Raw genomic sequence first — 72,089 nt, forward strand, 5'->3', positions numbered from 1 at the left:
GCAGAGGCCTGGAGGGGCCGGGGAGGTGCGCATGTCGGCCGGCGGGGCGCGAGTCGGTAGCAGCTGGAGCGGCCCTGGGGGAGAGAGGGAGGCACACAGGCCGTTTGCAGAGGCCTGGGGGAGGGGGGGAGAGTGCTGTGCAGCTTCCAGAAGCGCTGCAGCCAGCGTTTTGGCCTGGCAGACCGTGGAGTAGTGGCCCTTCTTCCCGCAGCTCTTACAGAGGGCGGAGCGGGCTGGGCAGCGCGAGCGAGGGTGCTTAGCGTACCCACAAAAGTAGCAGCGGGGCCCCGCGGATTTATCGGGGCGCCCCGCGGCACAAGCCTGAGGGAGGCCGGGAGCGGTGGGTAGCTGGTGGGAAGCGTGCCAGGAGGCGGCCTGGCCAGGGTCATAGGTGCGCGCGCTTTGATCTGCGACCTCCAGGGAGGCGGAGAGAGTCAGTGTCTCCGTTAAACTGAGTTCGTCTCTTTCCAGCATCCGCTGGCGGATCACGGGGGACAGCATCCCAGCCACGTAAGCGTCTCTGACGAGTAGCTCCATGTGCTCTGTAGCGGACACCGCTTCACAGGCGCAACCTCTCCCCAGGGCACAGAGGGCCCGGGCGTATTGGTCTAGAGACTCACCGGGGACCTGCTTTCTGGTGGCCAGCAGATGTCGAGCGAATACCCTGTTGATGGGTTTGAGGAATTGTCCTTTTAGCTTCCGTATAGCTTCATCATAGTCTGTTTCGTCTTCGATTATTGAGTAAGCGGCAATACCCACGCTGGAGTGGAGGACGTGCAGCTTCTGTGCCCCGGTGGGGGGGGTGGTTGTAGATGCCAGGAACCCTTCGAGGCAAGTCAGCCAGAGCTTAAAGAGTTCTGTAGAGTTCAGAGTTTGCGGGCTGATGCGGAGGCATTCGGGCTTGATGCGGAACTCCATCTTCAAAGTTGTAGTTAATTAAATTGATGCACCATCAATTGCACGCGAGGCGAGTGATTTACCAATGTCAGGCTTTAATTAACTAGAACACAGCCTGGCGATCGTCTACAGTGGAAAAGGCCGATCGTCAGGCTTCTGAGCATTTATACCTCGTTGATAGAGGCGTGGTTAACTCAGCCTCTCGGCCAATCGGTCGAGAGGCACATGACCGACCAGGGCCAATGGTAAGCCGACGTTCTGGCCCAATGGCAGACGAGTATGCAGATCATATCATCACACCCTGCATAGCATCTTCACCCTGTTTGGTTTCCCCAGCTACGTACACAGCGACCGGGGTTCGTCCTTCATGAGTGACGAGCTACGTCAGTACCTGCTCGACAAGGGCATTGCCTCGAGCAGGACTACCAGCTACAACCCCAGGGGGAACGGGCAGGTGGAGAGGGAGAACGCGATGGTCTGGAAGATCGTCCTACTGACCCTCCAGTCTAGAAAGCTCCAAGTCTCCCAGTGGCAGGAAGTCCTCCCAGACGCGCTCCACGCTATTAGGTCCCTTTTGTGCGCGGCGACCAACCAGACCCCTCACGAGAGGCTCTTCATTTTTTTCCAGGGGCACTACCACGGGGGTCTCACTTCCGGCATGGCTGAGGACGCCGGGCCCCGTACGTCTGAGGAAACACGTCAGGGCGCACAAAACCGACCCCCTTGATGAAAAGGTGCGCCTGCTCCACTCCAACCCCCAGTACGCATTCGTCGAGTTCCCTGACGGCCGTTAGGAAACGGTTTCCCTCCGGGATCTGGCACCCGCCGGATCCAGCGCCCCCTCTACCCCTACAGAAGGACCTCTCACCCTACACCCCATGCTGCTGCCCCCTTGCGCTCCCGAGCCCACGAGCTCGCTCCACCAGTTCCGCGCCCCCGTGCTGGCCAGCCCCCAGCGCCCCCAGTCCCCGGTCGAACCAGGAGAGTGTGAACCTCGGATACAACCCTCCCTGGAGTCCGCCACCGTACCCCAGCACACAACACCCATCCACCCACCGCAAGATGCTGCAACCCCGGTGCTCCACAGATCTCAGCGGACAATTCGACCACCGGACAGATTGACGTTGTAGGCCACCACCCCGGCCGGACTTGATTTTTTTTGCAGGGGGTGAATGTGGTGAATGTAATATAGGTGTATATATGATAATTCACACTGTCTTTGTAAAGCGATGTGGCGCTATCCTACCACAGGGGGAGTAGCTCTGGGAGTACTCAGGAACTTGTACTGGGCTCCAACCTTGGCTCCGCCCACGAATCCTCCCCCTAGTGCCGCTGTATAAATACCCTTGTCCAGAGTCAGCCTGAGTTCACTACGAGTTCATCAACGGGTAACAGGCTGGCTCTGAAGTAAGTCGATTAAAGCCTAGATTCATATCGGAAACACGGGTCTGGTGAATTGATGGTTCCATCACCCGGCACGCACCCTTCCCAACCCCTCCTCCCCGGCACGCACTCTCCACAACCCCCCCTCCTCCCCAACCCCCCCTCCTCCCCACCCCCTCCTCACCAACCCCCCCCTCCCCGACACGCACCCCCCTCCCCGACATGCACCCTCCTCCCTCCCCGACACGCACCCTCCCCAACTCCCCCTCTCCTCCCGGCACACATACTCACCATCACTCGCCCTCCCCAGCCCCTCCCTCCCAGCGCCTTACCACCCCCCCCCCCCCCCCCGACCGTTCCCTTTCCCAGCCCCCCTGTTATAAGCTGCCTGCTTACCACTGGCTGGGAAATAATGGCAATCCCACAATCCTTTGGGAGTATGAGCTTCCCCAATGAGCGGGGCAGAGAAATCATTAGCAGATTCCCTGCATAAATAAAGCTGGCCACTTTGGAACCAGCTAGAAGAGAGTGAGCAGCAAGGAAAGCTGCTGCTGCAAATAAATGTTATTTCTTTCAAATTGGATTGTGCTGGATTCTTTATGGCCCTCACAAATCCCTCCCAGCCCATCCTTTCCCCCGGCACTCACACACCAATGGCTCCTGCGACCCCCCTCCCCCCCCACCCCACCTGCAGCCGCGCCGTCACTTCTCCTGCGGCCGCCCCACGCCGACCCCTACCTCCGTGCTGGCCAGCGTCAACCAGCACGACTGGTTGACGTTAAATAGGTGGTTTGATTTATGCCAGTGTGACCCCTGGTCACGTCGGCAGGGCTTCGGCCCATCCGGCCCAGAGAATTGGGGCGGCCCCAGGGCCCGCTGTGTCGCTCCGATCCTCAACATTCTCCGAGGCGCACAGCGCAATTCACGCCAACTGGATTTTTGGGGGGCCGGAGAATATCGCGGGGCGGCCGGACAGGATTTAGGCTGCCCCCCTGTGATTCTCCGACCCGCCGGGGGTTCGGAGAATCCCGCCTGTGGATTCTCCAGTGAGTGAGGACAGTGGAGTTGGGATTCTCCAGTGAGTACTGTGGAATTGGGAATTCTCCAGTGAGTGAGTACAGTGGAGTTGGGATTCACTGGAGAATCCCAACTCCACTGTACTGACTCACTAGGGAATGCAGTGGAGTTGTGGATTCTCCAGTGAGTGAGGACAGTGGAGTTGGGATTCTCCAGTGAGTGAGTACAGTGGAGTTGGGATTCACTGGAGAATCCCAACTTCACTGTACCCACTCAGTAGGGAATGTTGTGGATTCTCCAGTGAGTGAGGACAGTGGAGTTGGAGGTTGCGGATAGTCGGCCACCGCTCTAAGGGGTTTGTCATTGTGGCCGAGGGTACCCATGCGCATGCGCAGTGAGATCCAACTGTAACAATTGTCGGAGGCGGAAGTTTGTGTTTGGAGCAGAGTCTGCGGGGGGAGAAGGAGCTGGGAGTTTTTCAACATTGCTGAGCAGGGAGAGAGTACAACTGAAACATTGACTACTTCCGAGCAGATATATAGAACAAATACTTGGGGTAGTTATTGTTGTTTGCTAGCTTCGTCCTCATTCGGATTACTTACTGTCAGGTTCAATGTGTTGTCCTTCCTCTCAGCGAGTTTCAGGGCGTTGTGTGTTAACAGGTAAAGTACTGGGCAGTTCTAACCATAGACTTTTTAATGTGCATCGATCTCTAGAATCCCCGTTTATCTGACGGAGAGATTGTGTGTAACTTGTTTAATGTGCATATCAGGATCACAATCCCCAAAGAACATCCCTCATGGATTCAAACCACCCAATCAAGTAACTGCTATTTCAGTGCTAATTATTTGGTTGGATATGTAGGTTATTGCTTTCCAGGTTATCTGTTAATCATTGAAATATATTGATGGTATTGGTATTAATATTGATTATTAGATTAATTTTAACAAAGGCATTTAGAGATGTTTTTGTGTTGGATTTTTAAAAACTTTTGTGGGAATGAATCATTAAGGTTAGATGAAGAATAGAATTGATTATTGCATTGCTGTAACTGGCTGATTGAGAATCCCATCCTCGGTGTCACAGTTGGTGGCCCTTTTTACAGCTAGCAGCTAGAATCCAGTGATTCCCAGCCTTTTATGTGTTATGGCACACCTCTATAATATATAACATGTTTGAGGAACACCTCCTATTTCCCTCATTGGGAACTTCGTTTTTAATCCTGTCCTCTCCCTGTCTTCTTTTCCTCTCTCCATGTCTTTCTCACTTCTCCCATGGTTTTTGCACCTTTTTTGAGTTTTTGCTTTTTGTGCAAGCACAATGGGATCTTTCTCTTCAACTGTCCTGCTTGTCCTGTCCTGCTGGCCAAGCGCATGAGCATGACCAGCATAAAATATCTAAACCATGCAGGTGTTGGGAATAATGATCAATAATGCTACAGCAATTGAAAAGGATGGCACACTTGATGATTCAAAGACAGGAATATACTTGGTTAGAATTAAGGAATGGTAAAAGAATTATTACGCTGCTGTATTACACAATAGACTACCAAATAGTAGGAGTGAGTTAGAGGAACATGTTTGCAGACAAATGCAAAAATGTTTAGACCAGGGATAATGAGAACTTGCATCAGAATAAAGGGTAAAGAACAGGAGGAATTCCTGAAATGTTCATAAGGGACTGTTTCTGACCAGTATGTTCCCGGCTATTGAGGAAGGAACCAGTCCTGGACCTAGCTCTCGAGAATGAAATAGAACTCGTTGCAGTGGGGAATCATTTTGAGAAGGGGTAATGACAATCCCAATGAATTTAAAGTGGTTATGGAAGTGGACAAGGAAAAATTATGTGAAAATCAGAATGAAGGATTGACAGATTTAAATCTGTTGGTTTTTTTTTGTCGACTATGTACGTACTGTGTACTTTCCCTTGGCCACAGAAAAATACTTTCACTGTACTTCGGTACATGTGACAATAAATGTCAATCAATCAAATGTGCAGGTTGTTCAGAAACAGATTAGACACATTCTACAATGCGGAAAGGAATGGTGTCCAAAGTGAGAACTCGCTGAATTATTAATGATACAGAGATTGAAATTAAACAGAAAAAGCAGGCTTATGATAAATGCCAGTCCATTGCTATCTGTCAGCATAGTCAGCAGGAACAGAAATCATAGGTGACTGGGACAGCATGTGGTTAGTGTGAACCACCTAGTTCACCTCGTGATCTGGTGCTGGGGTGAATTTGGCTGAAGAAATGTGTTTCAAGATTGTTTTTTTGATACCTCTTTTAGTGTTTTTCCAGCCATTCCTAACTATCTGCCAAAATCTGGTGCTGCATCTAAGTGTGTGCTGAGATGTTGATTGTTGCTTAGCTTCTGATGGTTAGAGCATCACAAACACACCTGATCCTGTCGTCACATGATGTCATGTGTGCACTTCCAGAAAATGTCACTGAAACTCATATTTTTCTTTCCTAGATTGTGTGTGTGTGTGTGTGTGTGTGTGTGTGTGTGTGTGTGTGTATCTGTAAAATTCAGTCTATAGTTCTTTTTTAAGGATTCCATGTTTCAAAGAAAACCAAATTTTCAGTAGAAGGAAGCAGTTGCAAGGGGTCAGCACATTACTCAGGTGCTATTTTCAGGAGGATAGACTGAGGCTGGTTAAAAACCGTGTCAGTTAATGTTGGTATGAATTGTCTGGGATTTTGGCTATAAGATTTAAAGCAATAAGTAAACCAATGTGCTTCTTATCACAAAGTAAATACTTTTAAAACCTTTTTTTATTTGGTTTATACTTGTTTATTTGCTATGAATAACACACGGTAATTTGGAATTGTTTATTGTCACGTGTACCGAGGTACAGTGAAAAGTATTTTTCTGCATACAGCTCAGACAGATCATTCTGTACATGAAAAGAAAATATATAACAGGGCAACACAAGGTGCACAATCTAAATACATAGACACTGGCATCTGGGTAGCATACAGGAGTGTGGTATTAATCAGGTCAGTCCATAAGAGGGTCGTTAAGAGTCTGGTAGCAGTGGGGAAGAAGCTGTTTTGAACCTGCTTGCGCGTGTTCGCAGACTTTTGTATCTCCTGCCCAATGGAAGAAGTTGGAAGAGTGCGTAAGCCGGGTGGAAGGGATCTTTGATTATGCTGCCCGCTTTTCCAAGGCAGCTGTCTATGTACAAGTCCCCTACTCTCAGTACCCCTTTGTCCTGTGTCTTTTCTTTAAAGGAGGTGTTCATAGTCGCAGGGGGAACTTATGTTCTTGCAGATGGGGGCCATGGTGGACATTATGGTCAAACCGAAGTGGTGTCTCAGTTAGTTCCATGTTCTCAGTGTGGCCACTACCACTGCGCTTCTAGAGTATCTGACTGGGGGGAATGGGATGGGGCCATGGCCAGTGCTTGGAGGAATGTTCCTGTGCAGGAATTCGCCATTTTACCATCCAAGCCCATCCCCGTACTCTTTCTGCAATAGCTGCCCAGTGGTAGAACGTGAGATTCGGGATGGCCAGGCCTCCCATGTACCTCCTTCTTTGTAGTACATTCTTTCTGATCCTCGGTTCTCTCTCTCTCTCTCTCTCTCTCCCTCTCCCTCTCTCTCTTCCTCTCTCCCCCCCCCCCCCCCCCCCCCCGGAGATGATCTGAACAGAAAGAGGAACTTAGGCAGTATGTTCATTTTGATTGTCTGCACCGCGCCCCCCCCCCCCCCCCCCCCCCAAATAAAAAAAATGGAATGCAGGAGCAAGTTCCATCTCCGCAGGTCTCTCTACCTCCTCCACTAGACTCGCCAGGTTCCACTGGTGGATCAGTGTCCAGTCGTGGGCTATTTGGATTCCCAGGTATTGCATGTTCGCTTGGGCCAGCTCTGATTTCCTCCCCGGGGGAAGATTTTGCACTTGTTCAGGTTAAGTTTGTGACCTGAGAAGGCTCCGAACTCCCTTAGTATTCCTTCCATGCTGGCTAGGGGATTCGAGACATCGAGGAGCAGGTCGTTTACATCGAGTGAGACTCTGCTCCCCGTCTCTCCATCACGAGGTAACTGTAGCGCTTAAATTCTTGTCATTTAACCAAATGTTTGCTCTTAGTAATTGCAACTGTTCGAAAGGATAGGAAAACATAAAAATAATTAATAATATATACCATTTTGGTAACGCGCCCGAATTATATAAGGGAGATTTGTAAGAAGAAATAATGTGACGAGGCCGGTACATTTTATCTTGCGTATACTCTGATAGATAAATATCTGCGCAATTAGTAAAAGGGAACAGATTAATTGAATGCAATGAAAATAATCAAAGCAGATGGTCTTCAAACGTATGAGAAAGTAATATTTGATTTAGTTAACACGAATGGTTGCCAATTTGGTGGGCAGCTTGGGAATAGTGACTAGAACAATTGACTTCACCGTATGGCTAGAAAGGGAGAAAGGATGGACACAAATTAAAATGTTGAACTTAATTTAAATGAGGCTAACTTTGTGATGAGAAGGGAGGAATTGGCTGGAATAGTTGAGAGCTTCTATGACAAAATAAGTACACACACCATTGAAGGGCAGAAGCAGACTCCTAAGGTGATAAACATGTAGACCACTGGTATAGTTAGAATCAGTATTGAACAAATGAAGACAGTAAGTGTGAATAATACTGGCAAAGGTTCTTATAAAGTACATCAAGATAAAGAGGTTAAAAGAGAAAATAGGTCCATTAGAAACAGATTTAATTATGGCAGTAGCAGAGACATAAATTATCGAAGTTACAACACTGATGGAAGCTAATTCCATTTCTCTGCTCTTTCTTCATATCCTCTTCAAATATTTATTCAATTTCATTAAAATGATGTTATAACCTCTGCTTCAGTAGCTACCTATAGTGAAGCTATAATGAACTGAGGGTGGGAAAACGTCTTACTTACCATGCTGTCAGATAGCAAGTTCCAGGATTTGAACCAGCTTAAAAGAAGGAGAATGATGTATGTCCACGTCAGCATAGGTGTTTGGTTTGGAGATGATAATGTTCCTGTGCACTTACTGTCTTTGTAATTTTGCTTGGGCCAGTTTGAATGGCGACTTCCCCAGCTCTGACCCCCCCCCCCCCCCCCCCCCCCCCCCCCCTCCCCCCAACACACACCCCCCACCACGCGAGGTTCACGGGGAAGATTTCGCTCTTGTTTAGGTTAAGTTTGTAACCTGAGGTTCACAGGTTTTGGGGGGTGATGCAAAAGAGCCTTGGTGATTTGCTGCAGGGCATTCCGTAGATAGTATACCTATCATGGAGGGATCAGATGGGATGCCAGTCAAGCAGGCTGCTTTGTCCGATTATAGAGTCAAACTTTGAGCGTTGTTGGAGCTATACTCAATGAGGCAAGTGTAGAGTATAGCAATGTATTTGTACCCAGTAGAGAAGTCTGAGGAAACGGCGGTGAACCATACACATTCAGAGTACACAGCCTCTGATCGTGCAATGATCGTACATTCCCGTACCAGCCTCCCCAAACAGGCGCCGGAATGTGGCAACTAGGGGCTTTTCACAATAACTTCATTTGAAGCCTACTTGTGACAATAACGATTTTCATTTCATTTCATACACCACAATGAAGGTGGGAGAAAAATGCACATTTGGCAATTTTGCCAAAGCCACAGAATAGTTAACAGAATAATTGAAAACAATTTGTGCGCCACATGATCCAACAGAGAAAATGAGATGAATGACAAGTTAATTTATTTTTGGTGGTGTTAATGGAGGAAGGAGTAGAAAGTTGACCATGGTGCCAGGAGTATCCTTTCGAGTAATGCGTTAAGGTCTTTTAATTCCAGCTAAACAGGCATACAGAACCTGTGCTTATCTTAAAAGGTGGCACCCCTGTCAATTTAGCACACCCACAGTACTGCATTGAGGTGTCCTGGATTGGAGCTTGAACCCATATCCGCCGACTCACAGGCGAGGGTGTTGCTAACTGGGTCCCATTATTTATTTGAAAACCGTAATTACCTGCAACAGCGGATATTTTAGTTATGCTATTATTAGCCGCTTGAGCAAAGTGTACGCTTAGTCCCACCAAGGTCTTTGGATACAGATTGACAAGCAGTTGCGTGCTTACATTTCCTGTACCCTCGGTTTCTGATCTTCAAAATGGTGTTCTATCTTCCCGTCATGCCCAATCCCCCCCTGGGCAAGGACAGTCAGTATGATGGTTTGTTTTCCTTCCTTGAGTTGTTATCTTCAAAATGTTAGCCCACTTCAGCCCTCTTCACTGGGGCATCCCCACTGTTTGCTTTATAATGCTCCTTGTTCATGGTCCACTCCTTTTTATCCCAGTGCAAGTAGCATATCTTCTAAAATGCTTTCGCCTTTATCTAAGCTGTTGAAATTGTTTTGTAAACAGGACTTGTACTGTATCTTTTTGCTCTCTTTTGATACCTTAAGACGGGACAAAGGCGGAGGATGAATTGGCATGACTGATGGAATGGATTTACATTCTCCTGAATCTGGATTATTTATCAGTCCTCGTCATACGGACAGCTTTGATCGTTCTTATGGCTCCACCCAATTTCACAGCTCCGTCCTCTATGGAGGTAGAACTTATCAGTCAGCGTCGCAGGCCCTGGAAGCTTACATTGACAACTTTGAAAGGAAGCTGGTGTCCTCCAGGGGAGGCACAAACAAACTGCATTTGGGGAGCAGTTCCAAACCATTTTCCAGTTCTCCACACCGACAGAAAGAGGGTAAGAACATTAGACTTTCCTTCACTTAACCACATTGCCGAGAAGTTATGAACCCTCTGTGTTACCTTGAAGAGACCTCATCTCTTGGCGACACTGAATCTTGCAGGGGTGTCGTTCTGTTGCGGAGGACATGTCTGGTCACCATCCAGCATTTCAATTGCCTTTTGAGAGCGAGAAGCAACCTTTTTTACTACAAGTAAATACGGAAAATGCTGGAAACACTCGGGTCTGTTGCATCTGTAGAAAGAGGGAAACAGAGTGAGAAATAGTTTCACTGTGGCGTGAGGATGTTTTCCCCTTAATGAGAGAGACTAGAAATGGGGGGCACGGTTTAAAAATAAGAGGTCTCCTTTTTAAGACCGAGATGAGGAGAATTTCTTTCTCTCAAGATGGTCTTTTCTTTCTCTCAAGGTGAAGTTCTCTGCCCAGAGAGCAGTGGAAGCAGGGTAATATTTTTAAAGCCTAGTTTGAACATTCTTGATTGACAAGGAAGTCAAAGAGAATAAGGGCTAGACAGGAAAGTGGGGTTGAGGCCACAGTCTGATTAGCCATGATCTTCTAAAATGGTGGAGCAGACTCAATGGGCCAAATGGTCTACTGTGCCTAATTCGTATGTAACCCATGACCTAAAAGATAAGCCCTGTTTCTTTCTCCACAGATGCTACCAGACATTCCCAGTGTTTCCAGCATTTTCTATTTTTGTTTCAGATTTCCAGCACCTGCAGCATTTTTTTGGTTTGGGCTATTCTACCATGTGGTCAGTACAGGTAAATCCCTTCCTGTGCACCATCCAACATGGGTTGCGAGGCAATGATGGGAAGTGAGAGCCTGACTAATCGCTTCCCCAATTCAGTTCAAGGAAATGGAAATCATTTTTTGCCAATCAAGGCCTCTGGTTCTGTTTGGCTGACTTGGCGATTGCTGTTCTGTTTTTTTTACTTTTTTATTGCTAATATCAGAAAGAAATAGCATTTTATAGTGTGCCTTCCACAACCTCAGGACATCCCAATGCATCTTACAACTCATGTACTCTTGGTACATTCTCTGGAGGGAAGTGTAAAGCCAGTTGGAAATGTATTCCTAGCTTGTTTGTGGTATATTTGTGTATTTTTATCTTATAAATTCGCAATTGTAAAATCTTGTCAGTGCATTTTGGGTGAAGTTGGCACGCCTCTTATTTTTATTTAAAAAAAAGTAAAAATCCATCCGATGTGAAGGTAATTGTTACTATTGTCAAATGGAGTCAGGTTTTCTTCCAAGTATTAGATGAATTATTTTGGGCATCCTTTTCTTTTTAATGTCACCCTCTGGTTGTGCAATCCAAAATTTAACCATTCTTTTCCTTTTTGTTTATATTTTCCTAAATCTCCAATCCATCACCACCTAATGTGTGACCTTTTAAAAAAAATTGTCTCCTTTCCTCACCTGAAGGTTTAGACTTGTGCCCGGGCACAATTCCAGTGCTCTGACCAAGTCTTCCTTCATCTGTAAGCTAAGGCAGTGCCTTCTGGCAGTTATACAGATGCCTGGGTCACAAGTCAGCCTGATTCTGTTCATCTGATGTGTACAAATGCTTGGGGCCATTGGATATTGAGAAACAACAGGAACCCTGACTGATATTTGTCAGTCCCAACTCCCTGCTGCCAATTTTTTTTTTTTAAATTATTTTATTCCAAACACTTGTAACAGTAAAATATAAAATACACAGGCCATAAAATCTCAGTCCACAGTTTGTGCAATATTTCCCCTTTTATCCCCTCCCACTCCTCCACCCCAGCCTCCCCACGACAAACAATTCGTCAAATAACATCATGAACAACCCCAAACCCTGCTCTGGCTCCCTCAACTCAAACTTAATCTTCTCCAGCCAGAGAAAGTCGTACCCAGCCAAGCCGCAACTCCCGGGCGGCATATCTGACCTCCAATGTAACAGGATCCTTTCACCGGGCAATTAGGGAGGTGAAGGCCACAACACCGACCCCCTACCCCTCCAGAAGCTCCTGCACTTCTGATTCCCCACAAATTGCCACCATAGGGTTTTGCTTGACCTCCGCCCCCACTTTCTTGGATAGCGTCCCAAACACTGCCTCCCAGTATCTCTCCAGGTTCCTGCAAACCCAGAACACGTACACATAACTCGCTGGCCCCCGCCTGCACTTCTCGCACCCATCGGCCACCCCCTGGAAGAACCCACTTATCCTCGTCCGAGACATATATACCCGATGCACCACATTGAACTGAATTAACCTTATCCTCATGCAGGAGGAGGTTGAGATCACCTGCTGCATTGCCTCGCACCACAGCCCCCAACCTCTTTCTCTCTTTCTCTCCCCCCCCCCCAAACTCCTCCTCCCGTTTATTCTTGATCCTCACACATCCTCGCTCCCACCCTGCTTCCCCAACCACCCATATATATCTCCAATCCTGCCGTCCCCCAACTTGGTAGCTTGGCAAACGTCCTCCACGCCTTCCGTACAAAGTCCCGCTCCTGCATATACCTAAACTCACTGCCCCTCGGTACCTCAAACCTCTCCCACAGCTCGTCCAGTCCCGCAAACTTCCCTTCAGAGAACAAGTCCCTAACCCTCTCCAGCCCTGCCTCCCCCCATTTCCCATATATCCCATCCAACTCACCCGCTTGAACCTATGGTTCCCACACAATGGGGTCAGCACCAACATCCTCTCCAACTTAAAATGCTTCCTCAACTGGTTGCTCACCCTACCCCCACCATCGCCTCACCTTCTTCACATTTGCCACCCAATAATAATGCAGCAGGTTCGGGAGCGCCAAACCCCTTTCTGTTTCTGCCTCTGCAACAGAGCCCTCTTTATCCGTGGCACCTTCCCCTTCCATATGTACTCTGAGATCAATGTCTCACCCTCCGGAAGAAAGCCTTATGGAGAAAGATTGGGAGAGCCTGAAAGACAAACGGGAACCTTAGCATCACAGTCATCTTTACCACCTGCACTCTCCCTGTCAACATCAAATGAAAAATGAAAATCGCTTATTGTCACAAAACCCGTTTGATCCTCAGAAACCACCTCTTCATCCTCCTGCCAACACCTTAGCCAATATTTTATGTCCATATTCAAAAGCGAGATGGGTCTGTATGCAGCAGATCCTTCCCCTTCTTCGTAATCAGTGTAATCAATGCTGTGTCAGTGTCTCTGGAAACTCCCCCTTCTCCACCACCTCACTAAACATCACCAATAAGTCAGGTGCCAGCTCTGTCACTAACACCTTATAAAGCTCCACTGGAAAGCTTCCACCCCCAACAAAATTCCTCTGATACTGTCTATCATCCCCTCCCCCCCCCCCCCCCCCCCCCCCCCCCCCCCCGAGTATCTCCTATCCACCTCAACGGTCTGTGCTCCTCCATCTCCTCTCCTTGTGAGCTTGAACAAGATGATCTCCCCTTCAACCACCACCTTCAATGCCTCCCAGAACAGGGCAGCATGGTGGCACAGTGAGTTAGCACTGCGGCCTCACGGCGCCGAGGTCCCAAGTTCGATCCTGGCTGTGGGTCACTGTCCGTGTGGCGTTTTCACATTCTCCTCGTGTTTGCATGGATCTCGCCCGAACAACCCAAAAGTTGTGCAAGCTAGGTGGATTGACCATGCTAAATTGCCCCTTAATTGGAAAGAAATGAATTGGGTACTCTAAATTTATAAAAATGCCTCCCAGAATGTAGCCGCCGACACCTGCCCGTTCTGATTAAGCTCCACATAATTCCCAATCGGCAGTCTCAACTTTTTCACAAAATGCCTTCTCCGCCAAGAGACCTGAGTCTAACCTCCACCCCAGCCTCTGCACCTGCCCCAAGCCAAGCCTCATGTCTGACCTCCAGCCAATGAGGCGCATGATCCAAAATCACAATTCCTGCATACTCTGCCCCCACAAACCCCATCGCACAACTCACTACAAAAGAAATCAATTGTAGAATACACCTTATTGCATGGGCGAGAAGAAGGAGTACTCCGTCCTCTTGTTCAACAAAATGACCACTCCCCTCGACTTCAAATCAAACCTGAGTGAAATACTTGCCTCACCCATCCCTTCCTCAACCTCACCTGATTCTTCACCCGGAGCTGCGTCTCCTGTAGAAAAATCACCTCTGCTCACAAACCCCTCGGGTGTGCAAATACCCGGGACCTCTTGACCGACCCATTTAGACGTTCCAGATCACAACTCTTACTTGCGTCCCCATTCCCCTTCATTGTCAGCCATCATTTAACACTAGTTCTGTCTCGCTTAATCCCGCCCTGAACTGGGCCCATCCAAGTGGGGCCCCCTTTCCGCTCAGCCTCCAAGCCTGCCACGTCGCAATCACCCTCCCCGATACCAAATTTGCCTATTCCACTGCGTGTGCCACCATCCGCTAACTCGATACAGACTGGCGATCCTACCTACACCATTCTGTTTTGTATGACTTAGCACCAAACTGAACATTATATTTGTCTACTGAGGGGAAAAAATACAATTGTTGTTAAGTTTCTAATTTGTCTTGTAGTTTTCAGAGATCAACATTCCTTCAGGGATTTGTGTTTGCCTAGCCGGTCTTTGAGGAGAAGGATAGCCAGTGATCCGGATCTTGCGAGCCTTACCACTGATGACCTCCTGGGTATGCCGCCAGATGGTTCTTTACCATTGACACGAGCCTCAGTACTGCAGACACAGACTCAACAGCATTTGGGAAGCCAATTCAACCATAGCTGTTCATACACGTTTACAAAATTTGCTCCAAAGATCTCTCCGGAATATTCTGAGGATTGGCATCACAAGAGAGATGACAGCTTTGCACTGCTTTGTGGGAAAGTTGGATATAGTCCATCAAACCGAACAGCTGGCCTCAAACAATCTCGATTTTCATCTGGGAACGGTGCCACGGGAGAGAGATAGGTACATGACTCACTCCGTTTTTCCATCCCTTCCTGTGAATGATTGCAGGTTTGGAAAGCAAAAGCATGACTCCATTCCTCAGCATAATTATCCCAGATGGTTAACCAGCCAAAAAGCAGAGCTTGATGTCTCTGGGATAACTAGCATTCCTGATCTGAAATACCCTGGCTGGCTTCAAGACTGTGACCTGGGTTCTGATTCGTGTGATCAGGAAGCATTGAATGAAAGGGAATATCTGTTATCAACTCGATACAAGACTGAGCTCCCAGGCTCCCGACTATACTCCAGCTCTGCTAGATATGTACCAAAACATAAGCACTTTGGCAATTATTTAGAGAGGGACCCAGCATTTCATAAACATACAGAGCTTGGCTTTAGTGGCACTTTAAGAAGAACACCTCCGCATACCACTCGGTTTGCCCACTGTAATACTAAAGAAGTGGAAGACTCTCATCGCAATAAACCATTCAGAGGTATGGTAAGCTTTGGCGTGGAAACCAAGGTCAATATAGAAACTCACCGCTGAATTAATTTATGTAAACTGAGATTGGTTTGCAAAAGTAGTAAAACAATATCTCCAGCCTTACCGCATCAGTGTGTCTTGATGGAATACAAAATTCCACTCACTTTAGCATTTTGACCGTAACAATTTGGTGTTTTGAAACCTGGCATAGAAACAGAATATTTACAGCATAAAGAGATCCAGCCTAATCCCTCTTTCCATGTCTTTGTCCATTACGCGGGAGGTTATAAGGTTTAATGGGCATATCCAAATTGTTCTCTAATGTGAAGAGAGTTTCTGTCTCTATCACTCTTTCAGAAATTGAGTTCCAGACTCCTCACTACCCTCCCAGATGAAAGTAATTTCTCCTCAATTCCTCTCAAATCCATAAATCTATGTCCCCTGGTTATTGGCACCTCCTAAAAGAAATGTGTCCTTCATCTCCACTTGACCTGAGACGTCTCAATTAAATCTTCCCTCAGTCTCCTCTGTTCTAAAGTAATTCCAGCTTATCCAATGATTCCTAATAGCTAAAATTCTACAGTCCTCTCAGCATTGCAAATCTGCTTTGTACCCTATCTTGTGTACAAAGACCAACACAGCTCAGGAACAGGCCCTTCGGCCCTCTAAGCCTGTACCGGTCATAATACCACCCTTGGCCAAAACCCTCAGCACTTCCTAGTGGCCTATCCCTCTATACCCATCCGAGCCATGTATTAATCGCAATGCCTTTTGAACGCCATTATGTATCTGCTTCCACAACTTCCCCTGGCAAAGCGTTCCTGGCATTTATCACCTTCTGCGTAAAAAAACCTGCCTCGCACATCTCCAAACTTTGCCCTACAGACATAGAACATAGAACAGTACAGCACAGAACAGGCCCTTCAGCCCTCGATGTTGTGCCGAGCAATGATCACCCTACTCAAACCCACATATCCACCCCATACCCGTAACCCAACAACCCCCCCCTTAACCTTACTTATTTTAGGACACTACGGGCAATTTAGCATGGCCAATCCACCTAACCCGCACATCTTTGGACTGTGGGAGGAAACCGGAGCACCCGGAGGAAACCCACGCACACACTGGGAGGACGTGCAGACTCCACACAGACAGTGACCCAGCCGGGAATCGAACCTGCGACCCTGGAGCTGTGAAGCATTTATGCTAACCACCATGCTACCGTGCTGCCGCAAAACCTATGCCCCCTGGTGACTGACCCCTCCACCCTGGGGAAAAAGTGCCTGCCCATCCCCTCTATCCATGCCCCTCATAATCTTGTAGACCTCTATGGGGTCATCCCTCAACCTCCATCTTTCTAATGAAAATAGTCCGAGTCTATACAGCCTCTCCACATAGCTAACACCCTGCAGACCGGGCAACTTCATAGTAAACCTCCTTTGCACTCGCTCCAAAGCCTCCACATCCATCTGGTAGTGTGGCAACCAGAATTGTGCGCAATATTCCAAGTGGAGCCTTACCAAGGTTCTATACAACTGCAGCATGACTTGCCAGTTTTTATACTCTGTGCCCATCCAATGAAGGCAAGCATTTTGTATGCCTTCTTGACTACATTGTCCACTTGTGTTGCAACCTTCAAGTGTGGATCTGCAAGCCCAGATCTCTCTGACTTTTTATATTCCTAAGAGTTTTGCCATTTACGGTATATTTCCCCTCTATGTTAGACCTACCAAAAATGCATTACCTCACATTTCTCCGGATTAAACTCCATTTGCCATTTCTCTGCCCAAGTCTCCAACCTATATATGTCCTGCTGCATCTTCTGACAATCCTCAACATTATCTGCCACTCCACCAACCTTGGTGTCATCTGCGAACTTACTAATCAGACCGGCTACATTTTCCTCCAAATCGTTTATGTACACTACAAACAACAGAGGCCCCAGCACAGATCCCTGTGAAACACCACTAGTCACAATCTTCCATTCAGATCTAACCCTTCTACTGCTACCCTTTGCCTTCTGTGACCGATCCAGTTCGGTATCCATCTTACCACCTCACCTCTGATCCCGTGTGACTTCACCTTTTGTACCAGGCTGCCATGAGGCACCTTGTCAAAGGCTTTACAGAAGTCCATGTAAACAACATCCACCGCCCTCCCCATATCAATCATCTTTGTCACTTCCTCAAAAAGTACCCTAAAACTTACGGAATTGTGGTCACTACTCCCAAAATGTTCCCGTACTGAAACCTCATCCTTCTGTCCAGGCTCATTCCCCATTACCAGATACAGTACTGCCCCTTCCCTAGTTGGACTATCTACATGTTGCATCAAGAAGGCTCCCTGCATACACCTTACAAACTCTGCCCCATCCAGACCCCTTGCACTAAGAGTGTCCCAGCAGCATGGTAGCATTGTGGATAGCACAATGGCTTCACAGCTCCAGGGTCCCAGGTTCGATTCCGGCTTGGGTCACTGTCTGTGCGGAGTCTGCACATCCTCCCCGTGTGTGCGTGGGTTTCCTCCGGGTGCTCCGGTTTCCTCCCACAGTCCAAAGATGTGCAGGTTAGGTGGATTGGCCATGATAAATTGCCCTTAGTGCACAAAATTGCCCTTAGTGTTGGGTGGGGTTACTGGGTTATTGGGATAGGGGGAGGTGTTGACCTTGGGTAGTGCGCTCTTTCCAAGAGCCGGTGCAGACTCGATGGGCCGAATGGCCTCCTTCTGCACTGTAAATTCTATGAAAAAAAAATATAGGGAAAATTAAAATCCCCTATCACAACAACGCTGTTCCTTTTGCACCTATCCAAAATCTCTCTACCTATCTGCTCCTCTATCTCTCGCTGGCAGTTGGGGGTCCTGTAATAGATGCCCAACATTGTGATTGCTCCCTTCCTGTTCCTGAGCTCTACCCAGATGGCCTCATATTGGATGAGCCCTCCAAGGTGTCCTCTCATAGTCCGGCTATAATATTCTCCTTAACTTGCTCCCCCATCCCTTTTACATCTATCTATTTCCTTCTGAAATATATTCTGTGAGTTGGGCTTCACAGCCTTTTGTGGTCGCGAATTCCATAGGTTCACCACTCTCTGAGTAAAGAAATTTCCCCTCTCAGTCCATTTTGCGTGCCCCGTATCCGAGACTCTTCTTCCTTGTGCTAGACTACCCAGCCAGAGGAAACCTTATCCCTGTGGCCAGTCTGTCCAACCCTGTCAGAATTTTATATATTTCAATGAGATCCCCTCTCATTCTTCTAAATTCTATTGAATCCAGGTCCAGCCTATCTAATCTTCCTTGGTATGACAATCCTGCCAACCCAGGGATTGTTGTGAACCTTTGCTGCACTCCCTGTATGGCGAGTATATCCTTTCTTGGATAAGGAGAGTAAAATTGCACACAATGCTCCAAGCCCTGTACAGCAGCAGTAAGACAACCTTACTCCTGTATTCTGCTCTTTTTGCAATGAAGGCCAACATACCAGTTGCCTCCTTAACTTCTTGTTGTCTCTGCATACTTGCTTTCAGTGGCTGGTGTACTAGGATATCCAGGTCCCTTTGTGTGTCAACGTTTTCCTAACTGTCACCATTTAAATAACTGCCATTCTGTTTCTCCATCCAAAGTAGATAACCTCACGTTTATCCATGTTACACTTCCATCTGTATTTGCCCACTCACTCAACTTGCTCAAACCACCTTGAAACCTCTTAACATCCTCCTCGCCACTCACGTTCCCACCAGGTTTTATGTAGTCAGCAAACGTGGAAATATTACTTTTGGTTCCCGCAAAAACAAGTCATCGATGTGCATTGTGAATGGCTGGGGCCTAAGCACTGATCACGGCGGGACTTCACTAGTCACTGCCTCCACTTTGAAAAAGACCCATTCATTCCTACTCCAGGAACCAGAATGATAAAGAAAATAGTACTGTCCCATAAATGTGGTCGCAAAATATTTTTTCTTAATGGTTGTTAAGACTGACTGATGGGAGTTTGGACTTAGTTTGGGTTCTTTTTATTTATTTGTAGCCTTGTATGTAATGGTCCTGTAGATTGAAGACATTCTCTGAATGGGTTAAATGCAAAGGGGAAACCAAAGCTAATGGAAATAAAAAATATTGAAAGACACTCAGCTTCTATAAAGAGAAACGGTTAAGACAGTTCTCTCTATTCTTTGTTTTTGGGATGGGGTGGGGGGGGGGGGAGAGTGAAATTGATCAGATATCTCTGGTTTAAAGATATTCAATGACTCTGCCTCCACCACTCTTTAGGGAAGAGAGTACCAAATATTCACCACAATCTTGAGAGAAAAGGTTCTAATTTCCACCTTTTAAATGGAAGACTCCTTGGCCGGGATTCTCCCCTACCCGTCGGGGCGGGGGGTCCCGGCATAGCGGAGTGGCGCCAACCACTCCGGCGGCGGGCCTCCCCAAAGGTGTGGTTGGCGCCACACCGACTGGCGCCAAAACCGGCGCCAACGGCCTTTGATGCCCGCCGCCTGGCGTCCGGGCTGGCCGAAAGGCCTTCGCCGGTTCGCGCATGCGCCAGTGTATCACCACCGGCGCATGCGCGGTAGGGGGGTTCTCCTCCGCCATGGTGGAGGCCGTGGCGGTGGCCTCCAGAACCCCGGGGCCCGCTCGCGCCGCCAATCCCGCTGCCACCAGTGGTGTTTGAAACCACGGCGGCGGGATTGGCTTCTCAGCGGCGGGACTTTGGCCCATCGCGGCCGGGGAATCGCCGCGGGGGGGCACGCCGATCAGCGCTGCGCGATCCCGCCCCCGCCAATTCCCGGGTGGCAGATAATTCTGGCCACGGCAGGGGCGGGAGTTTCGCCGGCCCCGGGTGATTCTCCGACCCTGCGGGGGGGGGGGGGGGGGTCGGAGAATTTTGCCCCTTATCTTTAAACTGTGTCCCCTGGTTCTATCCTCCCCCACACAATGAAAGATCCTTTCAGCATCCACTCTATTAAGTCCCCTCTTTCAATAAGATCACCTCTCAATTCCTCTCTTTCTCTCTCTCTCTCTCTCTCTCTCTCTCTCTCTCTCTCTCTCTCTCTCTCTCTCTCTCTCTCTCTCTCTCCCACCCCCATCCCAGGTATTAGTCAAGTGAACATCGCTGAATTGCATTGATGTACTTCAATCCTTTCTTAAATAGGGAGACCAAAACTCTACACAGTACCCTATGTGTGGTCTCACCAAGGCCCTCTACAAGTCTAACAAAACATAATTACTTTCGTATTCATTCTCCTTGCAATAAATGACAACATTCCATTTGCCATCCTAATCACTTGCTTTACCTGCGTACTTCACCTTTTGTGATTTATCATAGATAATCATAGAATTTACAGTACAGAAGGAGGCCATCATGTACCAGGAACCCCTTTGCAGACTCCTTATGTACTCTTCACAACTTAGTTTCCTCTCTATATTTGTTTCATAAGATAGGTCAGCATGGTGGTTAGCATAAATGCTTCACTGACCCGGCTGGGTCAGTGTCTGTGCGGAGTCTGCACGTCCTCCCCGTGTGTGCGTGGGTTTCCTCCGCGTGCTCCGGTTTCCTCCCACAGTCCAAAGATGTGCGGGTTAGGTGGATTGGCCATGCTAAATTGCCCGTAGTGTCCTAAAAAGTAAGGTTAAAGGGGGGGGTTGTTGGGTTACGGGTATAGGGTAGATACGTGGGTTTGAGTAGGGTGATCATTGCTCGGCACAACATCGAGGGCCGAAGGGCCTGTTCTGTGCTGTACTGTTCTATGTTCTATAGGTTTTGGGGAGAAGGTAGTTGAAGGGTACTTGTTGCTTCGGTACTTACAGGTACGGGATTATGTTAGGAAGCAGATGTCGTCCTTTCCCGACCTGGTGGCCCTGGTTCTGCAGGACAAGGTGGTGTCGAAAACAGGAGTTGCCGCAGGTAGGGTGTTGGAGATTTATAAGGAATTGGTGGACTGGGAGAGTGCCCCAGTTGGAAAGGTTAAGCGGAAGTGGGAGAAAGAGCTGGGGGAGGAGTGGAGGTGATGGAGGCTGCATTATGGAAGGAGGCTCTGAGGAGAGTGAACGCATCATTTTTGTGTGCGAGGCTTAGCCTCATTCAATTTAAAGTAGTCCATAGTGGGTATGACGGTGGTCAGAATGAGAAGGTTCTTTGAAGGGGTACAGGATAGGGGTGGGCATTGCACCGGAGGGGCGGGGGGGGGGGGGGAGGCGTGCGTGCGGCCTCAAACCATGTCCATGTGTTCTGGGCTTGTCCGAAACTGGAGTGATTATGGAGGAAGTATGCTGACATATGTCTGAGGTGCCGATGGTGAAGGTTGTCCTGAGTCCAAATGTGGAGATTTTTGGAGTGTCAGGAGTCCCAGAAGTCCAGGGGGCGAGATAGGCCGACCTTTGGGCCTTTGCCTCCCTGATAGCCTCCGGGACATACCTTGTTGGAATGGAGGGACTCGAGGCCGCCGAAACGGGGGGTGTGGGTGTGCGACCTCACGGAATTCCTAAAGCTGGAAAAGATGAAGTTCGCCCTGAGAGGGTCTGTTGGGAGGTTCGTCCAGAGGTGGAAGCCATTTATTGACTTCTTCAAAGATAGTTAAGATATCAGCAGTCGGGGAGAGGGGGGTGGGGTGGTTTATAGGGGGTAAAAATGGGGAGGCAGGGAGGGTGGAGTAGTGGGGTGTTATTTATTGGCTATGTGATTTCCTGTTTGTTCCCTTTTTCTTGGGCTTGGATTGTGTTTTATGTATATATTTATAAATGCCTTAATAAAAAGTGTTTTAAAAAAGCACATTTAAGGGCATACTTGATAAGTGTGCAGGGGAGAAACAAATGGAAGCTTAATTTGATACGTGTGGATGAAAAGGAGAAAGGAATGGGGAAAGTTCACTTGCAGCCTAAACACCAGCACAGAGCAGTTGAGTCAAATGGCCTGTCTCTTGTGTTGTAGATTCTATACAATTTTATGTAATGTTGCAAAATGAATCTCAAAATCAAGGTCCTCTCTCTCTTTCCTCCCAACCACATTTGTCATTCAGTTTATTTTCTGTGCAAGTATCAATATGGAGTAGGGAAGTGGATTAAGGTAATGCCTTAGTTCACCGCCATAAATTGGTCCCCTTATTAAGAGGGCATTACCCTTCTTACCTATGATGTGGCCAAAATAAATCAAACTCCACCATGTTCAAGGTGTTCATGGTCCATTTTTGCCAGGCCATGATCCTACTGAATGGTGGAGCAGGCTCAAAGGCAATATGGCCTACTCTTCCTACTTATTTTGTTATTGCTACAATGTGGTTGTTCTGGATAGTACTCGAATGCAACTTCTGAAATACAGAGTCGCCTCATAGAATCTCCTCCTCTCCTCCCCTGTTTAGATGACCACATTGATTTACTAATCCACAAGGCAGAACACGCTCTTGAGATACTTTCACAGCACATGACTAGTCCAGAACAGAACCTTGGCAGTCCTGGTACTGAAGAGGTGCTGGAAGCTGATCGATCCTGGGACAATCCGCCTGTTACATTGTAAGTTAAACACAGTTTCTCGTTTCCCTATTGATGAATTTAAGTGATGTGTCAGCTAAAACGTTGAGAACATTTGCGAAGAGTAATGAAGACATTGGCTGGATTTTTCTGAGTTTGTTTTTCAGAGTATCCGCTCGGGCGGGAAAAGTGGAGTGTGCTGCAGGCATTTCCGGCCATATTTGTGGACATTCTGAGGGGGAAGGAGTAGGGAAAGAGGCGGCCCCCACAACATCATTCTGGTGGGGGCAGGTGGGCTCTAGGGCACCCCAATTTTTTTAAAGGAATGATAAAAATAGAACAAAGTGAACCCCCGCTCCTCCAAGGAAACGTAACCACAGGCACCTTCCCCACTGAACCCTCCCGGAGGGGCAGTGCCAGGGCACTTTTGGACTGGGGGCTGCACACACACGGGCACCTGTGGTAGGTTCTGTTTAGCAGGTGCACATGATGGCAGACCTGTTAGATTCACATCGATGAGAATGGACAGCCTAACCTGCATTGGTAATTAAGAGGGATTCCTATTGAACACTGGCAGGGGGGGGGTGGGGACAATTGTGTGGGGAAATCTATTTTGGGACTCCTGCTCGATTTCCCAACCTCTCTGCCATTCTCGCCTGCCTAAAATGGGGTGGAAAGGCCTCCCCATTGTCTGCTGATACCAACAATGGATTTTAAAGGAAATAATTTGGAGGAGATTTTGGGGCACCCATGGCGCCAAACATTCTACCCCCCCCACTGATTCCCCTCGCCCCACTCTCGCACTCCATCATGCCGGAAGCAACGATAACACTGTTAAGAAGAAAAATAGGTGCACTCGCCCTTCACTATCCTCCGGCCTCCCATCAAAGAACCCCATGAAAAAGCTAACCAGCCCCTAAAAGAAATTCTCCCCTGGCCATCACCCAAAACAAAAGAAACAGCACAATATAACAGAAGAGGGGCAGGGAGAACATTCCCTCCAAAGTTCAATGTTCTCCCTCTCCTGCCAGTTCATTGTCTCTCAAGAACTTAATTGCCTCCTCCGGTGACCAAAGTAATATTCACGGCCGTTGTGGGTCATCCAAAGGCGGGCCGGGTATAGCATCCCAAACTTCACCCCCTTCTTAAAGAGGGCAGCCTTGACCCGGTTGAATCCGGCTCCCCTCTTTCCCAGTTCCACGCCCAGGTCCTGATATACCCGAAGCTCGTTACCTTCCCAGGTACATCTCCTCATCTGCCTGGCCCGCCACAAGATCTTCTCTTTTGTCCAGAAGCCAGTGTGGCTCACCACTGTCGCCCTCCGCACCTCGTTCGCCTGCGGTTTCCTCATAAGTGCCCAATACATCCAAGGTAAGTCGAAGCTCCCCTCCCCCAATAGCTACTCCACCATCTTGTTTTATTTAAATACATTTAGAGTACCCAATTATTTCATTTATTTCCAATTAAAGGGGCAATTTAGTGTGGCCAGTTCATCTACCCTGCACATCCTTGGGTTGTGGGGGTGAAACCCACACAGACACTGGGAGAATGTGCAAACTCCATACAGATGGTGACCCAGGGCCGGGATTCGAACCTGGGTACTCGGCGCTGCAGTCCCAGTGCTAACCACTGCGCCACGTGCTGCCCTTTCACCACCACCTTGGCCACATAAGAGCCTGCGTCCGCTCCCTCGATGCCCTCCGGCATCCCCACTATCCTCAGATTCTGCCTCCGGGAACGGTTCTCCAAATCCTCCACTTTCTCCTTGAGTCGCTTCTTTATCTCCCTCAGCATCCCAACTTCGGCCGCCAACGAGGTAAGCTGCTCCTCGTGCTCCCCCACTGCCTACTCCACTTTCTAGATCGTCTGGCTCTGGGTCTCCAGCCTCAGCTCCACACGGTCGATCCCCGCTTTCAGCAGGTCTGACACCTTTGCCAGGTCCTCCTGAGTCTCCCTCTCCTCTGTTGGCTGACACCTTTCTTTAAGAAAGTCAACCAACTGCTCCGTCGACCATTGGGCTGGTAGGCCAACACTTTGCCCTCCGCCATCTTCCCCTGTTTTGCATGAAGAGTTTCTAGCTCCTGCAGCTCCTTTCTTCCGGACCCACTTCAGATCCGTGGATCCATCCACACTGGGGAAAAGAATGAAAAACCCGCCTTGAGCAGGAGCTGCCAAATGTGCGACCGCTCTCACCAAGGCCGCCACCGGAAGTCCCCTTAAATGTGTTTATGCTTCCCTCAACTAGTCCATGAAATAGCAAGTTCCACATTCTAACCACACAGCTGGCATATAACATTTTCTCTTGAATTTTCTGCTAGATTTATTAATGACTGTCTTCTATTTCTTGTCTTCTCCACAAATGGAAACACCTTTTTGTGTGTCTGTCCTGTCAAAACCCTTTCATAATTTTAAAGATCTCTATCAGATCACCGCTCAGTTTTTCTTTCAAGAGTGAAAGAGCTCCAGGATGCTCTGCTTTTCCAGATAAATACATTCTCCAAGTTCTGCTGTCATCTTTATGAATCTTTTTAGCACCTTCTCCAGCGTCTCTATGTCCTTTCTGTAATGTGGTTCACAGTACTCCCAAGTACAATCTAACCAAGGTTCTGTATAAGATTAACATAACTTGGCTTTTGAATTGTCCCCCTCTAGAAATGTATCCCAATGCTTAGTTTGCTTTTTGTATATAGTCTTATAAACCTGCATCACTTTTTTTTACTGATCTGTGAATCTAGATCCCTCAATTCATAAGACCATAAGACATAGGAGTGGAAGTAAGGCCATTCGGCCCATCGAGTCCACTCCACCATTCAATCATGGTTGATTTCAACTCCATTTACCCGCTCTCTCCCCATACCCCTTAATTCCTATGGGAATGGGAATTCCCATAATTCACTCCCTTATCCAAGCAGAAAATGTGGCCTCCTTGGTGTGCCTACCAAAGTGTAATGCCTCAGAGTTGCAATTCATATATCAAGTGGACAGGAGTTGGTACATCACCCTTTAAGGAGTAACCACCCTTGATTAGTTACCTTCATTAGGCACAGTGTTTCCATGCTGAAGTTATAATTGCAGTAATATTATCACAGTGGTAGTGGGTGGACTACTATATTAATGATCATTGCAGTACATGGGATGAGGACTCTAACGAGTCACTGAACATTGTGCTGAGTTCTTCACAATGTGTTCAGTACAAATGCGTATTTAAATGTTATAGACTTTCTTAGAAGCATGAAAATGTGGGCAGTACTTGGTGTTATGAGGAAGCTTTTGAAAATGTGTTGTGCAGTGCAGCAGAGCCATCTGCTGATGAGAAAAGGTTTTGTTGATCAATTGTTTTAATCTTTCAGAAGCTATAAGCTTTCAATGGTAGCGAAAACTGTAATAGTCATGATGTGTAATGTTATATATTGGCCTCCTTCTGTGTTGGAAGTAATATTCAAGTATCGTGATGATCTTCAATGTTTTATAAAATTCACAAACTTTTAAAGCCTCATATGACATGCATCATCGAACGCAGCATGTGATGGGCAACCTGGGCTAGCGGGTGGGCCACATGAAAGCCCTCCTTTATCTCAATGGGCCACAACATTGAAATCAGGCGTGTTCACTAAACATTACCCCAAGAATTAGATTGAATGCATTTAATGCGCACAGAATATTTCAGAATGAGTTACAGGAAATGCTTAATCATTAATATATTAATAGAACTATCAGCTTTAAATGGTAAAAACAGAAGAAATACTGGCGCTTTGATTGTACGCAGAGCTCTTGCAGTCAGTCAGTATTGCATGTAATCAGCAGACACCTCACTTCGCCCTTGCTTTACGTGCGACTCACTTTGGGCATGCCAACAGAAAAACAACTACATGGACGGAAGCCAGTGGAAGGCGGCAACCCTGCGCATGGACAACACTCAGCACAATGTCACATGGGCCGCACTCCGAACCCCAATGGGCTGCATGAGGCCCTCCGGCCGCAGGTTGCCCACCTCTGATAATAGTCTGACCCCTATTTTTCTGATTTAGTTGATCCCAGCTGCAGCACAGGAAGGGATGTTCCAGGGTGGGCAAAAAAAATCAAGAGCTTTTGTTCCTGATCACTTTCCAGTAATTTCTGTTGAAAGGGTTAGAATCGTAAAAAGAAAGGAAAATGCAAAGTGGACTTGTTAGCATGTGAAAAGTGAAAGGGGCAGTTTACAATATTGTTTGAAACCATACCTCAGGTAAAACAAGGATAGGTGCTTTATAGTCTTTTTTGACAGCCTTCTGCCCCATAAATAGATGGTGTACACTGTGGCATGCAATTCAGTCAAGCATTGACTGGTGTGGCTCAGCAGCCCCACTTTGACATGGCAGTCTCTGCTGCATTTCCTGTAGACGAAGACGGCAGGCTGAGAAGACGAATGATTCACTGGCCTCTTTCCTCTGGGTCCTTTCTCAGTTAGCTGAGCTTTGGCGCAGATAAATGCAGTCAGCCTCCAGAGGCCACGATTGTTGGCAGCTACCTCCCAGTTGCATGTGACTGTGTCCACCAACTTCACATCAGGTTTGTAGATGTCCTTGTAGCCAAGGTAAGGACATTCAACAAATCATAAACTAGTGACCAGTTGATTGTATAGAAGGTCTTTCAGTCCAACTGAAGAACACCCAAGCTGTCAACGTCTTGGCAATGAGTGCATGCTAGTATGCTCCAGGACCTCTTAAGTTGGTGACCTTGTCCTGCCAAGCAATGCCAAGGATACATCTGAGACTGCGAAGGTGGAAACTGTTCAGTCTTTTCTCCTGCCTCGCATATGTTGTCCAGGTCTCTACTGAGGAGGATTGCACTGATGATGCAGGCTTGAAAAACTCGCAGCTTGGTGTTCTCAGTCAGGATGACATTGTTCCGCGCTCTCTTACTCAGCTTGTTTTCAGCATCAAGTGACAGATTGCTGGTAATTGTGGAGCTCGGGTATGTGAAGCTATCAGCAACCTTCAGAGTCACATTGTCGATGCTGATTGGCTGCAAGATAATGTCCTGGACCGTGACATTCATCTTCCTGATGTGGTTGTTCAAACCAAATCCTTTTACAGGCATGAGAGCGTCTGTCCATTTGCCACCGAATGTCTTCCTTGATATGCAATACTAGCCTGGCATTGTCAGTGTAGAGAACCCCACTGGGGACTTGGCGCACTTTTGTTTGCATCTCAGGTGGGCAAGGCTGAACAGCTGTCTATCAGTTCTCAAATGCAAGTAGACCCGTTCAGTTAGATGAACTCAAGGCATGTGATAACAGCAAAGTGAAGAATTTGCCTAAGGGGGTGTTGACCCATAGAAAATAGGAGGAGTAGGCCATTCAGCCCTTCAAGCCTGTTTCACCATTATTATGATCATGGCTGATAATCCAACTCTGTAATCTGTTCCTACTTTCCCCCAAATCCTTTGATTCCTTTAGCCTGACGTGCTACCTCTAACTCCTTCGTGAAAACATACAATGTTTTGACCTTAACTGCCTTCTGTGGTAGAGAATTCCACAGACCCACCACTCCGTGGGTAAAGAAATTTCTCCTCATTTCAGTCCTGAATGGTTTACTCCATACCCTCAGACTGACCCCTGATTCTGGACTCCCCCACAATTGGGAACATCCTTCCTACATCTACCCTGTCAAACCCTGTTAGAATTTGATAGGTTTCAATGAGATCCCTTCCTCATTCTTCTGAACTCCAGCGAATATAATCCTAACCGACTCAATCGCTCCTCATACATCGATATGACCCCACTCTGCAGATCTCAAAGGGGTCTGATGTTGCCTGTTATAGCTGACCTTATCTATCATGTTGTCATAGAAAGGGGAGGTCACACTGAGAAACGTTCTCCAGCAGCATAGATAGGCCACCTCTAATCATGTGGCCAAATGCCTTGGTGAAAATGCTGACGGTATATTGGTCTCCTTTATTCATGGTGTTTCTCTTGCAGCTGTCAGTTGTAGATCATACAGTTCTGAAACCACACTGGGAGTCAGGGTAGAAAGGTTCAACCAAGATCTGCAGGCTGACATTGACAACACAGGGAAATACATTTCTCATGTTGCTCAGCAGGGAAATGTCTCCATGGTTTTGCTGCCCCTGTGAATGCCCTTGTATTTGGACAGGATCACAATCTTTGCATCGTGCATATCTAGCTTTATGGGACTGATCAAAGCATGAGGAGATGGGAGAACAGGTGATGGCCATGCTTCAGCTATCCAAAATAACTATATAACATTGAGATTAGTAAATATAATTGTCTGAAAACAGATCTTTTGTAAAGCAAGAACGAGAGAGAAACAGGTGGTTAAAAAACAAAAAGCATCATAGGCTCTAAAAATATATATTTTTCAAAAACCCAATAGAAAAGCAGTCTGAATATATTCAAATGGAGCAAACTGGCTGGAAATGGAGAAATAAGTACATTCTGAAGTTGAGATACAGATCAGTCATGATCTACTTCACTGGCAGAACAGGGGCTGAATTGTCTTCTCCTATCCAAATGACATTGAAGGCAGAAATCAAAGAATTGAGTTGCAGCAAGCTGAAGAGATGCTGGGCTGAATTATGCTGTTTGCGGATTCCCCATGAGGGGAACGCCGGCTGCCCTGCTGCCATTTATCAACCAATTGACTGTTAATAGGCTGGTGGTGGGATTTCTGGTGCTGACCAGTCACTGAGAGTTTCTGGCCAATCAGAGACCAGCAGCTCTCCAGCCCTTTAGGCCAGAAGGAGGCATGTGGCAATGGATCGGAAATGGTAAGTGTTTGGAGTCTGGCCAGGTGTCAAGCTGGCAGGCCCTGGCTAGGAGGGCTGAGAGGGAGGTCATGGCAGGGAGCCCTCTGTTGGTCAGATGCAGCTCATTAAGGAGGACCTGCCATGCGCGCCGTCAGCCCACTCAAGGAAACGTGCCAGGTGATGTGTTTGGTAGGCTGGGTCTATGTGAACTGCGTTTGATGCAGTGTAGCGAGAGACAGACTTCTAACACTTGATGAGATGCAACACAATTTTATTTAACATCTAACTATTTTACATGTTCAACTGTGGGTTGACACTATGCTGACTTGACTGGAGACCTGAGGCTAGCCTGACCGGACTAACTGACTACCACATGGTGTTTGCACTGGCTAATGCTCACGAGCTCTGACTGTCTCAGAGGCTGGATCCCGAGGGAGCGGGAAACTGGTGCCCTCTGGCTTTATAGTGGTCGTCTCCTATCTGGTGATTGGCTGCTGTGTTCTGTGTGCTCATTGGTCATCCTGTGTGTCAATCACTGCCTGTCTGCACTCCATTATATACATGGATGTATATTGTGACACCAGATGGCTGCTTGGTCTGGGCCTCCCGCCCCCAGTTAAATGCCAGCTGCAGCAGGGTAAGACAATTATGTGCCCCCCCCACCTTCAAACCCATTGGCAGGGTAGCATTAAATCTTGCCCACCATTCCTAATGTTTTTTACTCTCTTGCTCAGTTTTATGAAGCAAGTCGGATGTCAAAGGTGGAAAGTTTAAAGTGGCAATAGGAGTGTGCCTTGAAATAGTGAACCACATGGAAGTCAGGAATTATGCATTAGGACAGAATGCAAATGTCCAATATCTCACAAAAGCAAAATACCGTGAATACTGACGATCTCTGGGGGGGGGGGGGGCAGTGTAAAAAACAAGTCTTTACAGCATCAATAGAGAGAGAAAATGAGTTAATATTTCGAGTCTGGTCTGTGACCTTTCATCAGAACTGGGAAAAGTTAGAAATGTAATAGATGTTAATTGATGAGCTCAGTGTTGAGCCTAGAAGACTGTAAAATGCCCAAAATTAGGTAGGTTCCTTGTGCTTGAATTGAGCTTCGTTGGAACACTGCAGCAGGCCAAGGATAAAGCCCATAGTGGGAGCAAGGTGGCAACTTAAAATGAAAGGCACAGGAAGCTCAGGATCAGGTCAGCAGACTGAACCAAGGTGTTCTACAAAGCAGACACTTGGTTTGCATTTATTTACCCCATTGTAGAGTAGACGGCATGGTGAGCAACGAGTATGGTGTACTAAATTAAAGGGTAGGTTGCTGTTTCACATGAAGGGATGTTTGGGGCCTTGTGTTGAGGGGAAATAATACAGCTATTCGGCAATGGTGTCCTTCACTAACTCATGCAGACAAAGACTCTTGGAGTTGCAAATGAAGCCTTTATTGCGAGCTGTAACACAGGCTAATGGAATTCCACATTGGCACGCCAGAGAGCCCTGATTCAAGGATTGCACAGACAGATCTACTTCCGATTCGGCTACAAGAAATTAACATATACCAATCATTTGTTACTAGTTATCTATGTCCATTCATGCCAGTCGACTAGGTTTACATCACACATAGTATACGAGAGCAATTAACCAATTACAACAAGTGTATGCTTAACGTAATTATATCCAACCAGTGCAAAGGCATGTATATGTTGTCTTACAATTATTTATATCGGTGGTCTGTTATCTGGCTTGTGCCTACCAATCACCCTCCCTGTCAGGAATCCCTGCTGTTTAATGGATCCTCTCGGGTTATGGATGCTACACTAGACAAACAGCTCTGTCATTCTCGCCTCCCTTCCGATATCTCCAGACACCCTGGCGTCAGAGTAAATGGTAGACTATCCCACATTGTTATTACAGGCCTTGAGAGCTAACACCTGTGGAGTTCCTCCCTGAGAACTAGCCCCAGCTAATTGTGTCCTTGGGGTGTCTTCTTACCATTGGCAGCTTGCCGCACAGTCCAAACTGAATCTCTCCAGTAAATAATGGATATGATCAAAATTAATTTTTGTTTTAAACTAATTGAAATGTAATGTCTAATGTCTACAATTACCCCTCTCACTCGGAATGTGAGAAAGGAGGTGATAAAAAGGCAGATGGGGCAGCACGGTAGCATGGTGGTTAGCATAAATGCTTCACCGCTCCAGGGTCCCAGGTTCGGTTCCCGGCTGGGTCACTGTCTGTGCGGAGTCTGCCCGTCCTCCCCGTGTGTGCGTGGGTTTCCTCCGGGTGCTCCGGTTTCCTCCCACAGTCCAAAGATGTGCGGGTTAGGTGGATTGACCATGCTAAATTGCCCGTAGTGCCCTTAAAAGTAAGGTTAAGGGGGGGGGGGGTTGTTGGGTTACGGGTATAGGGTGGATACGTGGGTTTGAGTAGTGTGGTAATTGCTCGGCACAACATCGAGGGCCGAAGGGCCTGTTCTGTGCTGTACTGTTCTATGTTCTATGTTGCATCTCCTGCTCTTGCATGGCAGGGTGTGGTAGAAAAGAGAGGGTGTGTTGGAGATGGACCAAGGTGTTGCAGGTGAAATGATCCTTTCAGAGTGCTGAGAGGAGAGGGCAGGGGGAAGATGTGTTTTGTGGTACCACTGGAGGTGGAGGAAATGGAGGAGGATGATCCATTATATATGGAAGCTGCAGGGATGGGAGGTGAGAACGAGGGCAATCTTATCTTGGTTTCAAAGGAGGGGTTGGAGTGAGAACAGAGATCTTAGAAATGGTGTGGACATGGTTAAGGGCCCTGACAGCCATCGTGGGGGGGAAATCCTCATTTGAAGAAAAGGATGACGTCTATGGGAAGTTGTAGTATGGGAGTCAGTGGGCTTATAGTCAATATTGGTAGACAGCGCTATCCCCAGATATAAAGATAGTGAATCTTAGACTGATTGCAGGAAAGAAGGAAGCCATTCAACCCAATGTATCTGCTGGCCCTTTGCAAAGGCAGTTCACCTAATGCCATTGCTCTGCCTTTCCCTCATTCCCCAGCAAAAATGTTCATTTCCAGATAATGATCCCTTTTCTCCTTAACTTGGGAAATGGAAGAGTCATAGGTGGACCATGTGATGGTGAGAGAAAGGAGGAAATTAGAAGCAAAGTCAACAAACCTTTCCAGTTCAAGGTTGAACAAGGAAACCAGACAGCTCTGTTCAGTCTGCATCGGGAGCTTCCAATCGCCTCTCGTCCTAATACTCCACTCTGCCCCCACTTTGACCTTTCTGACTTGTTGAGTGATCCACTGAAGTTCAACGCTGGCTCATCTTTCAGCCGGGTACTTTACAGCTTTCTGGACTCAACATTGAGTTCAATAATTGTGGATCATAACTCTATCCCCAGTTTGTTTAATTTTACTTTTGTCTCTTTGTATTTTTCTCTCCTTTCTCTCTCATTTCTTTGACTTTGCTTTCAAACAGTGGCTAGTCACATCTTTTTACCTCTTATCTTTACCACTCTCTATCCATGAAATCTTTTGTCATTGAATCTCCCCTGCCATCCACCCCATCACAGACTTTCCCTTTTGTTCTGATTCCCTTTCCCCTCCCTTTTACTTACTCACTCTATACATTTCTAACTGTTCCCGCACCTGATGGATGGTCATTCACAGACGCAGACCTGAAACGTTAACACTTGTTTCTCGTGCCACAGATGGTACCAGACCTGTTGGGTATTTCCAGCATTTTCTGTTCGTGTTTGACAACGTGGTTACCCCTGAATGCAGCCACTTGCCGGAAAGTGTGAATGCGGTGAGGCTGGGCTGAATTTCTGCCAGAAATTTGCTGCACAGGGTCTCGTATCTTAAGAGAGCTGCTCTCGCTCATGGACCCTAAGTCAGCAAGATTCAGTGCCTTGGAAGGGGAATATCTCAGATCTGGTCTTTCGTGATGGATTGAGTGTTGAATTCCTCTGTAACTCTCTTTTTCCTGTTGTCTATCTAGCAAATCACCGGTGCCTGTGGGCAACAACGGAGAAGATTGTTTTGAAGCTTCAAACCCTGCTCTGATTGATAACTCGCATCAGGACTTTTTAAATACAGGCCATCAGGTTAGTGTAGAGGGAAGGTCAGACTGGTTACTGTTTCTCATTCAACTGAGTGGAACAATCTTATTTTGTTTTTGTTTGTATATATATTTGTTTATGCTGTGCTCATTGATATGGGAGATGTCGACTCTGGGGAGTTGAATCCTTTCTTGCTTTGGCATGATATCAAGAACTCCCAGCTCCAGAATATCGTGGTTAAATAGAGGATAAAACCTCCTCTGCTCCAATAGTGCCCTGAGCCACAACATCAGAAGAGTATCACCATACCAGTTTGTCATTTTTCTATTTCCTCCGACTGCTGGATCTCTGAGTGAAATTGGCAACTAATGTTAAATTAAGACCTGAATTGTGCCGTGGGCTCATCTCCCCACCCACCCCCCAACTGACAGCTAAACAAACAAACACTGTTTCAGTTTATTCCAAATATGACTTTTAAAACAAATAGAGGTGGGAAAACATCCACCCCAGCACTGGCTGGCGAATATGAACCCTCGGTGAGGAGTCAATCATTCAGCACTGATGGTTGTGAATCCCATGGATTATCTACCCCAGACAGTTATATATGTTCCATTGTTCAGTATCAGCAACACAGGTTGATAGATTTTTGATCACAGAATCAAGTGGAGCAAAGATTTTTTTTTAAAATTTCCACTTAAGGGCCAATTTAGCGTGGCCAATCCACCTACCCTGCACATCTTTGGGTTGTGGGGATGAGACCCACGCAGACACTGAGAGAAAGTGCAAACTCCTCACGAAGAGCGACCCTGGGCCGGGAGCGAACCTGGGTCCTTGGCGCTGTATGGCAGCAGTGCTAACCATTGCGCCACTCTAGGGGAATGAAGTTGAGATCGACGATCAGCCATGGTTATATCGAATGCTGAGCAAGCTTGAGGGGCCATCTGGTTTATTCCTGCTCTTATTCAAATTCTTAAAAGATTGGAAAACAATGCAAACTTTTATATCATAAAGCGAATAGGTAGCGGGGTTGAAGGTGCTTATTTTCGAAGTGACAGTGCCCGAGGAGAGGAAATCGTTCGTTACATCAGTATGCATGAGCCGGGTGTTCAGATGTTTAGTAAGAATAGGGTTGCAGGAACAAGAGATGGGTCTCGTTGTCCAAACAAACATGGAGAACATGGGAAAGATTGAGAAGGTGAGAAACTAGAGAAAAGATTGAAAGATGTGGTAAATAAATAACTAATGTCATCTTCTGGCCACAGCAGGTGCATTTTTGCTGAATGAGCAAAGGAAAGTCATGGAGAAACAGTGTTTAATTTTAGTCTGAGCCTGTTATTGGGGGAGTCGAGTTTAAGATAGGTGGTTGCACTATCGATTTGGTTCAGGGTGATCTCTGAGGATGTCAACAATGTGTAAGTCTGTTTTGCCCCAGGTATGCTCATACTTATACTCTTTGGACATCAGGAAGCAAAACAAAAAGGTACCTTGTGAAAAACAATAACAGAAATGTGAAACATTGAAGTTGAAAATGGCGAGTTAGTAGATCAACAGCCGCAGAGGTATTGTGGTGAATGGAAGATCAAAGGCTAGAATAGTTGGTAGTTTGAAAATGTGATTGGAAAGTGGCTTGGGAGAAGAGTTAATCCTGGCGTAGATGTAAAAGAGGGAATTTTGCTTTTCAGGGTTAGCTTGACAATTGATGTAGAGGTTACAACGTGACTTGAAATGAAATTGGATTAAATTTCAAAAAGAAAAAGGTGGAATGGTGGCACAGTGGTTAGCACTGCTGGCTCACGGCACCAGGAACCCGGGTTCAATTCCAACCTTGGGTGACTGTGTGCAGTTAGTACTTTCTCCCCGTGCTTGCGTGGGTTTATTCCGGGTGCTGCTGCTTCCTCCTACAGTTCAATGATGTGCGGGTTAGGTGGACTGGCCATGATCAGTGCGCTGGTTTATGGAGATGGGGGGGGGGGGGGAATGAGTCTGGGTAGAATTCTCTTTGGAGGGGTCAGTGGACTGGATTGGATTGGATTTGTTTATTGTCACGTATACCGAGGAAAAGTGAAAAGTATTTTTCTGCAAGCAGCTTAGCAGATCATTAAGTACATGGGAAGAAAAGGGAATTTAAAAAAATACATAATAGGGCAACACAACATATACAATGTAACTACATAAGCACTGGCATCGGATGAAGCATACAGGGTGTAGTGTTAATGAGGTCAGTGCATAAGAGGGTCATTTAGGAGTCCGGTGACAGTGGGGAAGAAGATATTTTTGAGTCTGTTTGTGCATGTTCTCAGACTTCTGAATCTCCTGCCCGATGGAGGAAGTTGGAAGAGTGAGTAAGCCGGGTGGGAGGGATCTTTGATTATGCTGCCCGCTTTCCCCAGGCAGTGGGAGGTGTAGATGGAGTCAATGGATGGGAGGCAGGTTCATGTGATGGACTGGGTGGTGTTCACGACTCTCTGAGGTTTCTTGTGGTCCTGGGCTGAGCAGTGGCCATACCGGGCTGTGATGCAGCCAGATAGGATGCTTTCTATGGTGCATCTGTAAAAGTTGGTAAGGGTTAATGTGAACATACCAAATGTCCTTAGTTTCCTGAGGAAGTATAGGCGCTGTTGTGCTTTCTTGGTGGTAGCGTCGACGTGGGTGGACCAAGACAGATTTTTGGAGATGTGCACCCCTAGGAATTTGAAACTGCTAACCATCTCCACCTCGGCCCCGTTGATGCTGACAGGGGTGTGTACAGTACTATGCTTCGTGAAGTCAATAACCAGCTCTTTAGTTTTGCTGGCATTGAGGGAGAGATTGTTGTTGCTACACCGTTCCACTAGGTTCTCTATCTCCCTCCCTGTATTCTGACTCGTCGTTATTCAAGATCCGGCCCGCTATGGTCGTATCGTCAGCAAACTTGTAGATGGAGTTGGAACCAAGTTTTACCATGCAGTCATGTGTGTACAGGGAGTAGAGTATGGGGCTAAGTACGCGGCCTTGCGGGGCCCCGGTGTTGAGGACTATTGTGGAGGAGGTTTTGTTGTTCATTCTTACTGATTGTGGTCTGTTGGTCAGAAAATCAGGATCCAGTTGCAGAGTGGGGAGCCAAGTCCTAGGTTTTGGAGCTTTGATATGAGCTTGGCTGGGGTTATGGCGTTGAAGGTGGAGCTGTAGTGTATAAATAGGAGTCTGATGTAGGAGTCCTTGTTTTCGAGATGCTCTAGGGATGAGTGTAGGGCCAGGGAAATGGCACCTGATGTGGACCGGTTGCAACGGTATGCAAATTGCAGTGGATCAAGGCGTTCTGGGAGTATGGAGGTGATGTGCTTCATGATCAACCTATCGAAGCACTTCATTACGACTGAAGTCAGGGCCACCGGACAGTAGTCATTGAAGCACGTTGCCTGATTGTTCTTTGGCACTGGTATGATGGTGGACTTCTTGAAGCAGGTGGGGACCTCGGAGTAGAATAGGGATAGGTTAAAGATGTTCGTGAATACCTCTGCCAGCTGGTCTGTGCAGGCTCTGAGTGCATGACCAGGGATTCCGTCCGGGCCCATCGCCTTCCGTGGGTTCACTTTCAGGAAGGCCGATCTGACTTTGGAAGCTGTGATGGTGGGTATGGGTGTATCATGGGCTGCTGGGGCACTCGACAGCAGATTGTTGGTTACCTGCTCGAACTGAGCATAGAATGCATTGAGTTCATCGGGGAGGGGTGAGCTGCTGCCAGAGATACTTTGTAGCCCGTTATGTTGTTTAGTCCTTGCAACAACCGCTGAGAGTCTGTCTGTGACTCTAGCTTGGTTTGATATTCTCTCTTGGCATCTCGGATGGCTTTGCGGAGGTCGTACCTGGATTTCTTGTAGAGGACAGGATCGTCTGCCTTGAACGCCTCAGATCTGTCCTTCAGTAGGGAGTCAATCTCGCGGTTGAGCCATGGTTTCCGGTTGGGGAACGTACGTACTGCTTTCTTTGCCACGCAGTCGTCCACACATTTGCTGATGAAGTCTGTGACGGTGGCGGCATACTCATTTAAGTTGGTCACTGAGTTCTTAAATATGGACCAGTCCACTGTCTATAAGCAGTCATGTAAGAGCTCTTCTGTCTCCTCGGACCAGCACTGCACAACCTTCTTAGCTTTATTCTCCCGCTTGAGTTTCTGCTTGCATGCCGGGAGAAGGAGCACCGTCTTGTGGTCTGATTTCCCAAAGTGCGGTCGGGGGACGGAACGGTAGGCGCCCTTGATTTATGAGTAGAGTGGTCAAGAGTGTCGTCACCCCTGGTGGGACAGGAGATGTGCTGATGGAATTTTGGCAGTACATTCTTGAGCTTGGCCATGTTGAAGTCCCCGGCCACGATGAACAAGGCCTCCGGGTGTTCTGTTTCGTAGTTGTTTATAACTGTGTATAGTTCGTCCAGCGCCTTCCTCACTTCTGCCTGGGGGTGGGATGTAGACCGCTGTGATAATGGCTGAAGTGAACTCACGTGGAAGATAATATGGGCGGCACTTCACGGTCAGGTATTCCAGGTCTGGGGAGCAGTAGGTCGCCAGAGTCGCCACATCCAAGCACCAGGAGGAGTTGATGAGGAGGCACACCCCTCCACCCTTTGCTTTGCCTCGAAGACTCGATGGGCCAAATGCCCATCTCCTGCACTGTAGGGATTCAAACATATTAAAAAATATGGCGAGGGGGCAGTGGCCTAACCAAAGTACTACTTTGAATTTGTTCTGGGTGAAGTGGAGCAGACTGGCAACCTAATGTAGCATGTTTGAAAAGTAATGACTGCGACATTGATTCAGTGTAACAAAATAAAATAAAAAGATGTGTTAATGATGCGACAGGTTATTGGGGGGAAAAACTAATCCTAGGGAGACAAAAAGAATCCTGTCCTGAATAAAGAGAAGTATGGTTTGGTTAAACAGAACCATAGATCAGTACGGGGAAAAATGTAAATATGAAATTTCAGGAAAGGACACCGGCAGAAGGTTAAAAGCTGAAGATTTTGACAAGATTGAAGATGGGGTGAAATGTGAACTTTAAAAAATGGTGCTTAATTGGAAGGTAAAAATGAGAGCAAAAATAAATGTAAATAATATGTAGTGAATCTGTGAGAAAGGTAAGGATTACATGATCTAATAAATCAAACAAACAAAGTCTTTTTATTAGGCATGTCGGTAGTAAAGGTAGAGGTAGGACAGGTAAGAGATGAGTAATACAAACGTTTGAATTGGTGAAGCAGAAAACAGAAGAGATAAAGAGAGAGAAATATGTTGGCTCAGCTTCTGCGGAGTGGCCAATTGGGAGCGTTGAAGCACTGCTGTACTGAGTCTAGTTAGTGGAGATTATTATCGAAAGTGAAATTATACTAAGAAGTTAACCAATCTTAAGGTAGCTAAATAGCTAAGAGATGTTGCTTTACACCTGAAGATCCGGAAAGATGCTAAGGTATAGTGGACACTGCGATTATAACTCTCCATAAGTCTTGATTTTTTAAAAAAGTTAAAGGAATTCCACAAAGGCAGCTGGAGTAAATCCTAAAATTTTAGTTTAAATTTCAGTTACTCGTTCTCAGTTATGGGTTATACTCTTGAGTTTGAGACAGATGAAATGACTGCGCTTTTGCAGTTATCAGGACAGATAGGTTCCATTAACCAACCTTTCCATTAAAGAATTCTTCAAAATAAATGAGAGGATAATTCAATGAAATGCAATAGATGTGAACATAAACATTTTCAAATTCTTTTGGTAACTGCAAGTACCACAAAAGGCACTCTATCAAAAAGAGTGGTAAATGGAAAGGCTGGTTTTGCTCAGTGGGCTGGACAGCTGGTTTGTGATGCTGAACAAGGCCAGCAGTGTGGGTTCAATTCTGAATTCTGAGAATTCTGAATTCTACCTCTGTGTACCCGAACAGGCGCCGGAATGTGGCAACTAGGGGTTTTTCACAGTAACTTCATTGCAGTGTTAATGTAAGCCTACTTGTGACAAAAAGATTATTATTATTAATAAGCATGATGTCACCATGATACATGACTACATTACAGAAAGCAAAATGACAACAGAAAGGAGTTTCTCAAAAATGACATTCCTCAGGAAACACCTTTCGATAAATAATCTGGATGGAGAAAGGAAAGAACTTGTCTTTATATAACTTGTAAACCCCCTCAGCACTTTTCAAAATGCTTCACAACCAAATGCCAGCATTCCTTCCACTAAGTCAAAGTTGTAGAGTCAAGTCCCAACCACAACGATCCAGACTGACACTCCAGTGCAGTACAGCAGCAGAGCTACGTTGTTAGATGGACGTAAATCTCCCATGACACTATTTTGAAGATGAGCAGAGGAGTTGCCCCTGGTTACCTGGCCAATTTTTATTCCTAAATCATTATCATAGAAACAGATTGTCTTAGCCATATCATGTTTCCTATTAAACAATTATGTAGGCAAACATGTAGTCAATGTGCACACAGGCAGGTTGCACAAATGACAAATGATTTAAATAATCATTTCATCTGCTTTGCTAATAGTGCTTGAGGGGTGGATGGGGGATGTTGTCAAGGATAACAGGACTGCATATTCCATTTTAAATTATGCCATGTTGTCGATATTCAGAGATTGTCTGCTTTTTGGGAGCAACATTAAACTGAGGGGCAATTTACATGTTCAGATAAATGTAAATGACCTTCTGGCAGTATTTGGAAAAGTGCTGAGCAGCTCCCTTATTCTGGTCAATATTTAATCCTCAACTAATATTATAAAATAATATGAACTAGTCATTTATCACATTGCTGCTTTGTGGAACTTTGCTGCCTGCAAACTTGCTGTGGGATTGCATATGTAACAATAGTACTTTCCCATATTGGGATGTTCCAAAATAGATTACTGGTAATATGGAGGGCAAGAAGGAAAATTAGTATAAGCAGATTACACAACTGGGGGACCGGCGATGGACGTATGATCAGGGAACAAATTGGGTTGAAAACGGATGTAATTGTAACTCTCCTGGCAAAAGTAGATATTATCCAACTGCCTCAAAAGGCAAATTGATATATAACCTTTCAAAAATAAGATTTGAGTATGGAAGCCTTTAAATCACAAGATGAAATGTTGTAAATGTCAAGTGACAACTGGCAATGCACTGCAGATCAGGCATCATTTGACGGAGATGGACAGGTTAATGTTTATTTAGGTGGGACCTTGACTTTCTCTTACCGATGCAGCCATGGAATGACGGAGCAGATAAAGCTTTCTTTACTTTGAGGTTTTCAACTCAGTGCTTTGTTCCTTTTTTGATTTTAGAGAAATCTTTCTGGTTTATCAGGAATTTCTGGAGGAAAGCACCATGGACCTGTTGAAGCACTGAAACAGATGCTGTTCAGCTTACAAACGGTGCAGCAAAGTCTTGATGACGAATGCACAGAGGAACAGGAGATCAGAAAGGTAAAAGGAAAAGAATCTTTGAATTTCTGGTTGAAGGGCAGCATGGTAGCACAGTGGTTAGCATTGTGGCTTCACAGCGCCAGGGTCCCAGGTTCGATTCCCGCTGGGTCACTGTGCGGGATTTGCACGTTCTACCTGTGTCTGCGTGGATTTCCTCTGGGTGCTCCGGTTTCCTCCCATTAGTCCAGAAAGACGGGGGCACACGGGACTCCAAGGGTGAGACGGGTGTTCTTGGAGCGGGGCAGGGATGGGGGGGGGGGGGGGGGAACTGGCGTTGCCCAACCTCTCTGGGTATTATTGGGCTGCCAACGCAGCGATGGTGCGTAAGTGGGTAATGGACGGGGAGGGGGTGGCATGGAAGAGGATGGAGATGGCATACTGTGTGGGTACGAGCCTGGAAGTGCTTGCAATAGCGCCGCTGCCGCTCCCTCCGACGAGGTATACCACGAGCCCGGTGGTGGCAGCTACCCTCAGGATTTGGGGGCAATGGAGGCGGCACAGGGGGGAGGTGGGGGCCTCGATGGGGTCCCCGATACGGGGGAACCACCGGTTTGTTCCGGGGAGAATTGATGGCGGGTTCCTGAGTTGGCACAGGGCAGGTGTCAGGAGGCTGGGGGACCTGTTCATAGATAGGAAGTTTGCAAGCCTGGGTGAGCTGGAAGGGAAGTTCAGGCTCCCCCCTGGGGAACACCTTTAGGTACATGCAAGTAAGCGTTTGTCAGGTGGCAGGTGGCGGGGTTCCCCTTGCTGCCGCCGCATGGGGTCCAGGACAGGGTGCTCTCGGGGGTATGGGTTGGAGAGGGGAGGATCTCGGAAGTGTACCAGGTGATGCAGGAGGTAGACGAGGCCTCGGTGGAGGAGCTGAAAGAAAAATGGGAGGAGGAGCTGGGTGAGGAGATTGAGGAGGGGACATGGGCGGATGCCCTAGTAAGGGTGAACTCCTCCTCTTCGTGTGCGAGGCTTAGCCTCATACAGTTTAAGGTACTGCATAGGGCTCATATGACCGTGACAAGGATGAGCTGGTTTTTTGGGACCGAGGACAGGTGTATTAGGTGCTCAGGGAGCCCAGCAAACCATGTCCACATGTTCTGGGCATGCCCAGCGCTGGGGGAATTTTGGAAGGGTGTAGCAAGGATGGTATTGAGGGTGGTAGGATCCAGGGTCAATCCAGGCTGGGGGGCTCGCAATATTTGGGGTTGCAGTGGAGCCTGGAGTGCAGGAGGCGAAAGAGGCCGGTGTTCTGGCCTTTGCGTCCCTAGTAGCCCGGCGGAGGATTCTTCTTCAGTGGAAGGATGCGAGGCCCCCAAGCGTGGAGGCCTGGGTCAACGATATGGCGGGGTTTATTAAATTGGAGAGGGTGAAATTTGCCCTAAGGGGGTCAGTGCAGGGGTTTTTCAGGAGATGGCAACCATTCCTCGATCTCCTGGCAGAGCAATCCAATCAAATGAATTAAAATGAAATTTTCAATTCATTAAAAACCCTTTTCTTACGGCAGAATATTAGAATGACTCTTCCACCCTCCTTAACTTCAGTCTAATAGACCAAACTTCGGAAAATGCAAACAAAGTAGGCAAGATAAATTTCAGTAAGTGGCTGAAGAATTCTGAGCTTTAAGAGATAGTTAGCCACATCATTTTGTCTTTCCTCTGTGAAAATACGACATAGCAAGTTTAGAGACCTATTTCCCAGCAGTTTTTGTGTTTGCCGTGATAAAATAACAAAGGTTACTGGTATTTGCTGCAGCTACATCACTCTTCACTCGCCATTATAAAATGATCGATCATTCACAGTGTCACGTTAAAAGCTTTTTTTTGCTGCTCGATACTCTCAACTGTGCAGGTGATTTTGATCATCTCCGTATTTATCTTTCTGACCACTAGGCATAATAATAATAATTGCTTTTTGTCACATATAGGCTTCAATGAAGTTACTGTGAAAAGCCCCTAGTCGCCACATTCCGGCGCCTGTTCGGGGCGGCCGGTATGGGAATTGAACCTGCGCTGCTGGCCTTGTTCTGCATTACAAGCTAGCAGTTTAGCCCACTGTGCTAAACCAGCCCATGCAATACTCCACCAGAAATTTGCACACGCATAAACTGTCATGCTCGATTGCAATAACGCCTCACAGCAAAGTAAACTCTTAGTGTTTACGGTTGAGGTTAGTACCTGTAAACTGACCGTTTGACTAAAGTATTAAAAATTATCCTTGGAATTTGTTACGGCCAGTCCCAGGTGAGGTTCTGCAAAATAGTTGATCTGGGTGAGACCCTTCAATTTGTTACTGTCCAGCTGGGGTACCTCCAAATTGTACAAACCCAGTGTGGAGGGATGATTGGCTCCGTGTTTTTATTGACCCCACCCTCTGCTGGTAGCAACAAAGGTTTAAGCTAACAAGGTTCCCTTTCCCTTAGATGCCTTTTCCCTTCCTAATAATCATGTTTAAAAAGAAGCCAATTTAACCAGGCTTTTTTGAGTTATGAGTTTTTTATTAACTACTAAAAAGGTAGGCAGAAATGGTAAAACACATGCATCTACATTCATACAGATTTGAAGTAAGAATTGAGTCCAATAATAAGTAAATATAAATAAAAAGTTACGAGTGTTGCGAGAAGTAGAGGATGACGTGTTGCGGCTGATGCAGGTTTATTCCAGTCGTTGATACTTTGGGTTCAAGTGTTATCTAGTTCGGGTGAGAGATTTCAGTTCATTTTCCAGATGCGATCCTTCTGCTGGCTGATTGGCTTTCACTGATAATAATAACCTTTATTACATAGATACAAAGAAGGTAGGAGCAGAAGGAGGCTTTTTGGCCCTTCGAGCCTACTCTGCCATTTATCATGATCATGGCTGATCATCCAATTCAATAGCCTAATCCTGCTCTTTCCCCATAGCCTTTGATCCCATTCGCCCCAAATGCTATATTTAGCTGCCTCTTGAATATATTCAATGTTTGTTGTCACAAGTAGGCTTACATTAACACTGCAATTAACTTATTGTGGAAAATCCCCGAATGGCCACATTCCGTCACCTGTTCGAGTACACAGGGAGAATTCAGAATGTCCAATTTACCTAATAGCACTTCTTTCGGGACTTGTGGGAGGGAACCAGAGCACTCTGAGGACGCCCACGCTTCCAGACAGTGACCCAAGTCGGGAATTCAACCTGGGACCCTGGCGCTAACCACTGTGCTACCGTGCAGCTTGAAAGAAAGTTTTAGATGTTCCTGCAAAAGCTGACTATTTTGCAGAGACCCTGCCTCGGTTACTATATCATCACCAGTGTGACAAATTTCCGGCTGCTTTTCTTACAGCACGCGCACACAGACCAACCCTCTTGGCTAGCCTTTAATCCTTGTTTTTCTGTATACGAACTGGATTCCACTAATCATTAGAGGCTATTATACCCAGGGTCTTTGGTGAAATTGCATTTATGTTCCTTTGTCTTTCCCAGAGATGGTAATCAGTCTTTGGATTCTTTTAGAATTAACTTGTCTGGAACCACAGGGAAGGTATCCATTGTTCCTTCGAGAAACTCCCTTTCGCTATTCCTGTCGGTGGCTAGCAGTACATTCTCATCCATCTTCAGGGTCGGTCTCCTTTTTGAAAATAGGTCTTTTTAAAAGTCCAATATTTCCGTGTATAATTCCAGGATTTTTTTTCCCATCGTCATAACACATTGATGGGGACAGGGAAAATATGTTTTAAAGACCAAGCAACAAGGAATATTTTCTGATTTTTGGACACCGTTATGCTTGTTTTTGAAAAGAACATCGATGATCTCATTAAGCAGATAATGAAATATTGAACCTAGACGTGTGTAGGAACTGAGTCATCATTAGTCATTGAGCCTGGGGTGCTTCTGTTTCAACTCTGTTCATTCCGTTTGCTACCTAGCTCATTACTGTCTTTTGAGCTTAATGGCTGTCTCATTACACAGTGTCCTACCCTCATGTATTACTTCCCTCAACCTCAAATCTCTGCAAGTAATAACTCTCTGATTTAATTTCCTCGTAAAAGTTGTAAACCCAAGCTGGATGTCATATAGACATTGCTTGCTGATTTATCATCTATGCATTCAGCATTGGTCTGATGTGTACTTCACTTAATTAAAAAATAAATCAACACTCTCTCCTTCTTATAAGCCAGTAGTAGTTGTTGGCATTCCTCCTAATATCTGTGACATTGGAGCACCAGCGAACATCACTTAAACCCTCATTTTATAGTGTGTCCAATGAAGTAATGTGTTGGTCCTGAAAGCTACAACGGTCTAAATGTAGATTAATCATCAATTCAATTTTTGCTAGTATAAGAACTTGTTTGAAGTGCAAAGTTTAATATTCAAATACATAATTGCAATGCAGCGAAACCTAACGCTATAATTTTGTAAAGTATATGTTTACGGTTATTTCGTAAGCTGAATCCTTTGGCCCACAAAGACCATTAAGATAACTGACCCTATGTCTGTGACAAAAGAAGCCTTGTCAGTGTCGGAAATGTCACAGCTCGGAGGAGCTTCTAACGGACTACCTGAGGACTGCACAGCCCAACTTCAAAGGGAATTACTCAAAGGCAATTTGCATTTGATGGACCAGACTTGCCGGCAGAGTACGCAAGTTTACTAAGACAGTGGGTTCTCAAACGTTCCTTTTAACCGATAATGGCAGGGGGGTTAGCAGTCCTGAAGACCCAGACGAATTCCAGACGGTGGATAAACATTCTTTGTTGTTGAAGACCTTGTGGCCTGGTAAGGTCACATGACCTAAGACTCTGAATTTTTGAAAAGTTAATGTTGCCATCCTGAGCTGCAACCAGGCCACACAGGAGGAGCACTGGTCAGAACAACTGGTCCCGCCTGTCCTGACTCTGCTGGACGTTCTGAATCATCGCCTATAAAAACTGATTCATCTCTGCATGTCTTTTTCATCTTATGAAGTCAACACCACGGGAAAGGACTTTTATCACACTGGTGTTCAACTTGCCAACTTCTGTGAAGGAAATCCTTTGACAAGGTGCCACATAGGAGACTGTTAAATAAGTTAAAAGCCCATGGTGTTAAGGGTAAGGTCCTGGCATAGATAGAGGATTGGCTGACTGGCAGAAGGCAGAGACTGAGGATAAAGGGGTCTTTTTCAGGATGGCAGCCGGTGACTAGTGGTGTGCCTCAAGGGTCTGTGCTGGGACCACAACTTTTCACAATATACATTAATGATCTACAAGAAGGAACTGAAGGCACTGTTGCTAAGTTTGCAGATGACACAAAGATCTGTAGAGGGACAGGTAGTATTGAGGAAGCAGGGAGCTGCAGGAGGATTTGGACAAACTAGGAGAGTGGGCAATGAAGTGGCAAATGAAATACAATGTGGAAAAGTGAGGTTATGCACTTTGGAAGGAGGAAATTAGGCATAGACTATTTTCTAAATGGATAAATGCTTAGGAAATCAGAAGCACAAAGGGACTTGGGAGTCCTTGTTCACGATTTTCTGAAGGTTAATGTGTAGGTTCAGTCGGCAGTTAAGAAGGCAAATACAATGTTAGCATTCATGTCAAGAGGGCTAGAATACAAGACCAGGGATGTACTTCTGAGGCTGTATAAGGCTCTTGTCAGACCCTATTTGGAGTATTGTGAGCAATTTTGGGCCCCCTATCGCAGGAAGGATGTGCTGGCCTTGGAAAATGTCCAGAGGAGGTTCACCAGAATGATCCCTAGAATGAACAGCTTGTCATATGAGGAATGGTTGAGGACTCTGGGTCTGTACTCGTTGGAGTTTAAAAGGATAAGGGGGCATCTTATTGAAACTTACAGGATACGGCAAGGTCTGGATAGAGTGGACGTGGAGAGGATGTTTCCACTTGTGGGAAAAACTAGAAGCAGAGGACACCATCTCATACTAAAGGGACGATCCTTTAAACCAGAGATGAGGAGGAATTTCTTCAACCAGAGGGTGGTAAATCTGGAACTCTTTGCCGCTGAAGGCTGTGGAGGCCAAATCACTGAGTGTCTTTAAGACAGAGATAGATAGGTTCTTGATTAATAAGGGGATCAGGGGTTATGGGGAGAAGGCAGGAGAATGGGAATGAGAAAATATCAACCATGATTGAATGGCGGAGCAAACTCGATGGGCCGAGTGGCCTAATTCTGCTCCGATGTCTTATGGTCTTATGAATCCTCATGAGACTTGACTCTGGACCTCCCCAAATGAATATTTTATTTTCTACTGTGCAACTTTCTTTATATTCTCTTTACTGCATTCCCCTTCACACACATATAGTAAACTAGTTATTTTGAATTCCTCCTACCTTGAGTTTATTGTGGGTTTATTAGTAGAAATTGGATCACACAAAAACCATGGGGTTGGAAATTAACACCACTGCTTATTAAAAGGAATACAAGTGAAAACACCTTTCCTGTTTACGGATGGGTGATGAGGGAAATAAATTAGTGCTGCTGAACGGACCCCCCTCCTGCCCATAACACCGTGCACAAGTTGGAAAAGAGCACTTCACAGAAGGACCAAGAAATAGGTGGAAATCAGGGGTGCTGAACAGGGCATCCTGTCAGGTCTCGGTGGTATGCACCATCTCTGCTCCAGCTGCTCTGGCAAGTTACAGCTACATGAGAAAGACAAGTAAATTGCCTAAGGTAGTTGAGATTTAGCATGGAAACTGGCAGACAAGTACCACCTCCATCAGGATGGTCAAGGAGGCACTTCCACCCCTAACTGGGAATTAGAGGTTCTCCTTCTGCAGGAGGAAAAGGCAAAGAGTTAGGACCAAGGGAGTACATACCTTAACAGAAACTAGGCAGTCAACAATGTTATCAATTGGCACTTACTTAGCAATGACCTGCTCTCAGACACTGTTTGGGTTCCACCAGGATCACTCAGCTCCTGCCCTTATTACCTTGGTTCACATGTGAACAAAAGAGCCGAGCTCCAGAGCTGAGGTGAGAGTGACTACCCTTGACATCAAGCCAGCATTTGACCGAGTGTGGCATCAAGGGGCCTGAGCAAATCTCCAGTCAATGGGAATTGGGAGGAAAAGCTCTCTGCTGATTGGAGTCATATCTGGCACAAAGGAAGATGGTTGTAGTGCTTGGAGGTCAATCATCTCAGTCCAGGACATTGCTGCCAGAGCTCCCCAGGTTAGTGGTCCTGGGGCCAACCTCAGCTGCTTCATCAATGAACACCTTCCATCAAGAAATGGGGATATATTCCTGATTTTTACACAATATTCAGCACCATTTGCGATTCCTCAGATACTGAAGCAAGCTATTGGCATATGCAGAAAGACTTGGTCAAACATGGTACATTCAGAACTGTGGAGGAGAATCATGCAGAGTCAAAATGTTAACTTTATTTTCTCTCTCCTTTGATGCTGCCAGACCTGCTGCGTTTTTCCAGCATTTTCTGTTTCTGTTCGAAATTTATCCCATTTAGCATGGCTGTAGTGCCACATAACATGATTGAGGGTATTCCTAATGTGAAGACAGGACTTGGATTTCACAAGGACTATGTGCTTGTCACCCCTACCAATACTGTCTTGGACAGATGCAAGTGCAACAGGTGGATTGAGAAAGAAGAGGTCACATAATTTTTTTCCCGCTTGTTGGTTCCCTCGCCACCTTCTGCAAACCCAGTCTCGCAGCTGTGTCGCTTAGGTCTGTCAGTGGTGGAGCCGCTCTTGGAGATGGACATTTGAAGTACCTACACAAGTACATTTTGCCACACTCCGTGCATCTCCCAGTTGATATTCAACGTAGAGGAGGAGTACTGATTTATTAGCTGAGGGAGGACTGTAAATGGTAATCAGCATGAGATTTCCTTGTCCATGTGTGATCTGATACCATGAGACGTCATGCGGTCCAGAGTTGATGTTGAGGACTCCCCATTGGCTGTATACAACTGTGAGACAGCTCTCCCAATTTTGGCACAAGCCCCCAGATTTTAATATGGAGGACTTTCTGTGCAGAGTCGACAGGGCTGGGTTTGCCATTGTCATTTTCGGGTTTTAAGTCAATACTGGTTGGTTCGTCCAGTTTCATTCATTTTAGACTTCATGGCAGTTTGATACAACTGAGTGAAATGATCTAGCAAACCAGAGGGTATTAAATGAGTCAGTCACATTGCTGTGGATCTGGGATTCACATGTGGGCCAGACCAGGTAAGGATGGCAGATTTCCTTCTCTAAAGGACGTTAAGGAACCAGGGGCTGGTTTAGCTCACTGGGCTAAATCGTTGGCTTTTAAAGCAGGCCAGCAGCACGGTTCAATTCCCGTACCAGCCTCCCCAGACAGGCGCCGGAATGTGGCGACTAGGGGCTTTTCACAGTAACTTCATTGAAGCCTACTCGTGACAATAAGCGATTTTCATTTCATTTCAGATGGATTTTTGCTCAAATCCAAATCGTTTGCGATCACCACTAGAGCACCTTTTAATTCCAGGTTTTATGAACTGAATTTAAATTTAGATTCAAACCCCTGTCCCCAAAGCATTAACTGGGTCTCTGGATTGCTAGTCCAGTGACGTTGCCGCTCTCCCCTCCATATCTGTGCTGGAGACTGCTAGGGAGGTGAAAGAGTGAAGACTGTGAGCTGAGAACTGCCCCACAATACTCAGCTTGCCCAACCTCCAGAATTCATTGAACTGTTTCCTGCATGGGATCCATGTCCTCAGGACCACATGCTGGCGATGCAACTGCTCTTCTGGGTGAAAAGATCAATGGCCAGGAAACCACCACGCTGGAGAAAGTACGAGCAAAGAATTGCAGAATTTCTAAGTCCTGCGAGCAGTTAATGCAATGAGTCTTGGTATTAGCATCATGAGGAGATGAGACGGTGGAAGGACAGATTGGATGATATATTTGGGGCTCAGAGGATTAATGTCTGTAGTGTCAATGGTATATATAGAGAGAGAAGGAAGGTATTTGGTCAGAGGAACTGGAGACAATGGTGAGAGAAGGCACTCTTGTCAGAGTTTTCAGCATCTTACACAGGAGTGTAATCAAGATACTATGATATTGGGCATAAGTGCAAATCTTAAATGGATGTGGGCTTTAAAAGCAACTCTACTTTTTAGTGGCACTTGGTGTACTGAAGTTAGTGCCTGAAGATATTTTTTAAGATATTGCTATACAAAGAATTATTATATTTACAATGTTATCCTTTTGTTAAACAATACCTATTTTTCTGAACAGATATCTGAAAACATAATGTCTCAGACACACGGCTTGGATTTTGAGGAGGCATCTGGCAGCAAATCATTACAACGGTAATTTGGTATATAAATGGGCCCTGACCTACAGATTTTAATGTTACAGCAAAGCCATTGTCAGGGGGCAGCGAGGTAAATTATTATGTCGGTTGGCTAACCCATTGAGTGATCAATTGTGAGCTGGTGGCTGGCATTGTGTGCAGTTTAGTTGCTGCACAATCCTAATCGGCCATCACTCCCATGCTTGCTGACCGATATTGGCTGCTGACCCAGCAGTACCTCAATTTTAAAATTGTCACCCTTGTTTTCAGATCTCTCCATGGCCTCTCTCCATCCCTGTAACTGCCTTCAGATGCTTCATGATCTCAATGCTCTTTAATTTTGCATTTAGCACCCTTAATTTTAATCATGCCATTATTACGGTCGTGCCTTCAGCTGCCTGACCCCCGAGCTCCTGGAATTCCCTCCCTCAGCCTCATAGCCACATTAACCTTATTTTTGTAAGACCGTCCTTGAATTCGAAGGTGAGGCCTTGATGCTTTTCTTTTACTGCAGCTCTTCATAAACGCCCCTCCCATTCCTCCTTAGCCTCACCTCCAACACTAAATGTGAGGAGCTCAGGGATTTCTTTGTCACCAAGATCAAAACCATCCAATCGGCTGTCTTTGCTGAATCCCACCTTTTTACTAGCCTCACTGGGCCAGCCCAATCTCCTCTGAAGATCCAAGAATGTGCATCATTCCCTAATTTATTTCCTATCCTCACCACCCCCTCCACAGACGCGCGCATACACACACACCAAATATAGACACACGCACACACACACCAGACAGACACACACGTTCATACACACCAGACAGACAAATACATACACACACACACCAGACACACACACACACACGCACACACCAAACAGACACACACATACCAAACAGACACACACATACCAAACAGACACACACGCACATACACACCAGACAGACAAATACACACACCAAACAGACACTCATACACCAGACACATACAGAGAGACACACACACACACACCAAACAGACACCCTCTCCAAGCTCAACTGTTCACTGAGACCCACCTCCTTCTCCCTTCAGTTTATGTGGTTTGTAGAGTGCTGCCTTTTTTTTTTAGCACACTTTCTCAGAAGGCCCCTCAAAGCTTTCTTTTTGCACCAGCTACTGCACCAAACCATGGGTGGCTGTGTACCAGCTAGTTACGGAGGCCCTGACTGGATTTTACAATCCTCGGGCAGTGAACTGTCTGCAGTCAAGGATTTAGTGCAGATTCTGCTCTATCCCTGCTCCCAGAATTGCTGGTCAATCAGGGGAGTTGGCAGTTCTTGCGCCCTAGGAGGTCCAGTGGGAGAGCTAGTCATGGCTGGGACTGCAAGAGGCTTGGAACAGCCACCAGGGGGAAGGCCCAAAAATCAAGGTTAGTTTATGAGGCTTGCCAGGGCCTCAGGCTGGCCCAGGTATGGAGTGGCGTTTGTCATGAGGGAAGAAGGGATTTTGCATCAGGGATGACATTTGCTGATCGGTGGGGCCCCACTGTGGGCCAGAAGGTGCCTAGTCAGAAGGGTTCTCTCCACTCAAGCCATCAAAGTATATCTCGCTGACTTCCCATATGTGGTAGTGCCCACCCGCCATCAATGGTAATGATGGCTGGGGAAAGCCCTTGAGTGTCCCTCAATTGGTTACTTCAGGGCCTCAAACAGCCAGCGGGCAGGCAGGTGGTCTTCCACCTTCTAGCGGTAGTAGGAAAGCGACGGGCGTGCAAACCCCGTCATCCAGCCCAATTTTACATGACTGCACTCTCTGGGCTCTATAAATTCCCTGCTCCAGAGACTGATATTGATGTGCTCTTTGGTACAACATCGAATGTGCCACTAATCAGATTTTCTGTCTCCACCCAATCTCTCATGGAAAAGGCAAGCTTCCAAATGGTCCCAGGTTCTGTCAAGCCCCTAAACAGAAGAGCCTTTGCAGCCCGGATCTGCTGGCCCTCTTGAAGCTGCCACTAACTGGCAGTAGTAACTGCAGAGTAGTCTAATAACTTGTTTACCCCTGCCTCAGAGGTGCTACAATGCATTTGCTTCCACCTCTCTTGAGAATTGTGTCTAACTTTTCCAACTCCCCTCCTCCATAAAAATAATTTTTGCCTTTGTTCCCTTCCATCGTGAATGTTTTCTGACCCTCTCATTGCTCTTCCCCACAACTGCTTTTGCTTTCTGCCAAGTGTGAGGTGAGAGAGGTTAATAAACCAACATCTCCTGACTTCCACAATGGAGATGGTTTTCTGTTTTCCTTCTACCTGATCCTTTTTCTAATCTTCCCACCTCTTTCATTTTTTTCTCCTCTTCCCACTTATCTTTACCACTCCCAGCCCATGTCTTGACTCTGGGTGCCCCGTCACAGAACATTGACTCATATACTTTGCTATAAATGTTTGGGGTTTTAAAGAATGTCAAAACTATAGCCATTGGACATTTTGGTGCAGTACAGACAGAATGGTTGGATTCTTGTCCTAATTCCTTTGTCTGATCATTTGCAGCTCTAGATTCAGCTGTCTAGGTTTTAAGTGCTGGAATTCACTCCACAAAAATTTTTCGCTTCATCTCTCTCTCTCGCTCTTGCGTGCTCTTTCTCTCTCTCTCTCTCTCTTATGGTGCTGTCTAAAACTTACCACTTTCGCCAAACATCTTGTCACCCATCCTTTGGCTCCGTGTTGTCTTTTGCCTGATTAAGCCCTTTTGAAGAATCTTGGGGCTTTTCTCCACATTAAAGACACTTTATAAATGCAAGTTGTTGTTGTTTAAGACACAAAGCTGAGGCCTTATTTGCCTTTAGCTGAAAAGATCCCCCATATCTTGGCTAACATTTATTGTTCAAGTACCAAAAGTACTCATTGGTTTTGTGAAGTTCTGCCATGCACAAATTAGCTGTCATGCTTGCTTACAGAACAAGAGTGAGCACTTTTCAAAAAAAAATGCATTGGCTATAAAGCAATTTGCGATGTTCCTAAAGTACAAAAAGCATTAACATGTTTTTCTTTATTTTTATCTGTTCATGGGAAATGGGTGTCGCTGGCTGTGTCAGCATTTATTGCCCATCCCTAATTTCCCTTGATGCTGCAGTTAAGAGGCAACTACATTGCTGTGGGTCTGGAGTCGCATGTTGGCCAGACCAGGTAAGGATGGCAGATATCCTTCCCAAAAGAACATCAGTAAATTGGAAGGTTTTTCTGTCAATCGAAGAACAAAGAACAATACAGCACAGGAACAGGCCCTTCTGCCCTCCAAGCCTGGACCGATCATGATTCCAAAACCCTTGACCAAAACCCTCAGTACTTCCTTGTGTCATATCTCTCTATACCCATCCTATCCATGTATTTGTCAAGATGTCTTTTGAATGCCGTTAATGTATCTGCTTCTACAACCTCACCTGGACACGTGTTCCAGGCACTCGCCACCCTCTGTGTAACAAAAACCTACCTCACAAATCTCCTGTAAACATTGCCCCATGGATCTTAAACCTATGCCCCCTGGTGACTGACCCCTCCATCCTGGGAAAGAGTGCCTGCCCATCTACTCGATCCATGCCCCTCATAATCTTGTAGACTCTATCAGGTCCCCTCGACCTCCGTCTTGCTAATGAAAACAGTCTGAGTCTATTCAGCCTCCCACATCGCTAACACCCTCCAGACCATGCAACATCCAAGTAAACCTCCTCTGCATCCTCTCCAAAGCTTCCACATTGTTCTGGTAGTGTGGCAACCAGAATTGTGCGCAATATTCCAAGTGTGGCCTTGCCAAAGTTCTATACAACTGTAGCATGACTTGCCAGTTTTTATATTCAATGCCCCGTCCAATGAAGGCAAGCATTCCGTCTGCTTTCTTGACTATCTTGTCCACTTGAGCTGCCACCTGCATGCCCAGATCTTTCTGTCTTTCTATATTCCTGAGAGTTTTACCAGTTACGGTATACTTTCCCTCTATTAGACCTACCAAAATGCATAACCTCACATTTGTATAGATTAAATGTCATTTCTCTTCCCAAGTCTCCAACCTATCTATGTCCTGCTGTATCTTCCAACAATCCTCAACACTATCTGCCACTCCACAACTTTGGTGTCAACCACGAACTTACTAATCAGGCTGGCTACATTTTCCTCCAAATCGTTTATGTACACCAAAACAACAGAGGCCCAAGCACAGATCCCTGTGGAACACCACTAGTCCCAACCTTCCATTCAGAAAAACACTCTTCTACTGCTACCCTTTACCTTCTATGACCAAGTCAGTTCTGTATCCATCTTACCACCTCACCTCTGATCCCATGTGACTTCACCTTTTGTACCAGTTGATGTAGGAGCGGTTTCAAGACCTGTGTATTGAGTCAGCTTCCATGTGGGGGTTATTCCCAGTGGCTCAGCTCAATACAGAGAGGAACAAACATGACAACCTGGACAAGATTGCTTATTTAACCAAGCTTGTTACGTGTACACTGAGAACAGACTGGATATCTGCCAAGACCTGTTCTGCCGAACAAAGACCAGAACACAGTATTTATACAACGTTCAGAAATCAATAGCCCACCCCAGTTGGATGCGATACAATCCCTGATGCTGCTACTTTTAAACTTATTCAATAGTATTGCAAGCAGTGTTTAAACTTCACCCAATAGAATTGCAAGCAGTGCATGATTGATCCTCATTATGACAGCTATGTGCAATCCCAGCAGCCTGTGCTGACTGTTTGTGAGGAACAGAACAACAGAACCAGCACCCTGAAATGTTTCACAAAGACGAGGGGCGGGATTCTCCGACCCCCCGCTGGGTCAGAGAATCACCGGGGAGCAGCATGAATCCCGCCCCTGCCGGCCGCAGAATTCTCTGGCACCGGAGATTCGACAGGGGTGGGAATCGCGCCGCGCCGGTTGGTGGCCGCTCGCAGCGGCCCCCATGGCGATTCTTCGGACCACAATGGGCCAAAATCCCGCTGGTTCTTTGCCAGTCCCGCCGGTGTAAATTAGAGTAGGTCCCTTACCGGTGAGACCTGGCGGCGTGGGCGGGCTCCTGGGGGGGGGGGGGGGGGGTGCGGAGCGACCTGGCCCCGGGGGGGTGCCCCCATGGTGGCCTGGCCCGTGATCGGGGCCCACCGATCTGCGGGCGGGCCTGTGCGGTGGGGGCACTCTTTTCCTACGCGTTGGCCGTGTCAGCCTCCGCGATGGCCGATGCGTAGGTGAAACCCCCCCGTGCGCATGTGCGGGGATGGCGTCCGCAGCCGCTGACGCTCCCACGCATGCGCGGACCCGCTCCTGCGTAATGTCCTTTTGGTCAAAGGAGTTGTCCTAAATCCCATTTGATTACTTATTACTGCTGTGTCCTAAAAATATATGTTTAATGGTTAATAATGATTACTCAGACGTATAATTCATCTCAATCCTTAATAAAATAACTTGGGTAACACTGCTCTAGTGGCATGCTAACTCTTCAGTTCAAAGAGGTATCATCGTTGAACCCCCACCCTTCACCAGTCTGCCATGAGGCACTTTGTCAAAGGCTTTACTGAAGTCCATGTAAACAATATCCACTGCCTTCCCCTCATCAAGCATCTTTGTTACCTCCTCAAAAAACTCGATTAAGTTAGTGAGGCACGATCTCCTCTTCATAAAACTATGCTATCACTTCTGAGTCCATTTGTTTCGAAATGGGTATAAATCTTGTCCCTGAGAATTCTCTCCAATAATTTACCTACTACTGACATGAGGCTCACTGGCCTATAATTTCCAGGATTATACCTGCTACCTTTCTTAAACAGCGGCACCACATTAGCTATTCTCCAGTTCTCTGGGATCTCACCTGTAGCCAATGAAGATACAAATATATCAGTCAAGGCCCCAGCAATTTCCTCCCTTCCCTCCGTTTTCTGGGATAAATCCTGGTGTAGGAGACTTATCTCCCTTAATATCTTTGAAAAGACCCAATTCCACTTCCTTTTCAATGTTAACATGATCCAATGGTTTCATGGTCATTATTAGACTTTTAATTCCAGATTTTTATTGAATTCAAGTTTCACCATCTGCAGTGGCGGGAATTGAACCCAGGACCCCAGAACATTACTCTAGGTCTCTGGTTTACTTGTCCAGTGACAATACCACTATGCCACCGCCTCCCAGCATTATTGCTTAATTATCAATTTCCGTTATGGAAGGCCACCACCGAGACTGAGAAGCACTGAGGGCAAGTTAAGTTAAGAAGTAGTAATTTATTTTGCCAAACTTTTTGGAGTAGACTTTCTATTCCTAATATATAAATTAATGTAATGTTTTTGGCTCAAGGCCACTTGACATCAATCCAATGTGCTTTTCTAACAGTGTGTGTAACATCTATTAAATACAACCTAGCTCTCTTGCAGGTTGTTAATTAGTTTCTTAATCCTGTAATTTATCAGATCACTTCATCAAATGGGGTGAATAGTTAATTTACCTGGCATTATCATTCCTGTGCATATTAAAAATCATCTTCAATTATTTACTTGGTTCAAATATTCATCTGTGTATAATCCCACAGCAAATGCCATTGATTATAGTTTGCTTAGTAAATGGAAGATCTCTCTGAGCAACAAAATATATTAAATGCTTAGAAATACTTTGCAGTCTTATCATTAAGATTCCCATTGGAAAAATAATTTCCCATTATCTTGGGAAGATTGAAGAATAGTTTTCTCCTCCCTGATGCGTTCCATTTTACATTGAAAATAGAAATACATGGGGGCTGATTTAGCTCACTGGGCTAAATCGCTGGCTTTTAAAGCAGACCAAGCAGGCCAGCAGCACAGTTCGATTCCCGTGCCAGCCTCCCCGGACAGGCGCCGGAATGTGGCGACTAGGGGCTTTTCACAGTAACTTCATTGAAGCCTACTCGTGACAATAAGCGATTTTCATTTCATTTTCACATTTTGGTCATTTTTTGTAAATGCTCTGGATTGTGTTCTGTTCAACAGGTTATTGTTAGATCATTGTATAGAACGGGTAAGTGCAGTTTTCACAGTGTGAATAAACATCACTCACACTAGTGCAAACTTGTGCAGATTTATTCCCCTCTGTTCCCAAATGGAGATTAGGGGACATAATTTATACTTCAGTACAGATTGTGTGCTTAATTTTATAGATTTGCATAGAAATTCACAATTTCTATGGTTTATGCTATTGAGCCTCCTCCCAGCCTACTTGCTCATCCTATCACTATATTCTTCAACTCCATTCTCCTTTGTGTAATTGATTTAGTTGCCCTTAAGTGAATCAGTGCAATTTGGTCAATTGCTCCCCCACTATCAACATCTTGCTTGTTACCATTGACCAGTAGCTAAACTAGACCAGCTACATAAATGTTCTGACTATGAGAGTAAGTTAGAGGTTGAGTATTCCGTGGTGAGTAACTCACCTGCTGGCTGTCCAAAGCCTGTCTGCTGTCTGCAAGGCGTAAATCAGGAGTGTGATAGAATACTCACCACTTGTCTGAGCGAGTGTAACTACAAAAGCACAAGAAACTCCAGAGACAAAGCAGCTCATCTGAGTGCCATCCATCACCTTAAAAGATTGACTACCTCCACTGTATGGCGTACAGTGGCAACAGAGTTTGCCATCGACAGGAAGCATTGCAATGATTCGCCAAGCCTATTTTTACAAGGAGCTTCCAAATCGGTGACCTCTACCAACTAAATGAACAGGGCCAGCAGACATGTGGGAACACCACCACCTGCAGTTTTGCCTCCCAAGCCACTCACCATCCTGACTTGGAAGTATTTTGCTGTTCCTTCATTGTTACAGTGTCAAAAGCCTGGAGCGCCCTGCCTATAACAGCACTGTGGTGTACTTACACACATGGACTGCAACGGTTCAAGAAGGTGGCTCACCACCACCTTCTCTAGTGCAATAGAGATGGGGAATAGATACTGACCTCCCAATGCTCATATCCCATGAGTAGAAAAAAATGCGTTTTCTCCTAAAATATTTACTGGATTTATTCGTCTTTCACTAAGCCTGGACTTGCCACAAATGGAAACATTCTATCTACATGCTCAACCCTGTTAAATACTTTTGAAAATCTTAAAGACCTCTATTTGGTTACCACTAAGTCTTTTCTGTGCTGGACACAAGTGCCTCACACGGTTCAGTCTTTTCTGATCTTCATAATTTTTCCTTTACTCAATTATTAATTCCTGTATGAATTTGGCATCTCTAATAATAAATGTTGCGATATGTGGCACTGCCTATCTCAGTATTAAAAAATGGATTTCTCATATTCAGATGTCTAGCTTGCTTTTCGTACAACATGCCCTGGAGTGTAGGCATTATTCTGGTTTTGTATTTAAAGGGAGATAAGTTCGGTGATGCTTGTTGATTTTGTCCCTTTAATGATGAGCTACACAATAAGTGCGACTGGTTTCAGAAATGCGACACCATTGTTGACTCGGGTTTATTAAATTGAATGGGTTTTGCTTGTCAAGCATGTTCAATAATCTGCATCTGGCTTTCATACAAAGGGACAATTTCCTGAGAATATATCAACTTAAATCTGCAAAACCAGTTGCGATAAACATCCTGGGTTTAGTAAGTGAGAAAAGACTGCAGGGAAAGAATGAGCAAGCAAACCAGTCACATCAGATACTCTGGTAGGCATTGTTCTGTGTAGCTCCAGGCCCTATCTGGTTTGTATGGAAACAAACTGAACTGACCATGGATGCAGAATAAAGTGTAGTGACAGCTGAACTTTTTCTTTCAACAGGGCATTGAACCACTTGAGACATCTGAAGGAACTTGTCGATGATATCGGTGCTAAGATGGAAAAGGAAACAGGGAGAAATCAATACCAATGATGAGCAATTAGAGAGACTATTTTTTTTTTAATCTAACAACTTCTGTAATCTAATAAAGTAAGATCAAATTCAATTGAGAAGTAATTGATCAAAAAGTGCTGGCATGTTTGTGATGATTTGAGTCACCTGATTACAGCCACAGTCCTATCGAAATTAAATATTGGATTTATGAACTTTGGGTCAATTGTTTATCTTTGCCCATGTGAGGATATTATACTTTAAGTCCTGCGGTGGGGGGGGGGGGGGGGGGGAAGAGAGAAAGAGGTGGAAGGCAGGTATATACCTAGAGTTAGGTCGCACAATCTTATTGACTGGTGGCATAGGCTCCAGGAGATAAATGGTCTACTCCCATTCCTATGGAGTGCTGCACCATAGAATCTGTTGCTGCTGCTATTGACCAAGATACCTATCTTTGAGCCAGGAAGTCCAGAAAAGGCTGCCATCGTTTATAGAACCCTTGTATTGATCCTCTCGGGGCAAATTTGACCCTTTCCAATTTTATAAATCCCGCCATGTCACTGATCCAGGTCTCCACACTTGGGGGCCTCGCATCCTTCCACTGCAGCAAGATCCTTCGTCGGGCTACTAGGGACGCAAAGGCCAGGACACCGGCCTCTTTCGCCTCCTGCACTCCCGGCTCTACCGCAACTCCAAAAATCGCGAGTCCCCAACCTGGTTTGACCCTGGATCCAACCACCCTCAACACCATCCCCGCCACCCCCTTCCAGAATTCTACCAGTGCTGGGCATGCCCAGAACATATGGGCGTGGTTCGCTGGACTCCCCGAACATCTGGTGCTCCTGTCCTCACCCCCAAAGAATCTACTCATCCTAGTCCCAGACATGTGGGCCCGGTGCAGCACCTTAAATTGGATGAGACTAAGCCTCGCACATGAGGAGGAAGAGTTGACTCTCTCCAAGGCATCCGCCCAAGTCCCGTCCTCTATCTGCTCCCAGAGTTCCTCCTCCCATTTAGCCTTCAGCTCCTCCACTGACGACTCCTCCACCTCCTGCGTTACCTTATAAATGTCAGACACCTTCCCCTCTCCGACCCACACCCCCGAAAGCACTCTGTCCATCGTCCCCCGCGAGGGCAGCAAAGGGAATCCCTCAACCTGTCGCCTAGCAAACACCTTTACCTGCAAGTATCTGAACATGTTCCCTTGGGGAAGCCCAAATTTATCTTCCAGTTCTCCCAGGCCCGCAAACCTCCCACCAATAAACAGGTCCTTCAATTTACTGATGCCCACCCTTTGCCACCCCCTAAATCCCCCATCCCTGTTCCCTGGGATGAACCGATGATTGCCACCCAATGGAGCCTCCATCGAGCCCCCTGTTTCCCCCCCTATGCTGTTTCCACTGTCCCCAGATTCTTAGGGTCTCCGCCACCACCGGGCTCGTGGTAACCCTCTTGGGGGAGAGCGGCAACGGCGCCGTTACCATGGCACCCAGGCTCGTACCTCTACATGACGCCATCTCCATTATTTTCCACGCCGCCCCTCCCCCCTCCATCACCCATTTACGCACCATTGACACATTGGCCGCACAATAGTACCCCAAAAGGTTGGGCAGCGCCAGCCCGCCTCTATCCCTCCCTCACTCCAGGAACACCCTCTTCACTCTCGGAGTCCCATGTGCCCACACAAAGCTGAAAATACTGCTAGTCACTCTCCTAAAGAAGGCCCTGGGGATAAAGATGGGCAGGCACTGAAAGAGGAACAAGAACCTCGGATGCACCGTCATTTTGACGGAGATTCTTCGCTTTCAAGGGAGTCGCATGCTATCAGGGGTATGGCAGAACGTGGAGTTGAGGCCAGTCGGATCAGTCACTATCTTATTGAATGGTGTAGCAAGCTCGAGGGGCTGAATGGCCACTCCTGTTTCTTATTCATGTAGGTATGTTCATTCAGCCAGTCATTGTCTGCAGCGGCACTCTGAATAAACAGTTCACCTAGTGCCATTCTCCCAGCATAATTCCTCCTTTTCAGCTAACAGTCTAATTCCCTTGTGGATGCCTCGGTTGAATCTGCATTCACCACATTCTTGGGCAGTGCAGTCCACCCACTACTTACTGATCTGCTGTCTCCCTTGTAGCATCTCCTCCTGCAACAGGGCAAGATCGCTCTCAACCAATCAACATATAGCTTTCTTGTGTTGTCACTGCTCAGCTTGTTTTGAAACTCAATGTATTCCCAGACTTTTGGGAGCTCCTGTCTCTGCTCCTGTGAGTATCTCCCACAGGTCCACCTCTCCGTTCCTCCTCTCCCGGGCTGTATTCATCCTCTCTCCACTCCCGGAAGTGTCTCCCTTAGATCCACCTCTCCCGAAGGTGAGTAAGGAGTGATTTAGATCTTGGGCACGATTCAGCGGCTTGGCAGCACCCGATTTGGTGTCGGGACGAGGTCATTCGCGAGATTTGCGACGCTCAAAGTCTCATGAGACATCACAATCTCGATCTCGCTCTTGCTATACGAAATCCAATACATGCATTTGCCAGATTCAGCCGGGCCTGGGATTCACCGCCTGTGCCTGGGAGACTGCTGGAGTGCTGTTTAGTACTGCTCCACACAAAGGTGCACCAGTCATCACGACACCTGGGGGGGTCTGCCGGCTATTGGATACCCCTTAATGGTTGGGCTTTGGGCAGAGTGGCACTTTGGCACCCTCCCTGGCTTTGGCATTACCAGCTTGACACCTTAGCACTACCACTTGTGCACCTGGTTAGTGGCACCCTGGCACTGCCAAGCTGGCAGTGCCCTGGTGTCAAGTTGGCACTGCCCAGGGTCAGGGCCTGAGAGGCACCATGCCCATGAAAGGGCAGCACGGTAGCGTTGTGGATAGCACAATCACTTCACAGCTCCAGGGTCCCAGGTTCGATTCCGGCTTGTGTCACTGTCTGTGCGGAGTCTGCACATCCTCCCCGTGTGTGCGTGGGTTTCCTCCGGGTGCTCCGGTTTCCTCCCACAGTCCAAAGATGTGCAGGTTAGGTGGATTGGCCATGATAAATTGCCCTTAGTGTTGGGTGGGGTTACTGGGTTATTGGGATAGGGTGGTGGTGTTGAACTTGGGTAGGGTGTTCTTTCCAAGAGCCGGTGCAGACTCGATGGGTCGAATGGCCTCCTTCTGCACTGTAAATTCTATGAAAGGGGTATGAAGAGTGGGGAGGTGAACAGTGGGTATGAAGGTCCCTCATAAAGGTTGGGGGGGGGGGAAAGGAGGGGGTGGGAGCGCACAGCAACATTGTTGCAGGGTGTTCCCACTTTGGGGGGTGGGGGGATGTGGTGGTTGCTTGTGGGCGGGGTGGGTGTGCGGGATCCTCAAGTGCACTTATAGATTGTGACCCTGATCTCTGAGCAGCAGGTCTCCACTGCTGAAAATATTTCTAGGTGTGGGATAGCCAGGGAGAAACTCCCCAAAGCCCCAAAAAATGACAGTGTGGGTGGATCGCAGCCAAAAAAGCCAGCGGGAACCACCCCGCCAAACTCGCCCAAAATTGCACTTAGAAATTTTAGACATTTTTTGGTTGAATCGTGCCCCTTAATGCATTGAGGAATAACAGTTCAAGAAAAAAGAACAACTAATTTTCCCCAGTCCAGAAGAAAGACCATCAACCCCACCAGCATTATCTCATTAATTTCACTTCCTCCAAACCCCCCTCCCCAAACATAATTATAGACCTGAATAGAGAACAGTGATCGATTCGCACTCAAATCTTTTCTCTTGATAGAAGCTGACTGACCCGCTGTGTTTTTCAGCATTTTTTACTTCCAGTTCACATTTCCATTATGTATTTTTTTTCCATTGCATTTTGCCTATTCAGATGATTTTTTTCAATCTCCGAGCCTTTGCATATGAGGCGACAGATAAATAAAAAGAATCTGAACCAAATCCAAACTTGGAAAAAGATTGAGCGTCCACATCTATTTCTTTGTCTCCTAGTTCTGGAGGAGCTGAGTTGTGAAAAGTTCCATGACCAATTGCTGCTCTCTGATAATGCCCACGTGCCCACTATTACGTCTGAGCAATTGACGGTGCGTTTTACACAATATTTCACTTAAGGGTATCATATACAGCAATAATCTCCTGTCTTCCCAATGGAAATATCTGTGTACATGAACAATTGCAGTGACCCAGCTGATGCTTAGCCTGAAAGCAAGTAACTCAGCACAGACTTGGAATCGTAGAATTTGCAACACAGAGGAGGCCATTTAGCACCAACCCTTGGAAAGAGCACCCTACTTAAGCCCACGGCGTCACCCTGTCCCAGTAACCCCACCTAACCTTTTTGGACACTTATGGGGCAATTTACCATGGCCAATCCATCTAACCTGCACATCTTTCGGGGCCTCACGGTAGCATGGTGGTTAGCATCAATGCTTCACAGCTCCAGGGTCCCAGGTTCGATTCCCGGCTGGGTCACTGTCTGTGTGGAGTCTGCACGTCCTCCCCGTGTGTGCGTGGGTTTCCTCCGGGTGCTCCGGTTTCCTCCCACAGTCCAAAGATGTGCGGGTTAGGTGGATTGGCCATGACAAATTGCCCGTAGTGTAAGGTTAATGGGGGGATTGTTGGGTTACGGGTATACGGGTTGCGTGGGTTTAAGTAGGGTGATCATTGCTCGGCACAACATCGAGGGCCGAAGGGCCTGTTCTGTGCTGTACTGTTCTATGTTCTATGTTCTTTGGACTGTGGGAGTAAACCAGAGCACCCGAGGAAACCCACACAAATACGGGGAGAATGTGCAGACTCCGAACAGTCATCCGAGGCCGAAATTGAACCAGGCACCTGGAGCTGTGAGGCAGCAGTGCTAGCCACTGTGCCGCTGTCTGGTGTGTAAAGGTTTATCCTATTGATTAACTGGAACTTACAGTTTTAAAAATACTAATCACTGCTAATTTTGAGTAAGTGCCGATGTGAAAATCCTGAGGCATCTACGAGTGCTTTTGTAAAGTTTAAATTGAAATTTGAAATTTATAAAAAGTGACTGACTGATAAAACTCTTCGACTTAACATGCGCAGGTGATCGGTTAGGCATTTAAATGCAAGTTTTTTTTGCTTTGTACCCGTGGCTCCACCAGTAGTTCTTGCATAGCATTGGAAGGATGTGGCATGAACAGGGTGTAATAGTTACCATCACTGGAGCACAAATTAATGGTGTCGGCTTCAATAAGTTAGTGATAAACAACTGTCAATAATGTAGGAAGAAACAAACACTGTAGTTCATTAAAGATATACTTCCAACTCTGAATTATACCATTAGACTAGTTGTCTCCAACCTTTTGAGCACAAGATCACTTTTAGAATCTAAATGCAGTACAAGATATACTCTTAAAATGTTGACTTTATTAAAACCCCCAAAAATGTATGCTATGCATAACACTCATCTATTCATAGTGTGATACCTGTGTCTTCACATTACCTGCGACCTGTGAGTGCTGTGAAATCTGGCACACAGTTTGAGATGGCCACTCTCATCCAGTCCCTCACATGGGCATCCGTGAGATGAGTGCAGTGCTTAGGAATTGATGATTTTCACCTGGGGAAAAAGCCATTTCTCAGAGGTATGTGGGACCAAAATAGACCTTCACCTTGAGTGCGCACGGTTTAAGAAAAGGGTACTTCTCCCTGTCTCCAAGTTCATAGAATCATAGAATTTACAGTGCAGAAGGAGGCCACTCGGCCCATCGAGTCTGCACCGGCCCCTGGAATTAGCACCCCACTTAAACCCACACCCATAACCCAGTAACCCCACCGAACCTTTTTGGAGACTAAAGGCAATTTAGCATGGCCAACCCATCTAACCTGCACATCCATCTCACAGCCCTTGTCCCTTGACCTAGCTTTCAGCTCTTTGTCATTTTGCGTGGTGATGATTCCCTCAACAAGTCCACTGCTTTTTCAAACACCTGCTGAAATGTTGTTGTCAGTTCTCCAATGTCCACTTCGATTTGAGACACACCTAATGATTTGTTCCATCTTGTCTAACTCCTGAAATCATCTGTTGAATTCCTTTTCCAATTTGTTCAGTTGGTCACAGAATTTGTTTGGATGGAACCCGTCCTGTTTGACCTGTTGTTGGATTTCCTCCAGATGTGCTCAGTAATTTTGTTCTTTAACAGCGAACACCACAGGCCCAGTTTCAACTTGGAACAGATTTGCTGGACTGATCATGTGCGACAAGCTCTGTCCCTCCCTTGCAGTTCGCATTTCCTTCAATTTTGTCCATAAGTTCAGCAACTATGCATTATCTGACAGCTTGCAATGCATCTCATTTCTTGATTAAAGAAAGGTGGCAATCTCAGGGAGCAGATCTAAAACTCTCTGGAGGACTTTTCTTCGATTTAACCACCTCACAGCTGCATGAAGGATTAGCTCATTGTAGGTCATGATGTGGCGATGCCGGCGTTGGATGCCGGCATACTGTTCTCATTGTAGCTGGCATCAAGCTCGTCGAGTAACGATTTTAGCAAGCAATGTTCATAGAATTTACAGTGCAGAATCAGGCCATTCGGCCCATCACATCTACACAGGCCCTTGAAAGAGTCGCAGAGCTCTGGCACGGATTGAGTTGACAATTTTGACAGCAACTGTCATTACATGAGACAAGGCAATAATCCTGCTTGCTGGCACTTGGTGGGTAACAATGTAGTCATTGACAAACAAGGGGAATTCAAGGTCATTTCACGCAGAATGCAGCAAAGTCCATATTGACACCCAGCATTGATGATGCACCAGCGGTTGTGATTGAAACCAGTTCCCTAATCAGAATGTCTTTCTCAGCCACATACCCTATGAATTTGTTGTAAACATCCTCGCCTCTTGTCCTCTCTTTGACTGACAAAAGAGTGAGAAAGTTCTCCTTTGTTGTTGAGTCTGATGACATGCGAACAAAAACAATCAGCTGGGCCATATCCATCATGTCTACTGATTCATCAAACTGCAGTGAGAAACATTCATGTCTGACAAGACTTGATGTATGTATTTGCTGAGACACATCCTCAGACAACAATTACACCCTTCTGGCTAGTGTTAAAGCACCAGTGCATGCTCTTGATGGCTGTCATAATTTCACCTTTGCTTTTAAAATCTTTGAACAAAAGTGTTGGCAGCAACCGTCTTAGCCTCCTTAATAGCTTCATCATCGATGAATGGTTCCTTCTGTGGCTAATGCGAAAAGACATCTCTTTGCTGGCCTTGCCTTTAGTCACAGGCTTTGAAAAGAGTGACTAGTGAGCTTTCAAAATTCCCTTTAATTTTCCAGCTTTCTTCATCCGAATCGTTCTGTTTAAAGGGAAAGTTTCTTGAAATTTTGCATGCATTGTCGTGTGACGCTGTTCCAAGTGATCTCTTTTACTCAAGGCACACTCTGTTGACAAATGAGACAAATGGTCTTGTCTTTGACATGCATAAAAAGAAATTCACTTTCCCATTCCTGGTACAAATGGTAGGTTTTTGCCCTCTTGGAGGTGTAAAAAGGGTTTTCTTTACTCCACAACAGGCTGGTATTGGATGTCACAGATAACTTCGGGTGTTTCTCTCCCGCAGCAGTTGAAACCACAACCCGGAAGTGTCGTACTGGGACAGCTTCACAAGAGAGAGGGGACAAGTCTCACGAGCTGAATCCGTATCAGAAAATCCTTCTCTGCACCCACATCATCTTTTACTTCTCCTTCTCCTACTTCTTCTTTACTTCTTTTTATCCATGCATCTAATGCCCCTCTTTGATGGGACTCTTCTTCGACTCTGGCCCTCTTTTTTTTCCTGTTCTGTGCTCCACTCGGTTGTACACGAAATACTCGTAACATTTCATTTTCTATCTCAAAAACCGTAAGACGCATGAGAAAATGGGAAGAAAATGGTAAACAATCGGTCAGTTGCAGACGGATAAACCATATTTCATTTCTTTGTTCCTTCGTATCAAATTATTTCACACTGATTCTCCACTGATAATTTTGTGCAATTTATATCATAGACTTGCAAATTAGTGGTATCTGTATTCGAATATTAGCATGTTAAGGAATAAATGTCTCCTATTCCGAGAGTAAACGCCATAGCAGTCCTCTGATCATCCAGGCTTCACTCTTTCTACATCCCACGTAAATATTTCATTAAATATCACCAAAAAACCTATAAAAAACATAGTTGCACCCGTTCTAGAGCTATTCACTGACCTGAGTAGGTAAAAGAACTAATCTAGATGCACAAAAAGCTGAAGAAAAGACGAGTTATGACTCGAGGAAACGCAGGAACGAACAGCCACGTCTGCTTGTTGCTTTTGATGGTTGCACCACGTACATCATGCGCATGCGTGTGGGGGGATGGGGAGAAGCACCATTTTCTCTAGACAGAAAGGGTACACCATGTTAAAGGAATAAAGGGCTAACAACTGCCTCTGCAGTGTGGTGAGCCTCCAAAAATTGATTTATCACCGTTGAAATTTTAAAATTACTATCTTATTTCCTTCTCTGATTGAATGCCCCCATCCAATGGATGCCCGGGGTAAACGCACCGTCAGCCCCCCCCTCTGCACGCCACTGAAGAGGGACCACTGTTTATCCCTAAATAGTAGCCTCTCTTGAGTGAAGGTGTTCGAAGCGCTCAAATTCCTTTTGGGTCCACACTACGAAATTATGTTCTGACAATTATTGTGACGCAACCAGAGCGGACAATGAAAGAAAGGGGAGACTACAACAATAGCAGATTGAGAAATAAATTATTTATTCATGAGTATTAGGTCCTCCACAACTCAGACTATAACACACACAAACACCGGTTATAAAAGTGGCCGGGATTCTCCCTTCTGGGGACTAAGTCCCCACGTCGGTGGGAAAACCGGTGGCAACCATTCCGGCGTCAACATCCCCCGAAACTGTGGAATTCTCCGCATTTTCGGGGGCTAGGTGAATGCTGGAGGAATTGCCGCCGTTATAGACAGTGCCGAAGGGCCAGCGTGAGTTTGCGCATGCGTGGAATGGCCGGTGTGATTCCGCGCATGTGCAGATCAGCCGGCGTATTTTCGTGCCTGTGCGGGCGCTTCTCTTCTCCGCGCCGGACCCCGGGCAATATGGTGGAGCCCTACAGGGGCGTGGCAAGGAAGAAAGAAGTGCCCCCACGGAACAAGCCCACCCGCAGATCGATGGGTCCCGATCACGGGCAGGCCACAGTGGGGACCGCCCCCGGGGTCAGATCCCCGAGCCCCCCCCCCCCCGGACCTCCCACGTATACTCACCTGTCAGGTCCTGCCGGTACATGAGTTCAGTGATTCACGCCAGCGGGACTGGGCAAAAATGGACGGCCACTCGGCCCATCGGGGCCCGGAGAATCGCCGGGGGGGACGCTGCCAACGGCCCCCGACCGCATGGTGGGAATCCTGCCTCCGCCCAAAAAACAGCACCGGAGAATACAGCAGCTGGCGGTGGGACAGTGGGGCTGGATTCGGCCTCCCCCCAGGGATTCTCCAACCCGGCGAATCTCTGACTCCGACCCACTCTGTATAAAGAAAGAGACTAAACGGCACATCGAAAATTCTTACTTTTACATAACTTTACTTAAATGCCCGCTAACATATCCACTCACCCACCCAAGTCTCAACAATCTAACCTAATTGAGAGCTTCTGTGAGCTGAGGGAATATACTCACCGTTCCCAGGAAGAATAGCTAAAATCGGCACAGATGCCTCTGGCTCTTCCTCAAAACTGGCTGGTCCATGTGTCTGCTGGGCCGTGATCCTGGCCTTCCTTTGGTCTTATGGTCTGGTAACAGCCTTGCAGCAAGTGAAGAGGGCGCCAAGCAGGAGGAGACAGGCCTCTCCCACAGGTGAGTTCCAGGACGAATGCCTGCTAATTGCTGGCAGGATGAAAATTGATTCAATCAGTGTCCCCACAAAATGTTCCATACTGTCTCAGGAGACTGCTGATCTCTTCAAAATGACTCAAATGGATGCTGGGGACAACTTTAATTGTTTTCCCATTAGGGTAATATGATTTTGTCTGGCCAGGCAATACAGATTTAACATCTCATTATTTCTTTTGGAGTGAATTTGGGCCGTGATCTTCCCGCATAATTTTCTGTTGGACCTGTCATGACTCATGGCCCTGTTTTGCTGCTTTGTTCTGAGATGAGTCTTCGGGATGTATATTCTGCTGTTAGCCTGCAGACATGAATTCTGTTTTCCTGTACAGCATGTCCTTTTAAAATGGAATATATCCTTTCCAATTTTGTTCAGTTCATTTTTGTTCCGCTGATGAGTTGCTTACAGAGGCCCCTGGCTTCTCGCTCGTCATTTTGGCTCCTGCGAGAATCTCATTGCCTGAGTCTTGCTGATTTTTGGCACGGCTCAGCTAGCAATGAGCTCATCGTTACGAGAATCCCAAGTCACAGAATCACAGAAAATACAGTGCAGAAGAGGCACTTCGGCACATCAAGTCTGCACCTACACATGGAAAATACCTGACCTGGAGACTTTTGGTGGCAGCCATGAGCTGAGCGGTTCAATGAAAGTTGGCTCTCGCCTAAGATCGTTGACACAGCCTTTCAACCCCAATAAGGTAAAACAGTGCTTCACAGCGCCAGGGACGCGGGTTCAATTCCCGGCTTGGGTCACTGTCTGTACTAGGGAATTTTCACAGTAACTTCATTGCAGTGTTAATGTAAGCCTACTTGTGACACTAAAAGTGCAGAAAATCTTCCAAATTAACCACTCATTGACTACACTACCACCCAAGGAGGAAAAGAGTTAGCCTCCTAGTCGAAAAGCCAGTAGAAACAAGGGAGGGAAATCTCAGCCTCAGAACAAAGGAACACATGTGGAGGCACAGAACCAGTGAGGGTCAACCCCACAGGGCTCCCGGACCAGATCTTGGCTCTGATGTGCTTCATCACCTCCGAGTTCCAAAAATGTAGGGAGGAGATGAATAAAGACATCCTGGTGGCCCTCGAGGCAGCAGTTGAGGATGCAACGGCCCAATGAAGGAGGCATTGGATAAAATGGATGGGAGGCCAGAGGCCCAGTTGACGATGAAAAAGGACCTCAAGAAAGTCACCATGGACCAAGGGGATCGGATTGCGGCTTCCAAGTCCCAGGTGGCAGGACTGACTGGTCAAGACCCAGAGGGGTCTGAAAGACACAGTCGACGACCAAGAAAACCGACCACATCAGCGCCACTTAAGAATCTGACAAAGAGTCATCTGGACTCGAAACATTAACTCTTTTCTCTCCCTCCAGATGCTAAGATTTTCTAGCATTTTCTCTTTGGTTTAAGAATCTGGGGCCTGCCAGAGGGAACAGAGTGGAGGAATCTCACGGAATCCATTGCAGCGATGCTCGGGACGTTGGTTGGCGAGGAGGGCAACGGCAAGCCTCCAAAGGTGGACCACCCCCACAGGTCGCTTTGGCAGCAGTCCAGAGCTGGGGAGCCACCATGGGTTATAATCATGAAGCTCCACTGGTACCTGGATAAAGGGCGGATCGTGATGTGGACGAAGGGCATGAGAGGATGCCAATGGGAAGGACATCTTATCCGTTTGCTCCAGGACATTGGTGCCGAACTGGGCAAGTGCCAAGCGGAATTCTACACGGCCAAATCCGTGCTCTACAAAAGTGATGTGCGGTTTGGCATGCTCTATCCTGCCAAACTGTGGATCACGAATCAGGACAAAGAGCTGTACTTTGACATCCCAGAGGAGGCTAACAAGTTTGTCCAGAAAAATGGACTGGGCATGTAACAATACAGGATGATGGTCAGAACGCGGGCTGAGAGGGACAGGGGTTACGACCACATGTAGGTGTGTGGGTGTGTGTGTGTGGCGGGGGAGGGGAGGGGGGGTGCATGGAGAGAGGTAGATGTGGTTAATTGAGGTATCCGAAGGTTCGAAGGTTAGGGGAGCCGCCACACTAGGGAACATGCTGGTGTACGGAGGTACAGAGAAGAAGGAGGCCGCGGTTCACATCCTGGCAGGGAGAGAGCGACTGGCAGGAGCTGGGGGAAAAACAGAATCCCTGGGAAAATGAAGTGCAAGAAGAGGAGGATGGGGGTTAGAGATGGGGGAAAATCATGGAGGGAGGGAGGCACTAGGCAGGGGGACACAACGATAGGAAATCACAGGGGGAGAAGCAGGGGCAGGGGTAGGAGGAGGGGGGAAGGAAGAGGGTAGAGCACTGGCTGCAACAGCTCGCACAAGGAGACGGTGAAAATGAGGAAGTAGTCAGCGGCTATCTTGAATGGCCTGTGAGAAAGGGCAGGTCCAGACGAAAAGGGGACTAGTTAACAGGACAGTTTCATTCAGGGCAGCACGGTAGCATAGTGGTTAGAGCTATGGCTTCACAGCGCCAGGGTCCCAGGTTCGATTCCCGCTTGGGTCACTGTCTGTGCAGAGTCTGCAGGTTCTCCCAGTGCCTGCGTGGGTTTTCTCCGGGTGCTCCAGTTTCCTCCCACTGTCCAAAGATGTGCAAGCTAGGTGGATTGGTCATGCTAAATTGCCCTTCGGTTAAATGGGTTGCGGGGATAGGGTGGAGGTGTGGGCTTAGGTAGGGTGCTCTTTCCAAGGGCCAGTGCAGACTCGATGGGCCGAATGGCCTCTTCCGCACTGTAAATTCTATGATTCACACTGACAAGCACAGTGATGGACCCAGTAATCTTGGTAAACATACAGACGTTTATGAAGTTAGTGTTTCTTAGTTTCTTCATTTGCCCTGTTTTTGTGTATAATTCTTGCTACTAAATTTTAAATCCCAGTAAAAATATATTTTTTAAAACCTGACTTGCCTACTTAATCCCATTTACCAGCACTTGGCCTGTAGCTTTGAATGTTATGATGTGCCAAGTGCTCAGCCAGGTACTTTTAAAGGATGTGAGGCAACCTGCTTCTACCACTCTCCCAGGCAGTGCATTCCAGACCGTCACCATCCTCTGGGTGAA

At 46.7% G+C, this 72,089-nt stretch overlaps 1 protein-coding gene across 1 annotated transcript; it reads left to right on the plus strand.

Annotated features, from left to right (window-relative positions):
* Positions 1-3,703: 3,703 nt before the first annotated feature.
* c3h18orf54 (chromosome 3 C18orf54 homolog) lies at positions 3,704-59,349 on the plus strand. The gene is given in 9 exon segments (XM_038790525.1): positions 3,704-3,959; positions 9,729-10,027; positions 14,539-14,756; positions 14,758-15,400; positions 22,743-22,893; positions 33,582-33,687; positions 40,938-41,078; positions 50,269-50,342; positions 59,086-59,349. Coding segments are annotated over 8 exon segments (1,695 nt in total). The 5' UTR covers positions 3,704-3,959; positions 9,729-9,756; the 3' UTR covers positions 59,177-59,349.
* The last annotated feature ends 12,740 nt before the right edge of the window (positions 59,350-72,089 follow it).

Source organism: Scyliorhinus canicula, chromosome 3 (genome assembly GCF_902713615.1).
Source record: "Scyliorhinus canicula chromosome 3, sScyCan1.1, whole genome shotgun sequence".
Classification (NCBI taxonomy): domain Eukaryota; kingdom Metazoa; phylum Chordata; class Chondrichthyes; order Carcharhiniformes; family Scyliorhinidae; genus Scyliorhinus; species Scyliorhinus canicula.